This window comes from Dromaius novaehollandiae, chromosome 3 (assembly GCF_036370855.1).
Source record: "Dromaius novaehollandiae isolate bDroNov1 chromosome 3, bDroNov1.hap1, whole genome shotgun sequence".
Lineage (NCBI taxonomy): Eukaryota > Metazoa > Chordata > Aves > Casuariiformes > Dromaiidae > Dromaius > Dromaius novaehollandiae.
In genome coordinates, this window is record NC_088100.1 from 12,836,145 (window position 1) to 12,908,233 (window position 72,089).

A 72,089-nucleotide genomic window follows, 5' to 3' on the forward strand; every position below is an offset into this window, starting at 1 on the left:
GGAGAACTTGGCCAGTTGACTTTAAAATGCTTCTCAAACACCTTGCACTTGTATGACAATATATACAGAATAACAAAGCTTTCAGAAAAGAGATCTGTTCTGAATGTCAGAAGTGACTAATTTTCTTGGTATCTTGCATGATTTTCCAAAGTTACATAGGAGAATTAGCTTATAGCTGTGCTGTAATTTCCCTAGCTAGTAAATTCAAGCTCTATCTCTGCATTTAAATATGTTTTATAATAGGAAATGAACTTCATAATTCATCATCCCTCTCTTTATATGAGTTTAAAATTCAGCTCCTGATCTTGGGTGATGTAGATAAGCAACACTGAAGTTAAAAGTTAAAAAGTATTTTGTGCTCTTCATAAGAACTGATATATCCTTAGAAGAGTTAGGCAAAAAGAATAGCTTATGGGATTAAAAAGGGTTTAGGAGTCACAATGCAATGATCCAGAAGGAAAGTGATATACCATCTACGTCACAAATGTCTGTAAGAAATTATTAAGGCCTGCAGAGCCATACTGACAGACATGAGGTGTGCCAAAAAAGCATGCCAAAAGCATAGGCAAAAGCCCAGTAGCTTGAAGGACTTGGAAGAATTTATAGCACTGTAGTTCAGGTAATTTTTGCTACTATATCAATAATGTTGACTTGCTTTCTTTGAAACTGCATGTTGAGAAAAGAATCAGAGAAACACATATGGCTTCTGTGGCATATATAATTTTTCATTTCATATCAACTAAGTTGCAGGTTTGATTTTCATGTGAAAAAGATTTTAAATCCTGAAAGGTCAGGCAGACAAAACATGATTTCTGTGTTGTTTATTTTTTAATTAATTTCATTGAAGTAAATTTTGAAACAAAATATCTGGTCAAATATGGTCAAAAGGGAAACTGAAACAAAGTATTTTGACTTCTGGAAAAAAAAAAAAAGAAAAGGTATTCAACATGATTTCCCGAGCAGTTGTGATTGATTCAGATATTCAGTTTGATTCAGATATAGGTGAATAAAGTAGTAGACTGCATTATTGTTCTTAGCTGTAGGCAGCACTAGGAGAATGGTAGGAGAACCGTGTTAGGCCTTTTTAACAAATATTAAGTATTGTATCATTTAATATTGGATATATCCTTTCTCTTTGTCATAAATATACAGGACTTCTGTCTTGAAAACATATGTTTTATCTAATTTACTTTTGGCTTAACACAGAAATTGGTTATGGGACCTCTTCACTGGGTCTGCTTCTGGGAAAATACAATGCTACCGGAATAAAATAAATCCTACTGCAAAATACAGGCAACTTCACTTTTGCAGTATACATTTCTTGTCTACTCTGCCCCTTTAGCTCAAAAGATATTTTAAAAAGGGGAAGTGTTAGGATACTTCAAGGGTCAGGGAGGAAGCAGCAGTTCATTGTTTCCTAAGGAAACAGGTTTTATGCAAACCCATTTTCTGCCAGTGGGGAAAAGTCAAAATCATGACATTTTTTGAAAATGTCATGAAAACTAGCAGCAAAGTACAAAGAGGTGAGATCCAACTGTATTAGTCCCTCTGAGGGAGAAGAAGCTAAGAGGAAGTTGGTGAAAACTAAGCCCACCGGCCGGTCTGCAGCAGCAGCTACCTGCCAAACCAGCACTGCCAAAGGCTTCCCATCCGACAGTCCCAGCACCCACAACAAGCACTGCTGCGTAGAACAGCAAGACCTATCCAAGCCTAGGGTTGTGTTGCTGTCGTGTAGTACGCATATAAATGAGATATAGTCCTAATTACACTTTAAGGTAAATTCACAAATGCTATGGGATTTTTTTTTCTTTTTTCACAAGTAGAAAGTTCATGTTTGATGCAGTTCATACAGTCCAATATATCTCAATGGGAAGTCCAGCTGCTATCCGGAATCTACAGTGCATGGCCAAAGAAGAATTGGTGAAGCTGAAAAATGTTCTTCAGTTTATGTAAAAAATTTAGCCCAAGTAACTCTAAAGAATTTACAAACTTACCTCAAGTCACACCTTCTTCCAGCTGATCCATGACTCACATGTAAGCTGTGTATATCCTCTAAAGAGTAAGATATGGTGGTTGAGATGCAAAGAGATGCACAAAGCTGTTAATCACTTCTGTTCCTTAACAGATGTTTTCTTCTTATATATAACACCCAGATAAATATCAGTATAAGAGTTTTATTTTCTACAGGATTTTCCAGGGAAACTTAAGAAAGATATATGTTACATTTGCTGTTCAGAACATCTGACAGTTCTGCAGCATGTCAGCTAAACACACCTATAGTTGATTCAGTGAACATTAATATTCATTAAAAGCAATAAAATAGTATTGCCCTGATTTAGAGCACTGATGGCAGGCTGGTGACAACAGTCAAAGCTCGGCCAGAATGCACTATCTTGCTCTAACTCATGTGTGCACACACACCACCAGCCCATGGCTCGTTAGGTCCTGCTGTTAATCTGGTGCTATCCAACTGAGAACAACAAAGTAAGGGTGAATTTCCACTTCATTCCTGATGCTGCTATACCACTACATAAAATTGTGGCATGGCATGCAAAAGGTAAGTTGTGTCGGCACATCAGGGCCAAAGTTTTAAAATGTCAGTGCCTGAAGTACTTAAACATATACGTGAGTTCTAACTAAATAGCCTAATATTCTATGGTGCTTTTGCATGAAGCAGCTCCAAATAAGTCAGGGGACATTTGTTGGTATATTTTGGTGTCTAAAGCTAAAAATGGTCTTTCTGGCCATTTCAGAACACTTCAATTTGCTTGTGTAGGCTGGTGAAAGTCATTAATTAATGTTCCATTAAAATGGATTTCATGCAACCTGGAATTAGCAGAGGCCCTGAGAAGGCCTAAGCAGATCCTTTCCACTCACAGATGGAAACAGAAGCAAGTTAGGCTGATCAGTGCTGCTTCTATGCATGAAGCAGTCATATAAGGTGGGCAATCAGAGACCCAAGGCGGAAGGCACAGCTTTTATTGATCAAAGTAAAGAGCAAGAGTTTCTGATTCATGAGCAAGGATGGTTTACAACTCAGTGATGTGCACATGATACATATACAGTAGTTTGCTTCACAGTTGTACCCCCACTCCTTCTCTCCAAGGTTTTCATCCTTCCTGAAGAGGGTTCAGCTGACCGTAAGGTAGTTGCTGCACACTGATCTGTACCTATTTGCCATGCTGCACAGGGCTGTAAGCTGCAGTATCCAACAAACACGTGCCCAGTGAAGGGCAGAGCTGTCCCCATGGAGAGGGCAGGGTGGACCACTAAGGGCCACTGCTTGTAGCCCCAACTATCACTTAGCATAATAAACCCACGTTATCAAAATGACAAGTTACTTCCTGCATGACTTTAACAAATCACTTTGCCTGTGTTTAAAAGAGTAGATCATACAGCACTAGGGAATGTTCCCAAGCACAGGAACTCGACTCTCTGCACTGCTACACTGTCAGAATGACCCAAACGGACCCCCAGATGGTTCCTGGGCATGCTTTGAAAGACAACATGGGTCAGGGACCATTACCAACAGCCAGTTTTTATGTAGGCACCCTATCTTGAAAGGTAAAAGAGCTTAATGGTTTTGAGGTAGACTGTACTCTGACAGTTGGCCTCAGTGCCAGAAAACAGCTCTGGCTACACTTAATACCAAGTATAGATATAACCATTGGCACACAGGAGGACAAGCATAGGTCCTTGGCACTGAGTGCAAGCTACAGCTTTGAGCTGGGCACACAAACTTCTTATAACATGCCAGGGGAGAGTTATCAGCCTGAGATATTGCCAAATTACCCATTTCCCAGCAGAGTTTCAGACCGCAGGCTAGAAATCATTTCTGTGTGAGGGTGTCCTGAATTTCTGCTCTGCAGAAAAGGGCTTAAGATTAACTAGGCCAGCAAGTGACAGCAAAACTCACTGCCTTGGAGATTAAGTCCCAGGTTCCAGTTCCAGCTCTGAAGCATGTTTATTTATTTTATTCACTGACTGTTTAATATTTAATACATAAACACTGCTTGGGACAAGAACAGGAATCTGCAACTCCCCCTTTTCAGGCAAGATTCCTGATAACAGGATTAAAGACTTGTGCTTGTTCTTACATTTTCTGTCCAGTCCAGTGAATCTTCAGTTCTTTGCTGTGCAGCAAAAAGACTTCAGGGAAAAGGGGAAACATCCAAAAGACCGTAAGATCATCTCTAGTTTGGATAGTCTCCTGATGACTGGTTTTGAACTTCTTCAGCATAAGGAGCTCATAGAGGGGGGATCTGTGTAAATCACAGCTCTCATAAAGGAAACGGACTCTTTTGGAGCATGGTGCTTCCTAATCAGACACTCAGACAGGCGTTAAAGAGGTTAAAGTTAGACTGAAGTGTCTTGCTGTGGGCAAAATTAAGACATGTGCTTTGCTGAGTTACATTATTTGTGAGATTCTTTCCCCTTTTTAAGTAAGGAAGGCTGGAAGACAGTCCATCTGACTGAAGTTATTTTACTGTGAATTTCTGCCACATTTTGAGCATATTCCAAGCAGCAGTTAAGATATAAATAGCTGAATAAACAAACAGCTACGCAAGCAAAGTTGAAAAGTCAGAGACCAACAAGATTATCAGTTGTCTCTACAGTACTTCCAGCCTCCCCACATGCCAAATGAAATATCATGTGGCAAATAAGTTCTTTATGGCTATGAGCACTACTATGGTTTCTTTATAAGTGTAAAGGCAGCCATATGATTAGGACTGAAATACTAGAGGTAAAATAAAATGTTCCTCCCCATTTAAACCTCTTCTTATTCAAGACACAGACCTGGGAAGATGTATTTTATCCAATATTTGTGTGCAAATAATGTTTACAATAAAATAGTGATCAGACAGGACTCTGTATATTGTATTTGATTATGAATACTACTCATTTGGCTCTTCTTCTTGACTATAAGCACAAAGAAATAGTCAATCCTGCATAATGAATATGACTTGAATAATGAGAGTGTTGTTAGAATGCCAGTCTTTTAATGCTCTCTACAAATGCAAATAAGTCAAAATGAATTTCCTGATTGCTGAGTAAATACCTATCTTCACCAGGTTTTGCTTTGAGGTTATGTTCTCCAGATCACAGGATAGTTTTTTTTTATTATTATTAAACTGAGTCAAAGTTTTGTTTTGTTTTGTTTGCTGGCCTTTAGTCTATGTGACCAAAATGTTTAGATCTGCAAAGTGTTACAGAGCTCTGGGGAGCAGGATGATTTATGAGTCTTGCCTACAGCTTGTTCAAGGACCTAAGTCCCTGCTGAAACTACTGGGAAGAATCACATTCACTTTAGTGCCTTGAAATTATTCAGGAAGTCAAGTTGCTTTTATTTATTTTATTGCCAGCTTCAATAGTGTAGTAGCAACATTTGAATGAATTGCATTGGTATACTGTCACAAGTGTGTGAAAGAGGTTGAAGTATATTTTAAAGACTCACTGCCCAGAAGTCATTTTTATGATACTCTGAAATTCTGCTTGCCATTTTGACATTATTTATGTGTTCTAATTTACCTATTTCAGTGGGAATTGCAATTTGTCCTTTAAATCTGCCAGCTCTTTTTAAGTCTTTGCAGCTCATTTTCACACTTGGACATAGGTCACTGTGTATCTGTCTGCTCTGCTCCAGGTTTTCATGTCAACATTGAAGTGATTTCTTCTTAAAACCCTGATCTTTCATTGTTGTTTTCCTGAGTGATGGTTGCATTTGTGAATCCTGTAAGTGTGATTGCAGTCTGAAACTGGAGACAGTTAATCTAGGAACACTTGTTCTGCTGCCATTTTACCACAGTCTCATGGGATGAACTGAGCAGAAAGTATGGGATACCCAAAATATTTACTAGATTGGACAAGAAATCTAGCATCAGGTTTCCTTTTGAGCTCTTTCCAAGTACTTGTGATGTTTGACCTATCCATTAGTCATATCTGCACTATGATCTCTGGAGTATCTTTTATAGGAGGTAAGCTAATAGCTCGCAGAAGACAGATAGTCAAATAGCTAAAATACGTAAAGGAATACAGCATATAAAAACAAGACAGAGTCCCTCTATACTAATAGCAAAGTAATACACTAATGTAGAAATTATAAGTCTCAAAGCACTGTGTAGGGAGAACTGGTATCACCGTCTCCATTTTACAAATAGTGAGATCCACCAGCGGATATGACTTGCCATGGTCACCCACACGGTGCAGCAGAATAAAACCAAGGTCTCTAAGGAAACACTGCTTGTGATCAGCTAACAACAGCCTCTGTAACAAACTGTTTACAATCTAAATAAATAAGGCACGGGGGAGGAGGGAAGCAGAACAGTGCAGAAAGGGGCAGAGGGGAAGCAGACGTGAAGTGTCTTCCCCAAGAAAACTCAGTAACCAAACAGAGCTCAGAGGTCATGCACCCTCCATCAGGAGTCTTCTTCACTCCATCTTTAGGAATTACATCCTCAGTCCTAAGGAGAACTGCTTTTTTTTGCCAGGTCCAGATAACATGTATGGCACTGAATATACAGGCCACATTTTAGAGGACTTCTTGGATCATATTAGGCAAGCGTTGGAAGAGGTCATCATCAGTTGTGTCAAGATCTTAGGAATAAAGCTATTTGTCTCCAGTCACTCTTGGCTAGGTATGATCTCCATTTCATTATTGAGAACATTATTCTCCGATTAGGCAACACTACCAACTATCATCATCCAGTTATGAAGTTTTCAGATCAGTATCCTTGAGATTTCTCAGTGCCCTTTCTCCCCCGTGGAAATACTCTTATACTACAGCAAAACTCCCCTCAAAGCTCTTCTTTGACAGAACACCTAACTGTGGTATAGAAACTGCTGTTCTGAAGCCTTGTTGCCTGCACAAATAAGTAAATGTATAATTAGTCATCATCTGTCTGTATCTAACTAACTGAGGTCTCTGTATTTAAAAGCACTCAATACAGGTCAATCCAGGTTATGCAACAGGGAATCCATGCACTGTTGAAATATCAATAGGCATTTGGTTGTGCTTCTTTCCACTTAAATCTGTCTGTAGATTTAACATGAAACATGATTTTTGCATGCAGTCAGATATGAGAAAAGATTTATGTTAAAAATACTAGCTTTCCAAATTCTTCCTCAATTTCTAATGGGCAGAGTATTTCACCAATAACTGAAAAAACGTCAGGAATACCTAGTTTATTTGGATAAAAAACATGTTTATAGAAGGAATTAGTATGGGCCCTGCTCAGACCTGTCAGAATATTGTTATTTTCTCAGTGTAGGAATGGCAAGATTAACAGGAAATATGGAATATTGCTGGGATGATACTCTTTATTGATACTAGTCATCGGCAGAAGGAGGAATGCATTTCTACTTGAATACTTTCTAATTGTTTCACATATTTTTCATACTTTTTATATATTGATTTGCACCACACTATTTTTATTCCATTTGGAGTCAATATATCTTCAAGATGATGATTCTTACCATAATGGCACCTGTCCCAGGACTCTTCCTTTGTAGACAGAAATCAGGTTAAAACTTGTAGACACAGAAGTGCTTTTTCAGTAAATAATCTGTGTCATAAATACTGAAAAAGCACTTTGTCCTCTTAGTATCAAAATAAGACTAGAAACAAAAAAATATGGCAGTCCCCTTTCTCTAATGAAATGATTACTGTTATCAGGCAGAGAAATATTCCTAGCAATGTGAATGGTCCCTGACTCTGTGATAGCTCAACTCCATTTGTAGAAGTTTCCTTAATTCATGACAAGTACAGCAGTATGGAGAATCTGACACCTAGTGTAGACTTTTAATGTTTCATGTAGAAGCTCAGCCTCAACTACATGAGATTCGCTTACCAAAAAATCACACCAATAAAAATTTTAAATTATGGAAGATGGACATTTATTTATCTTCTATAATTTAAAATATTTATTGATGTGATTTTTTTTTCTCTGTTCCACCTTCCTGAAGCTCACATATCTGTATGGGAGACAAACTTGACAATGTACCTCATTAAAAAAGTAACCCTAAATGTTTTACTCAAAAACAGATGTATTTCTTGTCTGGAAAAGAGAATTTAACAGTCTTTTTTCTCACCTTCTAATGTCATGACACTCACAGTGATGAGTCACTTTACATAGGGCTTTGATTATACTGGGTGAGAATGGGATGTAATGGCTGATGTGATATCACTCCATTGAGCTCTTCAGCTATTATCTCTTCCCATCAAATGCAAATCACTAACCATATTATGATTTTCTGTCTCTTTTTTTATATATATTGCAGTAAATCATCTGAGACAGTTTAAGGAATCTGAATTTTAGATTTTATTTCTTTTCACTAATCTCATGACATAAATTCGACTCAGCTTAGATCAAGTACTCAAGCTGAGTCTCTAGTTTTGCATACTGATCTGCCAGTTGTCAGCAACAAGCTGAATATAAAACAAAATCAGTATCTTCATATTAGAATACCTGTTATTGTTAATAATTGAAGTAGTGCTCATAAAGCCACATACAAAATAAATACATATAGAAGGTATACTTGATATGCTTACAGTGCTTACCCTGCTACTTGAAGATGAATGAAAGTTAGAAGAAATGAGATGTAAAACTATTGCATTAACATAAATATTTAAACGCCACCTATAGCTTTGTCATTGGATGAGGCAAATCCAACATCTCAAAATGAACTGCAATCTGAAGAATTATGTTTTCTGGTTTCATATGGAAATTTTATCTAACCATAATTTGGCCTCAGTTGACTTGAAAATTGCTCCAGGACACCATGAAGTGTTTGCAGTTGATAATAAAATGTATGCAAATTTTGCAACATTTCTTTTACTCAGTTAGATTGTTCTGCATAGTTCACTGTTCTCCATTCCCAGGCACTAACATGGTCATTTAAGTTCTTCTGAAAACATAATGTACCTTTGCAGATTATAGCACCTACTCCACAATAGTGAAGTCAAATCGTTCTCTCCATTCGCTTAATATTCTTCAAATAAAGAATAATCTTTAGGGAAATAAGGATGCATAGGCTGTCTTCCCCATCAGTCTGAATAAGTGCAATTCAGAAGTAAAAATACTGCTATAAAATAGGAGAATGAAACAAAAAAGAGTATTGAAAAGTTGTGGAATAGAGAATAATAGCTTTGTTTTTCAAAGTCAGTGAGGGGCTTGGGTGTTTAAAGTGTATAAAGTGAAATGAGCCAGATGAAATAATTATTTATCATTGGCTAGCACAGAGCGAATTCTAAATGGAAAGCAATTTCCAATTAACTGGTCATGCTACACTTACCTGAGGTTATGTTGCATAATCAATCATGAAGAAATGTTATTTGCCTACTGTTTATGAGCCAGATGGTTCTAGTGCTCCTTTTAAAGTTAAAATACTGTTTAAAAAAGAGAGGGAAAAGAAGACAAAACTAGCCTTCCATCATAAAAAAAAAAAAGAATAGCAGAAGCCTATTGACTCTGTTGACATGCAATTTGAAAACATGTTGAAGAGATGGTTTATCGATGGTGGTATCTAGCATCAGCTTAAAATATGGTATTATCCTTCTAAAGTAATTCTAAAATAATAATCACAATTATTCAGCTTTCCTTAAATTACTGCAGACTATGAAAGGGTAAGCAGACAATTAAAGTGGTATCTACAGGGAAGTACGTAGATGGTCTGCTATTCCCTCTTTCTGTGCTAAAAGATGACTTATAGCCCCCTGGTCTGGAGTCTATACCATTGCATTTGGTGTCTTTCAGCATGTGTCTTGACGTGGTTTCCCTCCCAGAGGAATCAAAGCTGCCACAGCACACCCCCTTTCCCTCTAGGCCCCTTTGCAATGGGGCTGCAAAGCCCTCCCGCACTCTGCTCTCTGTGCATGAGGAAAGGCAAGGCAGTCCGGGAAGGCCATGCAGAAATCTGTCTTGCAGCACCTGTAGGACACGTCGTACGATTCAACCTGGACACTAGTGCAGAGATCATTTTCTAGTAGAGACGTATGGCTGTGCTGTCTGGGATCACACCAAATTGCGCCCTGATCCTTTCTCCTCTGCACTGCACCCTTAACAAATGTGGACATACTGGTACAGGATCTGTGGGCACAGGACCAGCATAAGGAGCAGCGCAGCCACAGTAATGGCCCTCTACACGTCCTTGTAGAGATTTACCCTAAAATGATAGATTCAGTATTTCTGCCTATTACCTGCTTTTCACCTGTTGAATAAGAGCTCAGGATGAACTACTGTTGTTTTCAACTTGCCTATAAAGCACAGAAGAGCACAGACTATAATACGTTCTGTCTTTATGGATTGTTTAGGGCAAAGGGCTTTTTGTTCGTGAGTAGGACCTCCTGGATCTTTTGTAATACAAACAAATACCAATAATGCTTTTGTTTTGGAATAAAACTCCTGTGCTGAGGCATTCTGTTAAAAATTCATACATGCATGAGGAAATGGGTAGATGATATCCATGATAATTAAGAACATTCTTAAAATATGTTTTGCTTCAAGCAATAAAGTAAATCAATAATTGTATGAATTTAAGTTAATTTTATAAATATATGTTATTGTATGAATATACAAAAAGTGATGATATCTGTAGATTATAAAAGGGGATTATATTTTTCACAAATACAAATCATTCAGTTGACTTGAAAGGGACAGATCATGCACTTAAAATTAAATATGTGCACAGAGATTTGCAGGAACATTTCAATAGTGGGAGGTACTATTTGCAGAAGACAGCAAACACTGTTCTAAATTCCTCCACTGAATCAGCCTAGGATTTCAGAGCACTTTATAAGAGCTAGTTAATTATCTTTCACATATAGTGAACTCTTAATCAGAGGAGCTCAGCATCTTTTGCAGTAATTAATCAATTTTGTCTCCTAGACCACAGTGAGGTAGGAAAATATTACTGTCCTTTCACAGATTTCAAAGGAAGTCAAACAAGTGTCTCTTTTTAGCTGTGCTACAGATTACCTACTGGCTTCCGCATCCACAGCTCAAACAGCACACTGAATGCGAGAGACATGCAGAGTGGATAACATTGCTGTATGCTCTTTGCAGATGCTCTAATTGTTTGTCAAACAGTGACGCATCGAAAAAGCCGGAAATATTATCCAGCAGTCATGAGTTTCAACCCCTGAACTAACTACTAAAAGCACATTTCCACTTCAGATTGCTAATTAACAATTTAAGAAATGTTTACACCTTCTTTAATAGCATCTTTATTGAAACCAGTAAACACTTCTTGGTAGTAGCCTTAGCCAAGTGTGCATAAACGCGAAGGGTCAAAAAGGGTGATATTAACAGGGGCAAGATATGGTACAAAGGGAACTGTATCCTGTGAAACAGAGAAAGCAGTTTTTCAAAAGTGCTAATGGAAGAAGGTTATGGCTGCATCTTAACAAATCCTATGGTCTTCTCCTGCTAACCAATGCCTCACTAACTAAATAAGATGCACAAACTGTACAGACATGTCTGTTATGTATCAGGTATGATTTATCTCAAAACTTATGCAAAGTTTCGAAATACTTGTGAAAGGAGTAACTGGAACACATGCAGTGTAGTATGCATACATGAACCGCACAGTGTGGCTCTTGGGAAACGGTAGTAGCAATGTACTGTGCTGTACTGGGCCAGCTTTTGTGATACAACAGGAATGGGTATCTTCCCCTTCACTTTGCCCACATCTACCAAAGGTATTAGTTGAACACAGCAATCACCTTCTCTTACCTGGAGATCATCAGTCTCCCAGTGCACGATTCTTCAACTGGTGGGTAACATGGTGGTAGTGTGCAACGTGCAACTTAAGGGTAATGTGCCTAGTACATCAAATCACACAACACCAGGAGGAATGTGTCACCCACTGGGACCTATTCAACCAAGATGCAAGGCTTGCTTTACAGAAAACAATTTTGTAAGACTAGCAACACTTTTCATCCCCCCTTTGTCCTTCTCTGCAGCTCCCTATGACTACCACTAAGAAACGCTGGGAGCATTTGTGAGATGGAAAACCTCTCTACATTCCTGATATTCCTGAAAACAGTAGCCAGTCACTTGCTTATCTTCTGCCATTAGCTATCACCACAGCTCCTTCCAGATAACTTCTCAGGAAAAGGGCAAAAAATCTGACTTGACTCATCTCATAAAGTAGCAGGTTCTTATCTTCCAGCTGCTATCTAAGGTCACAGACAGGAAATACTTGATAAGAGTTAGCCAGTAATCCTCCCAGTACCATGGATTCCCTCCCAGGACTGGATACAGCCAGGGTTTCAGTGGCAGAAAAGGTTCTCATCTTCTTTCCCTCCCCCATTTTACTGCCTTCCAGGGATGGGGTAATAAAAATAGTTTTAGATGCTCATAAAACCTTTTGAACATTGCTGGGAGCCAACGGCTGATATGACCCAAGACTCTCTGGGAAGAAGATGTTTCTTTGGGTGGTGATGTTAATCAAAACCCTTTTGAAAATAAAAGATTTGGCCTATGGCCAGAGTGTCTGGTTCACAAACACTGTATCAATGGCCCAGTTATACAAAGATGATGGCCTCAGGTTTACACATATCTTTCTCCACGCCTTTTTTAATCAAACCAACTCTGCACAATTGGGTCACTTTTCTTGTAAAATATAGATTAGGATACTGAGGCACCCTTGATGGCTCCGTAACAGACTTTCTCTTCATTCCTCAAGGTATGCAAACCATGACAGAAAGAATTACATTACATATAAAACACTAGAAAAACTTGGAAGCAATGAAGATCTATAAAACTGTTTTGGTATCTGACTCTCACCATGTTCAGTCTGGGCTCTGCTACAAAATTCTTTTTTGGTTATGAAGAAAATTCATCTCTCTTAATTCCTCCTTTCCCAAATATCTCTTATACATTACTATCAGTATATTACTATCAATTGAAAAAAAAATTGTCAACATAAGGCAATTTTTTTCACAGTGTCTATAATTACTACTTTTTATTCCAGTGTCAATAATTATTGCTACAATACATGTAAAAAGTAACATGCATAATGAACACCACATACATTTGCATTGTGACACAAGACCATCATGGATACAACCAGTTTTGTTCTACTTTTTATATTTAATCAAAGTTTTTCCAAAACCTTTCTGCTATCAAACCATTAATATGAAACTGAGAGAAATGAAGGATAGTGCTTAAGAACAGAAGCTTATTTTATGAACATGCACTAAACCAATTAATTAAACACACTGATATTCATAAATATATACACTTTTTAATATATGTACATATACAGATACAAATGTACGTGTGTGTGTGTGTGTGTGTGTGTGTGTGTACATATGAGCATATAGACTTTTATTAGTAAAAATCAGCCCTGTTTTTTTTATGGAGGATATTCCGGTCAAAATATTCTGATATACTGCCTTTTTAAAACTTTCTGCTTTCAACTCCAAGAAGAAAACTGCAAGTGCCTTCCTTTTCATTTGTAAAACTTACTCAACACTTTTGGTTCCAGAGATGGGATTGGTATTTTGTCATAGCAATGATTTAATAAAGGCCATGACACAGAGATTCAGACCAAAAATTCTCTATCAAGAATGCAATATTCCTTCCAGCTCCAATATAACTACACTTCAAATTATTCAAACCTGAAGGCGATTTGCTGGGGAAAGATAAGAAATCATATTGACTCGAGATTTATTTATAATACTAAAGTTTTAGGGATCAATTTAAAGTGATATTAAGAATGTAAAACAGCCATTAAAAGGATTTAGCTGCCTACACTGCATTGTAGTCACTTGAGCTGAAACATCTACATTCCTTAGGTTTCTCTTTGATACTAATTTCCTAGGTATCTTGAAAACTCTGCTTCTGTGCAAACTGGGCCAACAGAAGAAACTAGGAATGAATCCAGACTGTTGAACATGCACCTAAATTTGAAATGCCTAAGAGAAAAGACTTCCTAAAATAAGTCTTTAGAGGGCTAAAGCAGTAGAGAAGCATAGCATAAAAAAGCTTCACAGAATTTCCTGTTTCTACATCATCTTAACGTCTTGCTGTACAGTCCTTAGAGAAACTTGTTTGTATGTATAGAGGTCACCTGCAATTCATTAACATGCTGATTAGGTAGCTGCAGGATGAATCATAAAATCTAGCCTATGAGAAAAGGAGACAATTGTGTATGGTCATTTCAGGCCCTGGTTAAAGGAAAGTGCTTTGTATTACAGATGCCCTAGCACAGAAGCACAACAGAAGCACTGCCCAAGCAGCTGTCTCAGTACCAGCTTTTCATTAATAAAAAGGGCTTTCCCAAAATTATATTTCCCTCACTTCTCTCCTAATTTTCTCTTTGTATAAATATATGTATTTGGACATATGCGCTATACTCTGACATAACTTCTCAATGGGTTTTGCACAAAGAGAACTTTGTTCCTGCAATTGAGTCCTAAGCCCATATTGCCTTCAGTAGGTGTGTGCATGTTTAGGATCAAGACTGCCAAGTCCCATGGCTCAGGGGAGCCTACACTCCTTCACTTAGGTCTTATTTTGTGTCTGGTTCATGTCACTGCACTTCAAGAGGCTTAAACTCAGACTCATTAGTTTTCCACTCACTTTTCTTGCAGGGCTTTCTGAAGTCCTCACAGCCTAAATCCATTCTCTGAATTTTCTGCCTATTGCAGATGTTGACTACTGTCCTCCAAGATACCTTATTTAGCAAGTGCTGAAGACCTCTTCGGCATCTATGCTGAACACATCATGCAGGCACAATGCCAGCTTCTGGGCTGTCACTTCTGATACCCCAAGGTGGCAGCTCAGGGCTTGCAAGACACTTTATGCACAAAATTTCTAAGCAGATTGCTTCCAAGATGAGTTTCTTGCATGCTGAGAGAAGGGCATCTATATTAAGTGAGGACCTGGTTTCCCTCCCAGGACCTTCAGATTATCCAACGTGACATCAGAAGTTCACTAGTAATAAGAGGACTGGTTTGCAGGACACTGGCTGCAGTGGGATGCCTGGGGCTGCCCAGCACTGGGATAGAGCATGAGAAACAGACTGTGAGACTACAGGAACTGCAGAGACAGCAGAAAAACCATGGACAGGTCAACACAAACCAGACTGGCGCTGGTCATCTATGATGCCTATAGGATTAGTTGGGGCAAGATTTTCCATCCCATTTCCTGAGTTTTCTTTTGCCTCAGAGACCCCTGATCTTGAGATATCAGCCAGTAAGACAGTCAGTTGAGACATGGATGATCAACATTCAATCCCAGTTGGTCTGGCAGAGATGATTATGCATACGGGCAACTGTGTAAAGCACAGAAAAACTGCTGAGAGCTGGATTTGAACTGACATCTGCTGTTTTCCAACTGGGTGTCCGAAGGCCTTGGCTAAAGTGTCATTCTCTACATGATCATTCTGTCCTAGTAAAACTTCCCTTATTTTTCTGCCCATTGACACAGTTTCAACAGAGGGATGGGTTTCAAGTGAGCGCTGCATAGGGACCTGCATGTTTGAACCCACTCTGGGTGACAGCGAATTTAGATTTGGCTCTCCTACTTCCTAGAGGGGCACAGTAAACATTAGGCTATTAGTTAGTGTTAGTTATTACAGGAGGTCTGCAACCACCTTCCCCCCTTTTCCTGTCTTAACGAAAAAGCTGTAACTGAGCTTTGAGAAAGACTAAAGTACAGTTTCTATATTTTAAGTGTGCTTTATGCACTGAACTTCTTTAAGGATTTGGAGGAGACAGGTTGATCCATATTAGATATGGGGCAGGCAAAACTGTGAAAGCATATGAAGGCTCTTTCATGCCCTCCCAAAACACTAAACTTTGCAGTAAAAGAAATAATCAGGTGAAGTTCAGTATTTTAGGCATCTGAATTGGAAAATGTAATCAATATACCCTATGATAGAAGACAGCTTGAGTGGTTAAATTATAGAAAGCACAGCAACTTTATTTATAATTCGCATGCAATTCAGAACACAAATGATCATGAAAAGAAAGAAAAATGTTCTGTGGGCCACTGACCCTACCATAGGCCACACATTGTGATCCTTGCTTCATTTTCACTAATGCCTTTACTCCCTTTGATGTAAATAGCATTTGCCTGCAGAACACTCCCAGAATTTGGCTTTGATAGTACTGTGCTAGACCAAATTACCAAGTGGATTGTACCTCAAGCAGTGAGATTAAAGATGGAGAATTCACTTAGAAATATAAGGAAAAAATACACAAAAAAGATGCAATGTCAAAATTTTATTGTTGCTGAGGTAGCTTGCCTTATTATGAAAGTCAGCTGAGATATTTGCGCAGTTTGTCTACTGATAAGTTTCACTTTTATTGAGATTGTACACAGAGCAAGGAAACAGCAAGCAGTATCATTTATTCATCACAATATATCCGTATTATACAATGGCAGCAGCAAATGTCAACGATTGTGATATGGAGCAGTCTGCAGAGTTGCACAGAACCCAAAAGCTCAGTCACACAATTAGTGTGAATCATGAGGGCATCAGAAAAATCATGATAATGAGGTGATGTGGGGGGGAGCATGTGATTTAATGTCAGTCTCCTCCTGACAAAAGAGAATGAGGCCTGTCAGTAGTGAAAGATGGGTTATTGGGTGGTGAAATGGGTGCTTGTAATAGGCTCTATAGGTGAATGCACAACAGGATCAAATCTGTCACTATAGACCCCTCTATACCACTTACTGATTGTGATTTTGTCCGTTCAAGGTGTGCTAGACAGTTCTGTTAGCCATTTGAATGGGAAGGTGCTGTTGTGTCTCTTCAGGTGCTAGGGAAGATTCTATTTTACTGTATTTATGGTCATGAGCAACCAGTAGGCTACAGGTCCAATCACAGATGGGTCTTCGAAGAGACTAAAGATGCTCGTTCTATGAGGAAGACAAACACACTTTTAAAAAGGAGGGTAGAAATCTAAAAAAAAAAAAAATCTAATATATCATGCAGTCATATATGACTTACTGGAGTAGGAAAGTGAAAACTAAGGGAAAAAACAGACAAATTTTAGTTTCTTGTGTGTTTTTGTGTTTTGTGCAAAAGAAATGATGCAGCTCCTGTTAATTTAGTAAAATTAGCACCCACAATGTCTAAGCAGTAGGACAAGAATACGCAATTATGTTTGACTGCAGAACAAGAATACACAATCGTTTTTCATCTCTTCTTTATGTTAAAGAAACAGCTGCAAATTTACTTTGGTTTTTTTGGCTTTTTGTTTTTTACTGCCAGTGCATTTTTGTTATATAGAAAACTAAATAAATGGTTACAAATGAGAATTTTTGAATAACAGAATTTTTTTCCAATCTAAGTTACAGAGCATAAATATTTAAGCGTTCTTTACCTAACTGGTGGTCGTCCTGGTCAAGGCAGAACATTAGTAGCAAAGTTCAGTTCCAAAAATCACCTGTAAGCATTGTTGCTACACGTGTAGAAGCCCTCTCTCTTCCCTCTCTCCTCTTCACAAACATCTTTTCGTTAACGTACATCACAAAAAGTGCTTGTTTGTACATAGAAATATGCATATCAAACTGTTCAAAAGACAAGCATTGCAGAACAGCTAACAGGTTTTATTTGCAAATTACACTTATAGATTAAGATGGACTTTTAAAAAGGAAAATTAGCATTCTCTGCTGCTATTTCTGAAATAACTAAAATGATAAGGAGTGGATCAATTTCTTAAAGGTTAAGTAGTTCTGTTTGATTACACATTTGAAAATCCACACTCAGACTACTGCTTGGAAGCTGAACTAGAAATATGCCCAAATTTGCAGCAATTACTGATTGCTGTTAGACTAGAACTAATACAGAAGTATTACTTTTTGGTATTTCTGAACGTCTGCTATTGATCTCTATCTGAATGAAGAAATTCGCCAGCAAGAAAACAGTGGAGCAAAGACATGGCGCGGACAGACTTTTAAATCATATAACTTCATCCATTTCTTAGAAACCATTACCCTATATTGATCTGTGCCTCTGACACCTTAAGAACTGAGACACATTTTAAAGCTCTAGATTTAGTCAATGGATTTTGCATAGGGATTATGTGAAAGGATCCAATGGAAAGGGGATCATCAGCCTGATGGTAGGTGTATCAAAAGGCTAAGTAAGTTGCCAAACCATCCCAACATGTTCAGTCCATGCAGGACAGGTGAGTTTGTGGAATACTGATATTTGCTTCAGATTTCAAGATCAAAAGTAGCATTTGCCTCCACATCCAGCTGAATTTGCTTCTATTACCTGTTTTGTTATTGCACATAGTATTGAAAAAACAGCTCAAGGGATACCGCTTGCAAAGCTGTCAGGAGAACACTATTCATAGGTGCACTGCCATCTTCTGGGAGAATCTATCTAATTTTGAAGTCAGATGAATTAGTTACTTTATCCAGTTTCTATGCAGTGTTGTTAAGGAGGTGTTGATTTCCAGCTGGCTGATAGGACAGCTAAAAGCTTTGCATTTTAGTTTTACGATCTCTTGCTTCATTCAGCATCAAGAAACATTCATAATCACCTACTTCAGTCATGAATACTAGTACATCGGGCTGCTCAGGAAAATCTCTCTTATAGCCGCGGAAAGGAAGATGTTATTGTAGAACATTATTTTCATACAAAGTGTCATTAGTTCAAATTTTTAACTGATAGCAGTGCAAGTCCTGCTCCTATCCAGTAATCCAAGGGAAAACATAAGAAAGTGGTTGGGTTTCTTGTCCAGTGACAGATTCACTATGAGTTTGAGATATATTAGCCAACCTTCAAATAATTAAGAAGCTACTTTTTATTTATTTTTTGCCAACTGATACACAGTGTCCTTCTGGAGCAGGCTGTAAATGACCTGATTCACAATATCTTTTGCTTAGAGATGAGCAGGAAATCAGCACCATTAAGTGGTGTGTCTCTCTAAAAATATTTTAATAGTGCTATTAAAAAAAATGGATAGCTCAAATCAAAAGCAAACATTCCAATCACTTCAAATATTTGCTTTCAAAATAATTCTGTTCTCTTCCATAGGCTGTTTGGAGATAGCCCAAAATCTTTTGCAGAAATTGCATTAACTGTTACAATGTAAGGCTAATAGATACCAAGCCTCAACTGCCCCTGATAAGGCAGGTTACAGAATTTCAACCTGAAAGTCCTACACTGCAGAGGTAAGGAAGCAGCAGAGAGAAAAAGTTTATTACACCCTATTATATGTGTAAATGCTGCCAAGCCAAATAGCCTGTGGTTAAACTAGAACATCCGTTTCATCAAGCTTCAAAGACCCCAAGTAATAACATATTTTGCTGCTTACATTGATAAGCCATGCACATGCCAATTGCTGTCAGCTATACCAAATACAAACAATAACTGTATTACTATGCAATTCATTTATAATCACTGAAGTTGCTAGATCTCTTAACTTTTCCTCTATCTTTTCTCTCTCTCTTTATCATAGACTGCAATTTTTTTCAAACCGAAGGGAGTTAAAAGGATTATTTGCTAGTCAGTGTGGAGTCTTATATTTGATATTTATGTTAATAAGCCATTCCCAAGCTAGTTTAGCAGTTAATGCACTCAGATCCCCAGTCATTCTACGAGGAATTGCACTCATTAAAGCCTAATTTAAAGCAAACACTTTGTCCTGATAGACGCTGGTAAGCCCGGGACAGGATACAAAGATTTTGGATAGGTCAGTGATCCCTCCTCTGCCACCACCTCATCACAGTTCAGACTGTGACTAATACAGAACATAGTTTTCATTTGTTTCACTGATATCTGTGACCAGCTGCTTTTTCTATGTCCCATCCTACTCTGACCTCCCGTGGAGCTTAGCTGGGACTCTGCACTGGGCACCGAGGGCAAAAGTTAATTAAAACCAATTAGGCTGCAACAATGCTGACTAATGAACTCGGCCCAGTCACTGACAAATACATTTAGACTCTGTGTTACCAGTAATATCTTTGGTGTTCAAACAGATGGCAAATACAGGTATTTCCAATCTTTGTTTACTCTGCAATTCAGTTTGATCATGCTTAGAAACCCTTGGGAAGCTCACAGATATGAATGCAAACTAACGAAAAAGGCTGCCTGAGCCAAAAAGCAAACTCTTGTCAAACAGCTCCTAATTCTCATACTGTTACCTACCCAGGTAAAAGGACCCTGCAAAGAATGGCCATCACCGGGCCTAGAGAGAGCTTCACTGACAACATCAGCAATGAAATTTATCTTCAGCATTCGCAAGGAATGCTTGTGCATACAAATAGGAGTCCACAGAAGGAGGCAATTTTTTTCCTTGCACAGTCCTTCAGGTCTGTAAATATCATTTGGAAAACTTAGACTCACAGATACAGTATAGAGGTACCAAAGTTGGTTTGGGGGATGGGAGAGGATTAGGAGACAAGGGGGAGTGATTACTTCTCGGAATGTGAGGCACAGAAACTGAATTATGATTTAGAGGCTCACACTTGCTCCTATCACATAAAAATGAAACAATATAATTTGAAACTGGGACCAGATGCAATTCCAAGACCCAGGCAAGTTCCTGAGACTGCAGATGGAAAGAAATTTGGAATAATTTTCTGAGCAGACAAAATGAAGCTATGGCTTTGTGAAAGCCAGCAGTCACAAAGTAACAAAGTAAAAGAAGAAAAGTCTTTCTAAACCTGATTTGACAGCTGCTATGCCACACAGTCTTGGGGGGGGAGGGGGGGGAAGAACAAAAAAGATTTGGAAACAAGTTTCAGTAAAAGAGGGAGACAGAGTCACACTGCTTTACAGGAAGGCTGTAAACACCACATTAGTCCCCTTGCCTGGAAAAGCCAACACGCTCTGTGGGCTGACGCTGTGTCCAGGGAAGCGGCAGGAATCACCACAACCTAGAACACGGGATCATTCCAGAACCAGGTTTACCAGCAGCTCCCATCCGCAAAGAGCAGAAACAAAAGGACTAGAGAGGCCTGTGGTATGGAGACTATTAGAACTCACTGAGCATAGCTGTGAATAATTTTCCTTCCGTTTGCCCCTTTTGCTTTCTTCTGTAAATCTCCAAAGATCTTTGCAACAGAACAGAAAAGCAATAAACTCTTCTAGTGCAAATAGCAGCAAACAAGTGAAGTTCCAAAAATTTGTAGGTCATAGAATTATTGTAAATTTATTTTCTGGCCTATTGAGAAAGTTAACTCAGAAAGTCACTGCGTGATCATTCCCAGAGGAGAAAGTGCTTCAACAGCCCCCTCCGCCCCCTTGGCCCCATGTGTCCAGTCCTTGCTCTTTGCCCTCCCCCCCAGCATAGACCTGGCAGAGATTTTCCCTGGGCTCCGGTGTCTCACTCAAAGCCACCTCACAGATCCTGGAGAGACCTCTCTCTGGCTGGGAACCACGTAAGTGCCTCCTTTTGCCAGCAGCTTCCAAGGAACAAGCACAGAGCTATTCCTCAGGCTCTAAGGAGAAGAGCCCTTCACCTTGCTCCTATGCACATGCCCGGTCTGAGGACTCAGAGAGGGTCCTAGAATCTGGCTTTGTTCCAGCCCAAGCCCATTTCAGGTCCGTAGACTCATGTTGCTGATAGCAGCACATTTGTCCATCCTTCACAGCCACCAGAGTTCCAGCCTATTCAAATTTTCCCATAAAACTGCTCCTAGCAACTCCCATAGCAGCACAACCTTTCCGTGTCCTCTTCACTGACACCTATAGCTCTCAGGCACCTTTAAGGCCTAGATAAAGAGTAGCCATATGAAATACTGTTTGAATATCTGATCATGAAACATGGAATCTTCTGTTTTTACCATAAAGCATGGAAAATTAGAGTACTGACAGCTTATTTACAGGAGAACAATTATTACTTTAATATACTTCATTTTTCTTGAAATATGCTATTCTTGCAAATAGCATCAGTCTTCCTTCCTATTGCTTCTCAGGCACTGGAAGAGTTCTCCCAGATGTCCTATAAGTATCTCATTATGTTCTTTCAGAAAACTTTTATATTGCCTTTGCTATTAGTAGAAAGGGATTAATGAGAAAAAAAGGATACCTGCTTTCCAAAAAAAATTATTTGCCATACACAGTAAAATTACTGCTTGCTTCTAGATCATATCAGAAAATGAAAAGTGAAATACGTCTGTCAAGCTGAGAACACAAATGGCATATAGTCTTATATCAGGAGTAACTCCTGACAATCTGAATCAAAAGGTTAAACAAGAAAATCAGAAGTATTAAAAGTAAAAAGATTCAATGGAAAACTTGCAGGACAGAAGATAAAAGAAATGATAACAAAGAATCTTTTCTCATTTTTAAGTAGCCTCAGTTAATATGATACTTTGTATTTTTGATTGGGCTTAGTTTAAAATATTTATAAGAAACCAAATTCCATAATAACAATATGTAATACATAAATCAACTTGAAAAATAAGATGAATTATTTAATTATCAAATCATTGCACTGTTTAAACTATATTGTAGTTTGAAATACAGTGGATTATGTTACTAAGTCTGAGAACAAACCTATCACATGGAGAGTAAAGCAAAAACAAAAAAAAAAACCAGATGAACAAATCTTTGGAGACTTTCAGATCTACACAAAATTCTTCAAAAATTTTCAAGCATGATTTCTGCTAGTGCATGCAGTTGAGTTTATAGCTTCATTACCAGAATAGCAATTGCATCAACAACCATATAGCTCTAGATACAGGACACAATATTAAACCCAACTCTATATTTTCAGTGAAATATATTAATAACTATTCGGGAAGATCATGTCAGGTTTGTACACAGGTGATATGCCAGTAAAATCTTCCAGTTGGTTGCTGTTACTAGGTGTACCTGCAATTGGTTTGTAGAAAAAGACTAAACTGCCATCTACTCACAGTGTCAAGCACATTTTCATGGAGATTGAAAACTTTTGTCTCAAAATTAAGTCAAAGTATGATGTCATCTGAATTTTGCTCAGAAAGGAGGGTCACGACTTTCCAGTCTGCTCCTAACAATATTTTTATGGAAGGGTCCAGAATAAATGAGGACGTTCCGACACCACTTATTCTGAAGCCTATAGTATGCATTAAAGATGCACATTCAATCTGGGACACAATGAAAATTCTTGGTTTTAAGAATTAGTTGAGGATCCCCTACTGCAAGTGTTGAGACATGAAATTAAAGCATCAAAAATCATTAGGTACTCCAGCAAACATGAACAATATATTTTTGCTGATATTTGATTTTATACTGGAAGTGACTTTCCTATATTTCTTAGGAGGTATGTTTTTTTGACTGAGTTGGAAGAAATGCTTCAAAAGTAGTTGTTTCTTTACACCCTCAGAATTTAGAAAAAGTTATTTCAAATCTTTACAAAGGCACAAAGTAGAATCCAGTTTCACTAGCTCCTGCTGACTGGAGCTCATAGTGAACAAAATTGCTCATTTTCCCACTGGAAGAAGTCATTGAGTTTCACCCATGCTCCATTTCCTGTAGGATTAACTGATACTTCTGAAGCAGCAGCAGATGACCTGCAGTAACCATTCACAAGGGGATAAAGTCATAAATAGATACAGTCTCAAAAATATTCATCTAAAAGCAAAACAACTCGCAAAGCAGCTGAGCAACACGATAGGTTTGCTTGGTACACGTTAAGATATGAGGTTTGAATCTTCCCCCAATTTAGAGCCTATGCAGTTTTCTCAAATAATTTGTGCAAGAAAATCAAAAAGAGCTTTAGCAATTAAAAAAAAAAGGCAGATAAAAATATCAGTACCTATGCTAGCAATGAATAAAAGCTGCCTATATTCCACTGATGGAAAAAAATGCAGATCAGTTCCATTGTGACTTTCAGATAGGAGTACATAGTCCTAATTAAGCTCAGATCTCAACATCAGTGGAAAATTCAATTTTTTCAGTATCAAGAAAGTCTACATAATATAAATATCTATTAAAAATGAGGTGCTACTGCACCAATGGCATGGATAAATATAGAACAAACCTACAAATAAGAAAGATTGCAGATAATTGTCCAAATACAGTGTGCTGGGAGCTAAATGTTGTTAATGCTTTAGTGAAATTGAAGTTATCTTCTACCAGCAGACCAGTCTCTAAAGAGTTGGAAAGCAGTTGGAAACACCGATCCACTGTACCAGCTTTCCTCCGAAGGTCGTAGCCTTAGAAGTTGCTACTCCCAGAAGGCCAGCTCTTTAAAGTCCTCTGTAAAGTTCTTGAGCTGTTGTGGTGGTAAAGAAGGGTTCAAAGGTCTGCACAGCCCCATTCATTCACCCCAGGCCTTGTCCTGCTGCCAGTCACTCACCCATCAGGGTGCCTTGTTCTTTTCTCCTTTAATCAAAGAGAAGAAGGACTGCAGATATGCACCGCCAGGTATTATGAGCACTGTCTTACTTTGGTTTATGGGGAAGGGCCAACAGGAAGTGGGAGCTTTTGGGACTTACATAGAAGATTACCATATCCCTGACTTTCACCTTTTTTTGTTTGTTTTGTTGCATTCAGACTTAAGTGGCTGCTTGAATTTAACCTATGCATCTTTAAGCTTTACAGCATTTATGATAAACAATTCCATGGCACAGGTGAGATCAATGTTAAATACAATGAGAATTCATCAATCACACAACGGATGATGAAGCGTTATAAACCACAGACTTTAGAAGTCTGGCATCTATTCAGAAATTAATTGAAATATTTGGTTCAAAATTGCAGGAGGCTTAGTGCAAAGTTTAATGATTGTGTAGCCGTTACATTATTCATAAAGCACTCTTCAAACACACTCACAGACTGGCTGATCAGCTGGTCAAACATAGGAAGATATATAAGTATAAACAAAACATAACTAAGGAAGTGAGATCATGATTTAAAAATGCCACAGAACGGAGATTATATCCCACAGCCTTAGAACCAGATCTGGAAGAAGTTTTCTGCTTAGAAGTCACTCAAAATGTAATAATGCTCCTGTAAGGAAAGAACTGGATTTACATTAAAAGTATATATTGTGGTTATGTTCACAATATCAACATACTGAATTAAATTGTATATATATATAAAAAAAAGAAAGTGTGAAAAATCTGGCTGTCCCATCTAAGGAGAAACAGAATGGATTCCACTGAAATAAATGGAGTTAAAGGGTTAAGGAAGGGGGTTCAAATTACTAGCAGGGATAAAAATGCAAGCTGATGTATTCAAAAGAGTCCAGTGAAATCAGATGTTTGTGTGCAGAGTCTGTCAGAAAACAAAATTTCCTGTTGCCATGGAAATTGAAACAAAATCAAAACCATTCCCAATCACAATGCAAGGGATTTTGAAATTTCCTCTGGAAGAAAGTTTCTGGGAAAAAAAAATCAGTGTATATCCACCAAAATATATTGCTTCTGACATATGAAATGCTTTGTGCAGGTAAGGATCAGAATTTCATTTCAAAAATTGAGCTCACCTCTATTTTTAGTGAAAATACTAATAGCTATAAAATAACAAATATACTTAATACACATAAAAATAACTTTTCAGCACTATATGCAATTCTGTACATAAGAAATCAAATGGACTACAGATAAGACGATTAAATATTTCTGCTTTGCACTTTGAATTTTAAAATCAGATGTGAAATGGAATTACTAGCACTTCCTTTCAAGGGTGCTGCTTGGAAGATAAATCAAATTTATGTAGTGCTCACATAACAAAATGAGCTCTACCAAAAGAATTAGGCAAATAAGGCAAAGACTGATAGTAGCCTTGGCATTTTGCTCATGACAGACTGTCACTGTATCACAGCCATGCTACCAAGGACCCATTTATTGAGTAAGAAGATATTTCACTCTCTACTGACACATTCCTGGGCCTTATCTCTGAAGGTCCTTCCTCCTTTTACACTAGGGAGAGCATGGGAAACGTTAGTTGACACCACACAGAACACCAACTTCTCAAGTCTCAGATAGAGCTAAAACAGCCATTCAAATGTTTTTCCATGTCACACTCAAGGTTCAAAAATGCCCTGGGATAGTGACAGCCTTCACAGCAAAGGAACATAGCACAGAAAAGTCCTTACTGAAGCCACTGAGTCAGAGCCTCAGTGGAGTATGTTTGCCCATCTCCAGCAAACTGACAATTTACACCAAATGTCAGATTGTTGCCACAGCTATGGACTCACTGAAAAAAGAGTGAGGTCTCCTTCAAGAGGCCCAGCATAATCCAGGGCCTCTCCGATTTCCAGGCTCACAGCTCACCTCCACCCACTGGATTTTGGTGACTCCGATGAGTTTTTTTTTTTTTTTTTTTTTCTTAAACTTGGATCATTTCAGCAACCTGCTCCGTCTTTACACAGAGTTGTATCAACAAGTCTGAGATGACGACTGGTTGAAAGCTGGGCAACGGGCCATAATGGAGCATGAGGAACTCTCAAACTACACCACCTTCATCTTCATTCTCCCCTGCTTGAGTTCAACTCCCTCATGGCCTGAGCAATACCGAGAAACATATGCTTTATCTTTTTGCAAAAGCCTTTCACGTATATTAAGATTGTTATATCTCCCCAAGCCTTCTCTTCTCTAGACTAAACAGTATAAATATTAAATAATAATACTATAATTATCTCTCTCTTGAGCCTGTCTATCCACTTTAGGACTCTGCTTCTACTTACCAACCACTAAGCAGTTACTGGTTGATGCTAGTTTATTTACTGGAAAGAGCTCTTTTCAAAACATATTCACAAATTATTCCAGAGGAACATAAATATCCATTTGTAACTACTACTTAAAAGAAATAATGATTTACTCCTTTGATCAGCTTGCAGATTCCCGTCAAAGGAATCACATGAACAGATGGTGTCCAACAGGCTTTTTAGGAGGGCTTTTTTTTCGTTTTAAAGTAGGCTTCACAATGAAGTTCTCAACTCATAAACTTAAGACGGGCCCATTTCCTTTCTCGGGATGTGATTTTCTTGTAACTGCTTTTTACCTTCTGTCCTGAACAAACTCATTTCTCCTTACAGCCCCCAGTTTTAGAACCAACCATGACATACACAATAAGGGAAGGCAATAGATTAGCCACAGCAACCATGGATGTGACTTGGGGTTTTTTGCTCACCCTAAATTCTCCCAGGAACATAGTCATTTTCCAAAGACTACCACCGAAGTCAGATGAAAACAATTTTTGTGAATACCAAATTCATTGAAAAAAGGCTGTGACAGGGAGACCAACTTTATTTCTTAATCCAGCCCACATTTGGTGGGAATTTCCCACAAAACAAACCAACCAACCAAGAGAAAACAAAACAAAACAAAAAAAGTCAGGAGGGATTTGAGAACAGTGCACATTTCATTGTGAAATTTTCTAAGAGCATCTTGTTTCCAAAGATGCTGAAATATTGCATTTCAACATATTCTAAACAAATAAAAAAACTTTTTCATTGTGAAACTTTTTATTTAATTTCAAAACTGACCTAAATTTAATCAGAAGCAAAAGAATTAATCTCTCAAAATTAAAGGAAACATTGAGTCAAAGAAAATAAAAATGTTAAGGGAGGAGTCTTAAGTTATGGATTTTTTAGAACAAGTTTGTTCAGCAACCAATAGAAAAATCTACTTATGCTAATAGAATACATTATTTATTATATAACTATGGCAAGACAGCACAGGGAGGGCAATTCCCCCCCCACCCCCATGCTAATAAACTTTTCCCCTCCCCCTCCCCCTTAGACATTTCATTAAAGGCAGCTCATTTTAAACAAGTTGTCCAAAACTAAGTTCAGGAACTTTTCCAGCAAGATCCTGACTTTTTCCCACAGTTGATGAAATCATCATTCTCCCAGTAACTGAGGCCATCTGCAAGATCATCCCCCATTCTTGACCATCACAGTCCTCTTCAGGGAAGAGGACAACTGGTGAACTACATAAATTAAAAGTCAGAAAAGAGAGGCAAAAGCTGTGATGGAAACCAGAGGCACTGGATGGCAGAATGGCTGGCATAGGATCACATGGAACATCACTTAGAGCCGCAAGGGAAGATCTCAGCTCTTTGGAGACCAGAGCCACTGCTCCCACCATGACAGCACGTACCTCTGAGCCAGCCTAGATCAGCTCCTCCTGGTCCATGCCCACTTGGGCTGCAATACACACAATTTTCACTTCCTAGTGGAAGCTGGATTGACTCCCAATCCCTTTGGTACTGCTGTTCCCAAACAACCATAACAAAAAGCTTAGCTGTACCTTTCCCCAGCACTTGAGCTTCCTTCATGCTGCCAAAGACATCTATTAATTACGGTGTCAAAAACGGACAGGATTGATCACAGTGATGGTTTTCTCCATATTGAGCTTTCTCAGATCCCAAACTCCTTCTTCAGCTATTTCTTTTTGACCACTTAATTAACAACTGGTTCATCACCTCACTTGCCAAGAGGAAGGTATCTCAATCACCATGAAAGTAGACAGAGATAGGAAAGAGTCAGCAATTTTTTCTTTTTCTTTTTTTTTAAAAAAATCACATAGGTATATACAATTTATTTTAGGTGATTTAATCTAATAAAGGTCATTCTGATAACTGTGGAAACATTGGGCAATGAGAGTTATTATTCAAAAATTTTTGTCCACCTTTTTTTTGCCAGATGAAAAGCCATGTATTTTTATTTTAATTTTCACCTCCTTGCAAAACTAAATAAACAAACAGTCCAGCAAGGGTATATTGCAAGTGGTTTTGTATGGTAAACTAGATTTCTGATCAGAAAATCGCCAGCATTTTAAGGGACCTGGGAAATGAAATTAAATGTCAGAGACAGGATTTTGTCAATACAAAGCATTTTTCCCTGACCTCATTTCTTTCACCCTTTCTTTTAGCTTGCTGTGTAGCTGGGAACACTGCAGGGATGAGCTGAACATATGCTGTATGCCTAAAAGGAGACTAAGTGTTGATAAGCCCTCTGGGATGCTACAAGGTACAGAATCATAAGGAAAAGAAATACCAGAAAGTGAGCTGGACTATTGCCCTCCCGAAGCAAAGGAATCTCCCATGTAACACTACGCAGTGCTTCATCCAGTATCAAATGACTGCAGGAAAGCAGACTGCACTTTGCCATAGTTATACTACAGTACAGTACTCTTCCTTGGAGGATGTTTTTCTGTAGGAGTCAAGGACAGGCAAAGTTTAAAGACATGGGGCAAGATGCCCGGACAAAGCAAGTTTGTGGGACGTCCTCTCTTGAGACATGGTTCTTGTCATCAGCCCCTTTCTCCTACTCCTTTACTTCCCTCCAGCTACTCTCAGTGCATCTCTCCTCTGATTCCAGGACAACAGAAGCATTAAAACTTTGGAAAACTGGCATCTGTTTCAGAAGGGCATTGCAGATGGGGGGAGGAGGCTGCAGCCGTTGCGGTGCCACCAGTGCAGACGTGGTCCTCTTTCTCACCTATCATGCCAAACACAAAGCACTCCTGGGCTCCGTGGCATGTCCAGGGTGGAGACTCCCTACCCTGACCTCAGATTCCTCTTTCTGCCCCTAACATTTATGCTGATATGGACTTGCAGTGGCCTTAACAGACTCCTGCAACACTGAGGAATCACCGAAATTTCATTAGCCCACTCCCATTCCTGCCCTGTCGCTACTCTTATGCCAGGGTAGGAAAATCAGGAAAAAAAGTCTTTGAGCCACCTTTTCCCCCTCAGTGTTCACTTTCCAGGAATACTTGTGATTTCTAAGACCCTTCCAGATACCTTAAACCTTACTGAGATTACATAAAACATTAAGTGGTGCACCTCGAAGTTTTCAGCAGATGACAATACAGTGAAAGCAAGCTAACAAAAATGAACACTTTGCTCAGAAAGCCCTTGGCAAAGACCCATGTTCTCTACTGCATGCTCACGCTGCATTGCCTAATAGGATCACTTTGCATGCACCACACACCACCGTAATGCAGCAACTCCTTTGCGAGTGCCAGCACGGTAGATTAAAAGAGGTTACCTTTGGTGCCAGATTTTTAAAAGCCTACACAATAATGCTTTGACAGCTGTCCAATCAGTATGTATACATCTAGATATACATAATATCCAAAGCACTAGCCTCCCATTTACAGAGGCAGTCTAAGAGCCAAAAACACACTACCGCACCAAAAGCTTTAACTAGAACAGAACCAGATTCATACCTGAATTTCCAACTATTAACCTTTTACTCACTGAACACTGCCAAAACTAAGTTTTGTAGCTAGAGATGTATTAATTATACCATATCTATGCATGAATCTATACATTGGCAGGGAATGCTTATGATGAGTTTGTAATTAATTTTCAAAGGCTATGACAACACATAAGACATCTCTCCAGAATTAAATGGCATACCCTACTTTTTCCTTCAGATTCTCTTGTCTAAAAAATTCTCCAGATAGATATTAATTTTCTATTACTTGATTCTTCAGTCAATAAAAAAAATGCTAATGCAAAAGTGTGTGGTGCCAAAGGCATAAGAACAGAATTACAAAATTATAAAAAATTAAAACACTTCCCACATGCAGCCCCCCAGCCATCTCTCTTTCTACACCTATCACTAGAGTTATTTAAAAAAAATCCATCAAGGAAAAAGAATTGCTAAGGTTTCTGCATGTGATGTTTTTGTGTTTAAAAAAAATGAACAACACGAAAAATGACTATCTCTAGGTTGGGGATGGGGGCAGATGTTACAGAAAAAAAAGTCATTTTAGCTTTTATTTTAACAACTTTAACTTCAATGTACTCTTCTTTACATTCAACACTCCCAATCATGACAGCGAAGTAAAATTATTGCTTCATGTTTTCCTGAAATACTCAGAGAAAAAAGAAAAAAAAAGGTGTTTTATTTTCTATCCAGAAGGCTTACAAGACTGTCCAGACTGTCATACACCAACATCTGTCTGGTTCATATGGAATTTCTGTGTTTTTTAGAGTATTAAAATGGCTTTTTAGAACTCTGATTTATTTATTTAACACATTTTTGTCAAAAGTCCACAATCAGAATAGTAGGATTGCAACCTCATTTTCCAGAAACCAAAAAAATGAATACTTATTTTGTGTATTTGGGATTACACCACCTGGAACAAAGTGCCAAACGTATCTACCTCCCTGTCTCAGGGCCTAAACTGCTCTTCAAATAACTGATAAGAAAAAAAGCACCTAAAGTCCATAATTCTGGAGCAGAGATAAGCCTTTTCTCTGAAATGCATGACATCTGATGCTGTCAAAAAGTAATTCTGGACTAGAGAAACCATTTGAACTCTTTTCATGCTTGCAGTTTCCAGGTTTCCAGGAATTGGGGTAGAAGCTGCAAGGATGACTTATAGCATGCACAACACCTCAGAAACATCCAAACTCCAGTCAGTGTGAAAGGATCACACCATCACACCTAGAAGCCGGCTTAGATAAAAGGACATACCGTACCGGCAACCTGTGGGGAGAAAGCATACTGTTCCAATTAATGGTATTGGTTCAAGGCTATATACTAATCTCGCCTGTGATTCAGTGAAAGCATCTGGATTAACACAACACGGAGTAGCCTTCAAATGGCTGCAGTTACATATCCGAACCTTGAACACTTCATCCTCTTTTCTGCATGCTCTGATATGTCCCTTCTTTGGTGAGGACACCAAATTCAGTGTTAATATTCTGCCTCCCCAAAAGCCTCGTTCTTTTCTCATCCATCCTCATGCCCACCCCCCTCATAGACAGCGCTGGCCACAAGCAGAATGGTCCCCCGGAAGCATTTTCAGTGCAGTCCCCAGGTCCGCAGTGGTACCTGCGTGCACAGCCAAGAAGAGCTCTGGCACCGCCTCAGTGCTGGAGTGTGAAAAGGGGCAGCCCATGCATCTGCACACGGGCATGGCCCTTTGCTCCCACCGCGGCACCTCCAACCTTTAACCTGCAGCAGCAGCCAAGCAATATTACTTATTTCCACGACTGCTCCAAGCTCAGAACCTTTTCCGGCTTCACAACTGTAATAGCAGGACTTGGCTCCATTATTATATTGATATTAATGGACAGGGGCAGATTTTGCAGCACATGGCACAGTAAGAATACTTTATATGGCTTATAGGAAGCCAAGAAATAATGCAAATTTGGGACACAAAAGAACTGTCAGCATATTGTGCCTGCCTCTTTGCCAGTACTGGTTTGCTCCATCCAGTGATTTATTATGTGTACTTTTAGATTACTTCAGGAGACTGAACTTCAATTTGCACGTTATTCCAAACTCTAACAGAGAGTTAGCAAGGCTTTTGGGGTTAGTCCAAATTTTCTTGTACAGGAAACTATTTTTAGCAATATTGCCCTGGATCAGTCCCTACCTGGTGACTATCACTGCTCAGCACAGCATTCTTCAGCCTTCAAAACAAATTCCTGTGCCTGGCTTCATGTCACCCAAGTTGAGATGCCTATGTCAGAAATACAATTCTTCCTACATATATAATGTTCAGGGAAGAGGATGGCATCACCAGAGGATAATCAGGTTCCTACCTCTGGTGGTCTGGAACTCATCAGGTCTAACTTTAGCTACCTAAACGTCAGGCATCTACTCTAAGCAATTCATATAGACCTTCTCTACATTCAACAGAGATGCTCATTCCATCTTCAGATATCCTTCTTAGAGGATGCCTGTTTTTTTCCTCCATTGGTAGAGAGAGACCAAATGACTAGCCACATAATAGCTGAAGTTAGGGGAGATGAATATTGCCCAGGGTGCCTTTCTGTCTCCACTGATTAATGAGATCCTAGGACAATGACACTAAATTAGGCCAAACAAATCTGTAACACAGTCATATGCTAGTTATAATAGGCTTTTCAGCAGAAATCGAAGTGAATGCCATGAAAGATTTGGCAACTTAGACAATATATATGCTATTAAACAGCAGAAAATTAACTGAAGTTTAAATCATTGTAATACAATGTCTTCTCAATCTCTATCTTGAAATAGTTTTGAAGAAACAGTCAGAGCAAATTTCTTTGAAAAATCACCACATGAAAATGCATGGTATTGGTTTTAATCTACAAAACACAAATCCAGTCAAGATTTCCTCTTTCCCAGTGCCACATTGCCATAGCTGAAATCAGACAGACCCTTTTCAGCTCAGCGCCAGAGACAGGTTCTTCTCCATGAAGAGCCCTCAACTCGGGATCCCAATCCCTTGGCTCTACAGGTTCGTGGGCAGGTTGGGTGTGCTGCAAAGTCTCTTCATCCCACTGGCATAAGGGATTTGGTGAAAACTGATGTGTATGTGGAGAGCTCTTGACATTATACTTCTTTGCTAATACCCTCAGCAAAGACTGCCCCCACCTGATATATTCGTTAAGAATGAACGACATGTAGGTGGTTTGTCAATCTAATTATATTGTACCCCTCCACGAGCTCTGCCTAGAGGGCATATATGCAATTATATATAAATTATACCTCTTCAGGAGCTCTGGCTTTTACTCCCTAACTATCTGTAACAGCTATCAGCTTAAAGCAGAATGAATTACTGCTCTTTGTACAACCTTAGTTGTGCCAGTCAGATAGGAGGACAGCGACTTTTTCTTCTGTTAGACTGTGTTAGACCATAGGCCAACATGAAAAATTAACTACAATGACAACTATACAAGAAATTAAAAAAGAAGTATCAGCAAGTCATGACATTTTTCTGTGACATTTTTCTTTGGAAGAGATGCTGCAATTATTGTGGAGGAGGAAAAGTGCTGAGATGGTTTTAATGACATCTGCTGTCGGTTGATTGACAGACCATAAACATTTCAGAAATATAAGCAACAGCAGTGCAGCTATAGAGCATTAGAGAGCAATATTTACCAGCTGCGACCAAGCTACTGCTATCAGACACAAATTGCACATCTAGCACGGAGTTATTTTGATTTTATTTTAGAAATGTCCTCTTTTGGATGAAGAGCTATTAATAGCTTCACAAACACTGTCAGTTAATCAAAAGATATTAGAGAAGCTCTCCACAGTTTAGCAGTTTTCTGTCACTTGCTCTAGTTGTTATGGAACGTGTGGAAATGAATAAATGTATTAATACACAACATCCTGTCAGGAGGTCTTGGCACAGCACAAGCTTGTCTACTGCATTTACCAGTCAAATCTGCCTGATACTTTCAGCATTCCCTGACAGCAACCCGTTCACATGGAAATCAGCACGGAGCCTGCTTTTAAATGGCAATGTTTCACATTATGGTGCCTGACACTATTTTCTACCTAGCCAATAAGTGATATTTCGTTTACAAGCCTGCCACGGATGTGCCATTTCTTAAGTTAATGTTTACGTTCAATCATTGATTTTTGCCACATTGTGACTTTTCTTACAAAAAAGCACAGCCCATGAGAGTGTTAATCACTGCTGTGTACGCAGCAAGATTCCTCACTAATTTCCTCCCAGCTAAGTTTTGCCTGCTGCCAGCTAGGTGAAGGAAACGTGCCCTTCTGGATTCAGGAAGGGTCTTTCTGGGACAGAAGCAGAACTGCTGCATCCCAGACTGTGCTGGAAAGGGAGGCCGCAGTGGCAGTACGAGGAAATGAGAGGCAGGAGGAAAGAAAATGCAGTTGTGCAAAAAGCAAGAAATATAGTGAAGACAAGTGAGGACTCTTTTTATAAACTTCTAGCTCTTTTCCTTTCTTCTAGAGCCTTCTCAGGCCTTTCTGACATTCCTTTCCTATTGACAGCCTCCTATCTTCACCCATTTCCCTTTCTTGGTCTTCTATATTTGCATCTTTTTTCTCCTAACACACACAGAACTGGTAGCAGCGACATAGCACGGCACCCAGCACGGCATGGGCTGTGGGAAGCATGGTGATACAGCCTTGCAATTGGAAGTTCTTCAAAACAGGGAAGTGCAACACAGTGCAAAGGTGTTCTCCTGGGGTAAAACACTGCAAAGAGGGATGCTACTGTGTAAATACTGGGTATTGAAAGGAAAGTGCTTGCCATCAAGAAAAAGAAGCTAATAATGTGCCAGGAAGCTGTTTTGTATAAAGACAAATAAATCTCTCCCATTCAAAATGGAATGCATATCCTAACAATAACCACTGCTGTGCTTTGATATCTGAAGTAGAGCAGCTAGGTGGATACAATTCAGGCAATATTTCTAAAGGGAAGAGAATATGGTATAGGAACACAGAAACAGTAAACACAATATACCTTCCATTGATACTGATAGTATATGTTAATAAGATGCAGCTCTGGACCAAGGAAGAAGCAAAGACAAATTAAATAGGAAACAATTCCCTCTTACACTCATCTCTTGCTAGTCAATTATTTTACTAAAAAATTTTACTAGTAGAAACAACAAGCAGTCTCTCAGTATTGGCTCTCATACACTTTGTTCTGTCACTCAAGACCTGTGGCACTTTTTAGTACCACTGTCGGTTACTGGACCGATGTTCTGCCTTGAGGGGAGTATCTTTTGGCATGAAACAGGGCTCATATCCCGTTCCCAGTTACACCTCTGTGAAACCAAGGTACTGGATTTACTCCAGCAAAGAAAACTGATTTGAACAGAGTCAAGATCTCATCCCAGAAACCAAATAACATACACTGCATGGCACATGGATGCTCTAACTGCTGATATGTTCCAAGATAAATGCCTCACTTTGCTACTTGATCTATCTACTCCTAAGAAAGATCAGAAGTTAAACAACATCTTCTCACAGCCTTAAGAATGGCTCATGCGATTGATCAAGAACTTATCAATTTTATGATAAATTTCCACTAAGTGCAATTTAATACAAAAAGTGGCACACACTATGATCCTTGGGTAATGCTTTAAATGTTAAATGAGATTTTTTAATAGTAGCTTGTTTTCAGCTATTTACTACAAATTTCTTACAGTTTTTGTTGCACTACAATATTTTTCATTGCTTTCGAACTTCAGCAGCAATGCAATCTACTTTTACATGGAGACTACCAGAGAGTTTCTTTGCACATAGTGTAATTTTTATGCTGTTATTCTGCTGGTTCCTATTGTATTCATATGCATATAGATATTTAATATTTTATATGATTGCATCTTTGCAATGCTAATTGTTCACTAAGAACAAAAAACATATAGGCTAACTTTCCCCTCTAGTTTTCCTGCCGTAACTATGACAAGAATTAACCTTAATTAGCTGTGAAGCACTATGTATACTGATGACAGTCAACAAGTAATAAGCCACATTCTAAAGTTTCTCCAAAGTTAAAAATATTCTCTTCAAGTCCCACATCACTATTTCAGTGCACAGCAGTCCTGAGGGACACCTCTTTTCTACATATAGGTTGATGCATTCCACTCTTTTCTGCTTCACTGTTCTGGAGCGGGCTTAGGTCTCTGTGCCTTGGTAAGTATCAGTCCACCTCAGCTACTGGGTGCATTTTGCAACAGAAATCCTGGCACACACCTGAAAAATCATCCCTCTGGGATACTTTTGCAGAGGCTAAAATAGATTTCCATCGTCTGCTTCTTTTCAGTCTTGAAGTCAACTGCTACTGAGTTTGATCTGCCTGAGTAGAAACTGAGTAAGAACTTCAGGATTTGGCCTGATAATAAGAAAAAAAAAAAAAAGTGAAACCTCCCTTTGAGCAAAAAATCAAAACCACAGTAGGTTGGATTCTCCATTGCCCAGCATCTAATTTAGTCACAAGACACATGAAAAAAAGATGAGTGTTCAAAAACACAACTGACTTTGGTAAGGTCCTCAGGTTTCTCCAACACTCCTGTATGCTAAGCTACAGGGCTGGCTTTCCTTTTGAATAGCCCTAGAAGGTCCGGTTTCAACCAGAACAGGATTAGCTGACTGCGTAAGAAATCCCTGGAGAGGAACGTACAGAGCTGCAGCACTCTGCCAGGCAATGAGCATTGCTCCAGCCTATAGTGGAAACCAGCAAAGCTGCCATCACCAACAGAGGAGCTTTAGCATAAGTAGCTGCAAGATTTTGATATACAGCTGCCCACTCTACCCCCTCGCACCTACGGGTGATACGTGGCAGAAGAGAGCATGTGTGCACATCTCCGTTGCCTTGCACCACAGCACTGGACTGCACCGCACTGAAGCAGCTGAGATGCTGGCTCACATTTCTTCTACCACAGAGGTAAGCTCCAGCAAACGAGCACAGCAGGCAGCAGGGAGCAACAGCTTCTAGAGACCACGGCAAAAGTTTGCTTCGGTGCCCACAAAAAGAAAAGCCTTTGGCCAGGCCATCAGGCTGGTCTTAATTAGAACAGGATCCTCTCCAGGCACCAGAATTGCTCAGGTTCATACTGGCAGAAAAGTTGGCTAAAAGGTACAATAAGCTCCTGTCCTACTCTAGGCTTTGTGCTGGGACTAGTGTTTTAGACCCTTTTTGAACTGAAAGAATTGATCATGCTAGACATGGGACACTGGAAAAAATATAGGCACAATGGGATTAATTTATTTTAACAAACTAAAAATGCATTGTGCTTTTGGAAAGAAATTCATAAATATTATGCTTCCATGGAGTAAAAACAATATGTACCAATATATTTTCTGTCCAGACTCAGGAAACTGGTTCCCACTTCCAACATTATTTATAGGTGTTAGAGAGCACAGTTTTATGGGTACATAATTCCTTCTTTTTTCAGATATATTTGCAGGTAAAAACTTCACTGATTTGTGCCATAGTTCTTACATATTTGTAATATATCTCTATCTGAACAGCAGTAAATTAATAACAGCACATTCCGTATAAGCCACCAAACTGCTGCAGAGAAAAAAAAAACATTTAATACCATTTTCCTGACTTTTTTCCCCCCAAAATGCATAACGTTAGTTGCGTAAAAACTTTACTACCATATGAGGCATATTTTAAAGCCCCATATAAACAATGAAGCTTGTATGGCATCCTCAGAGCAAAGAATGTCCAAATATGGCTGAGAATTAAGTACCCTGAGAATTAACTGCTCTTAATAAATTCACTGAAGTTTATAAGTCCACGTTGAGCAAGAATCAGAAAACAGAAATAAAGGGAAGAGAAAGTGATTCAACTCATTTTTCTGTACCATTCTCTAAAGATGTTGTGTTATAGACTTCCTCCATATCTTGGATGCTGGAGGCATCTGTTGAATCTTGGTCGCTGACTACAATTCCTACTGAAGAAAGGCTAGAAATGAAGGAGTGCATCTTTTTTGCATAAATATCCCTAATGTTAAAATAGGGTAGGTCATTACATTTCTCTTTGTGATCATTGTTGCACTGGTCTGGATCAATATCTTTTTGTTTTTGATAGTACTTAGAAAACTTATTGAAAATAATGGTGATTGGAAGTGCCACCACTAATATCCCACAGATAATGCAAAGGGTGCCAAGCAGCTTGCCAGCAAGAGTGACAGGGTAAGTGTCCCCGTAACCAACAGTGGTCATGCTGATGGTTGCCCACCACCAGCAAACTGGGATGCTGTGCAGTTCTGATGAGTCATCATCTTTCTCCACTGAGTAGACAAGAACAGAAAAAATGGAAATCCCAACAGACAGAAACAAAAGCAGAAGTCCAACTTCCTGATAGCTATGTCTCAAAGTGGCACCTAAAGACCGCAGTCCTACAGAGTGCCTGGCCAGTTTCAGGATGCGAAATATCCTCATTAACCGGAGGATCTGAACCACTTTCCCCATGTTTTCAATATCTTCACTTTCTTCTTCCTTTGTGTCCACTGCCAAAGTGGCATAAAATGGGATAATAGAGACAAAATCGATGATGTTCAGTGGTTTCTTCCAGAACTTCTTTTGACTTGGTGCTGTGATGAGCCTGATCACTAACTCAGCAGTGAACCAGATGATGCAGGCAATCTCCACGGCTTCCAGCACAGGGTCTTCAATCTCCCTGTCATTGGCATCTAGCCTCTGAAACTCAGGCATGCTGTGAATGCACATGGCAACAATCGACGCCAGGACAACACTCAAGGAGGACACGGCAATTAACTTGGCAGACAAGCAGTAGGCAGGATTTTCCATTCTGACCCATATTTTCTTTCTTATTTCACCAAAACACAGATTATCAAACTTTTCCAGCTCTTTATCAAATATGGATGATTCTTCATTAGAAGAATCTATACTTCTGTCATTGCTTTTCTGATCCCAGTCTTTCTCAGGACCTTCCTCTTTCCTTTCCTGGTACCGATTGCTGCAGCAGGAATCAATAAATAGCTCATTTATCCCCCAGTACTCTATTTCCTGGCAGAACGAAAAGACACAAAGTTCCTCCATGACATGAAGTTTGCCCGTATAGTAAAAATTCAGAACGTATCGGAACAAGGAAGGATTCCTGTCAAAGTAATATTCCTTGTCTGCAACGCTATAATCATCACAGAGTTCTAGAATAGCCTCTTCTGAATGGCATTTGAGAAGTTTCCCAAGTCTGGTATGAGGAAATCGGAGCAAGGTGCTTTGATCCACTGATTGCTTAAAGCCACCCACATTCAAATTGATAAGTTCTGCATCTTTGCCAGGTCTGCGGAAAAATTCACCATAAACCATTTTGAACAGAACAGTTCCACTGCTGGTGCCCAGTAAGATTACATTGAACCTACAAAGAACATAAGACATTATTAGAGCATTTAATTCAGTTTTGCTCATGTGACACATTCTTTTTCCATCTCCATTTACTGTGAAATGCTGTAACAAAAGAGAAATGAAATGATAAATACATTATTCAGCATTTCATAGAAGTAAGTTTAAATCAGTTTAATGGTTTATTAAGTCAGCTTTAGCAAACTTGAAAGCAATACATTCTGGTTTAGCTATCCTTAATTTTTTCTAGCATAGAGGAAAAATGCCTAATTTACGAATAAGCTAGTCTCTGTACACTACTATCATATTGAAATTAATACTCATTAGATAAATTTACTGAAACAAACTCAGAAATCTCTGGTTAAAAGACAGAAAGCTACTCAATCTATCAAAATATCCAGGGCAAAAATTAAGAGCAAGTATTTCTCAGTTATGGTGTCAGTAGAGCTGTATTGATTCATATGAAGTGGCAATTTGTAATCCATTGCTTTCAATGTTATTTACATGAATGTGGACTGCAATTATTTCTGTCATGATATCAATCCATTTTCTTCTCAAGTCATCCACGGAAGAGTATTCTGTATTCTTGAAAACATGTCAAATGTGCATCTGAAGCTTTCCAATTCCTGACTTTGGAGATTTGTTTAGCCAATATTTGGGTATTGCCACTCCCTCAAGATATTTTGCTTCCTGCCTTCTTACTCACCTGGAGTGCCACAACCTTCTTATGACCTTGGTCAGTTCCAGAAGCTTTTCCTATTCTCCCACTGCATGGCCACAGCCAGTATGGTAATGCTGATAAGTTGGTGCTGAAATGTCATTTCTGGAAACAGAAGCTTTCAGAGATGGAATTTCCACAAAAATTTTGCCTCAGCAAGTAACTGTGGATACCTGCAGACAGACAGAAGTAATGGACATTTTAATGTTTCCATATTTTACAGTAAGTTAAATAATTCAGCTGAAACTGAATTCAAAAAGGCAGATATCATTATTAGCAAATGAGTTCACTTTTCTGGAAGAATTTAGCTCATGCTTTCCTCCTAAGAAACCACTGTCTTCAAGCTAAAATTGGCAGTTCTTACCCTTGTCATGATATTATATAACCTCTGATCATAAGGAGAGCAAAAAATTTTTATCTCTGATACTTAAACATTAATTGATTTATACTAAGCTAATTTATTTCAACTTAATATGGAAGTCAGTGAATTTTAAATGTGACAAGAGAGCTGCTAACAGATGGACTTACATCATGCAATGGAAGTGCTTTGGTGTTCATTAATGGCTTGGGGGAAGCTACTCAAGAAGCAGCCAGCAATTTCTGCACCACTCCACCTTTCAATTCTTCCTGCAAAAGTACCAACTGAGATTCGGAGAGTTAGGACCTCTTACAGTTTGAACACTTTTTGCTGCTCCTCAAGGTCTCCTGACTCCAATAAAGAAGGTCATTGAGGTTATTCCTATTTGCCTATTCATAGCGTATGCACCTTGGTTGCGCCCCTGCTGCATGTCAGGATGAGACACAGGAGGACCAGCTCTTCTCTAGGCAAAAGAAACCTAGACATTTCCCTCAAACAGGAGTCACTGTGTACTTGAATAGGTGCCAGAATGGACACCAGGCCTCAAGGGTGAGCGCCAGTTTAAACCTCCAAATCATGCAGGAGGCAAAAGAAAAAAAATAGCAATCCTGTTTATTATTACCTGGACTCTAGTGGAGAAAGACTCAACAGATCTGAATTTATCTGTTGATCTGAATCAACTGTGAATACCCTGAACTGAGATAAGTCTGCAACTCCTCCACTGCCAGCTACAGCTGTATCAGTCACTCAAGGTAATTTGATATTCAAGTTCTTAAGCCTCTCTGTCTAACTCAGAACTGACCTTCTAGTCATCTTTAAAACTGACATAACTAGGGCTCTGAACTGATTCTATCATGAAAATGGAACCATTTTCCAGCTATTGACCCCAAGTCCATCCTCCCAAATGAGCTGCTGCAGAGCTCCCACCCTCCCAATAGAGGGGAGGTTGTTCCCCCACCCCTGCGACAGGAGGTTGCTGCTCATTTCTCCTGCACTTGGACTATACTAGTGAGACCTACAGGGCAACAATTCCACCCTGCTTCACAGTGGGGTCAACCCATATGCCAGTCAAGTCATCCTTGTTGCTTGTTGATTATAGCAAGAGAGAGAAATGGAAAACCTCTACATGACCAGATTCAAAATTGTGATTAAATGCCAAGGAGAGATAAATACAGATTCATACTAGGAGGGAAAGCACCAAATTGCCCAGAAAGCTGAAGCATCTGTCACCCAAAAGTCAAATTCCTCCAGCTGAGAGTATTTTCTTGTATCTGTAAAATACAATCATTTATTTTCTGTGTGATGGAGAACACCTACTGCCCAGAGGAGCAGCACCTTCCTGCGAATGACCTGAAGGTAAGGATTTCTGTCTGGATGTCTTTTTGCCACTCTAGTGTATTCCAGGAGAGGTGAGACCAGAGAAACAAGATCACCAGGAGTTCATGGTAGCAGAGGAACAATTCAGGTAACAATTTAAGATACTCTAAGTTTTAACACAGACCCATCTTTGTGGTCAGGGGAAGTTAAAAAGGACTTTCTGAGCCACAGTCTTCTTACTCACCTCACCTTTAACCTCTCCTTTTTTTAGGACTGTCACAAACATCACTAGAGATCTATTCAGCATTGTTCTCTCTTTTCACTAGTTTCTTTGCACTATTTTCCCATAGTCCCTCATGCAAGTAGGAATACAGGGTCTGAAGAGTAAACCTTTTGTATTCTATTACTTCTTATTCCCAGCACTCATTGCAACCAAAGCTACTGAGAACCTAATGAGCATCTTCCTGTGTGTAAAGACTACTGACACCTATAAGAATTGAACAACCAGGCCCAGAAGATGCTGAAACTATGTATTTTCTCTGGTAATCAGCTCTGCAAAAACAGATCTGTACCCAGAGTGAGCTTTATTTATACAGTGAAAGAAAAATCGGATTTTGAAAAATGTGGAAAACCACTTCTTTTTTTGGCTACATTACAAACCCCTTTAAACAACCTCTCTTAAATCCAAATTAGTTTGAAACATAAATTCTGCTGTGTTCCTGTCCTGCTAAGATACAGGGGGGAGAGGAAGGGGGGAGACTATCTGAGACATACTGCTTTCTAATTAAGCAAGACAGAAAATATGCCATTTTTACAGAATGGTAAACTGGGTATATAGAAGTGATTTATCTACTGAATTTACACCTTAGTATGTAGTCTGAAGTACTCACTAGCTAAAAGAGCTATTGTATGATTCGGTTGCTCCAAGTGTTTCCCAATGCTCAGCTTTTAGGATTGACCCAGACAAAAAAAAAAAGCCCTATTCTCTACTCGCTGATGAAGGGTGTTAGGTTACATGGCAGAAAGCTCATCTCCACAAGCATAAAGGAGCCCAGAAAGACAACGGCAGGGGCAGGTGGGGGAACCAAGGTAATATCCTGCCCAACTAGTCCCAGGCCCGTCACAGGAGAGCGCTCAGCCCATCCAAGGCTCGTCTCCACGAGCACAGAGGAGCGCAGAGGCACAGCCGCAGGGGGAGAACCCCAATTGCCTCCTCAGAGGAACAGATCACCTGTCCGGCCGCTCCAGGGCTGTCCCACCAATGGACCTTTCTCCTGGTCAGCCAAGGAGCGGTACAGGATGAGGCCACTGGCGCTGTTTGTGTTTGCCTGAGGGCTGGGAGCATCTACCTGTCTGTGTTGATCTGCATGGCCGGACGTTTACACACACACGCGCACACGTGTATATACGTACACAAACACATATATGTTGTGTGTTTGTGTGTGTGCCTACTGGGAGTATATTCTCAGCCCTGCTCCTGGCTGGAGCTGGGGACAAGGAGCTGCAGCAGCCTCTCCCCCCGGGCAGCTGGGGTCGGCCTCCTCACCTAACGTAGGGCAGCAGGATTCAGCTGGGGCACAGCACTGCACTGCACTCGTGATCAAGAGCCAAACTGTGTTTTCACGGCAGCATGAATTCCCCCCGAATTTTTCAAGGACTGAAGTGACTCTGGATTAAGGTCAAGGAGTATTCAAAAACAAACCAACTCTATTTGTTGATGAATTTCTAGTGAGTAAAATCTCTACTTCACTTTCCATTAAGACGAGAACACTAGCAATGTCAGCTAATATTATAAAAAGCAGCCAAGATCTAAGAATTTCTGGAGGTGGGAAGGGGGAATTCTGACCATAACAAAAACAAAACAAAATGACAGAAATACTGGGTCAAATCTCAGCTCCATGTACATCAGAACTGAGAAGTAAGCAATCAAGAAAAAAAAAATCCTGCAAGTTTTACTCAGATATAGAAAAAGGAAGAACTTAGTGCTCAGCAAATCCTTAGCACACTAGACTGACTTACTGTTGAGACAGCAATATGAACCCATATTGATTATGCAGATGATATTCTTAATGGTGCCTCCATGTAATTACTCTGTATAATAAATCCAGTAAGCAACAATTTACTGCTTTGTTTTGAGGGCACTGTAACTGTAATTTGTCCACAATCAAGAGAGAAAATGGATCCTGCTTCCAGGGCAGAAGGCCATGATCTGGAGCCTGCTGCAATCCTACTATTAAGTGATTTTTAGATTAAGCCAAGAAGGCAGAGAAAAATTGCAAGAAAATGAGGCAATGATGAGCTTCACGATTTGAAGAATTTCTTGTTTGACTTGCAGGGACCTCGATCCATGAGCCATGGACAAGGACAGTGTTGTGCCAAGCACCATCCAAACAACTTGTGGCATTTAAGCGAGTGACTACAGCCCCAGGGTAAGGGCCACAGATGACAAACTCTCTCAGCACAATACACTCTCTGCTCAGGGAAGCCCTCTACCCACTTAATGGACTCTTTTACTCAAGGGCAAAACTGTGCCCAGCTGGAAACAAAGTTTCCCGGACTGCCAAAGCCTGTGTCATGAACATCCTAAGGACACAGAGCTACCACAAACTTCACAACTCTTTACTTGAAGTGCAGCATTAACCTCTTTGATCTTGCCTTCTGTAAACAAAAAGTATTCATATATAACATAATAAACTACTAACCATTCCAAAGCACACACTTCTTGCCTGGAGTGGGGTAAGAAAGTAAGCAAACACATACCAGATGTTAGTTACTTGGTTGCTTTAATTGCTTTGTTGTTTTGATGAGCTACTGGATAAGAACTCATATGGAATAGAAAATGAAACAAAACAAAATAAAAAGATGCTGAAATGCTGCAAATAAACCCAACATATAAAAGTTCCAAATGTTAAGCTCGAGGGCCAAATAAAAGCTAATCATAAGGAAAGCTGTGTGAAGAGGATATAAACATCAGAATAAAAACAAAGCAACAGGATCCAACTCTTCCCACTCCAATTTGGAGATGATCTCCAGCCAGCGCCTCCGCAGTCATACATTGTTCATGAGGTCACAGGCCCATTGTCTGGCTTGGGGAGGGGAGAGCAGATCACTGAGCTTTGACCATGCTGTGAAATCCCTAAAGCTTACAAAAAGAGAGCCACAGAGGTGAAGTTTGCATATATGATCCTTTGAGAGAGCTGTATCACAAAAGTCAAACGTAGCTCAGAGTGCCACAGTTTTCAGCATCTTCTGGAACAAACCCCTAAAGATTTTTAGTGGGGATGTGCATCCCCATTACTGCAAATTTAAACTTACAGTCAACAAAGTTTCACTTTCTTAGTTACCTTTTACAGATTCTTCACACAAAGTCCCCATACTCTGTGAGGTCCCACACTGAAAGCCTTGCACATCTTTTTCAGTGTTGCAGATTTAACCATGGTAATACCTCAGCTACTGGTAATTCCAAACTGGGACCGTTTCAGCTTTTGTTAGCATTAATCTGCCTGTGATTATCCAGGCACAAAAGGAAAGGAAGTTGAACTGATTTACAGTTGGACAGGCTATGCCGTGCTTTGCTACTTACAGTGTTCAAGCACAGCAAGACCTACAGATTTCCTACTAGTTTGGCTTGTAGCTGTATAGTCTATAGCCTCACATGCCGCTTGCTCCACAGTAGCACTTCATACACCTCTCAAGATTAAGAAAGCTTCACATTTCAGGGTGCTTTCCTTCAGGCTGAATGAGTATAAAACAAAGAAGGACAAAGTCCTGGCCAAGTCATGCTCACAGACTAAACAGTCTGTTTTCTTTGGAAAAAATTATCCTTCAGCTCACATGGAAGAACAGGCAAATCTCTTTAATTCTAAAAACTATTTATAGAGCTGAAGGATATTTATTTCCAAAGAATCTAGTGATCTTGGAGGATTTTGATTTTTGGATTCCCAATTCAGACAACTGAATTTTGAGCAAATTCTCTCTTGAGCACCCAAATATCACCAAGCACTAGATTTTTCTACCTAATGATGCAGAGAACCATGTAGGCTCCTAACTTTGTTATTTTCCTGATAGTTAAGTTCTTAAGAGATGCTGAAAATCACCCTACCAACACAACACCCTAGCTTTAGACATCTAAGTACCTTTAAAAAGCTGAGGAGATGGCCCTAACAAACTTCAGTTCAGGATGAAAGTTCTCACCAGTTTCGGAAGCATAAAATCATTTTACAAACGATCCGTGGAGATAGAGCTTAACTTAAAAAGTCATCTAGCTCAAATAGCAAGACCATCTGAAGAAACCATTCTGTGGTTATGGACATCCTGTGAGGCAAAGAGGATAAATTCATCAGCTAAATTATTTGCTCAGTTGTAATTTATTTTATATATTCCATTGGCAGTGACCTCTGTTATCCAGTATATTACATTAACATGCTATAAAAATAACAGAATTATGCCACTACACTTCCCTTGAAATAGATTCAGTACAACATCCCAGAAGACCTTAGGTAAATAAAGTTTTGGTTGAAATCTCCAGGGCCAAATTCTGTTCTGATGTACTTCCATGCAATCCTACTTGGCCAAGTTCATCCTCGATACAATTCCATTGATGTCAACAGACTGTCTCAGAAACTGAACTTGAGCCAAATGTTTACGCATCTTTGCAATAAAACGGAGAGCAAAAAGGACAGAGAATCATTTGGAAACAACAGTAGCTGCTAGAAGCAGTGCTGGCAATAAAATATGAAATCATTTACATATATGTACCTGTGGAAAAATAGTCTTCAAAGGAAAATATATTTCCTTTCAAAAAAAATCACATCCTCCTCAGGACTGCACTAGAGAAGGAAGAAATGGAACTACTGTAGCTCACATTGAAAGGATACAAGCAAGAAAAGAGGAATAAGCACCTCCAGCCCATGGTTCATACCACTGAAGCATACATTTTCAGGAGGGGTGAATCACCTGTTGGAGAAGTCCATCTCTGCACTGACGAGAGAAGCAGCCTAGACAACTAGTCTAACTAAGGTGTCTAACTTGCATATGGCTAAAATTAGGTAAAAGTTTCCCAATGAGAAATTCATTTTCATTATGAGGATGCTAGCAAGAATAAGGTATATCCCATGGGGTGGGTATAAGCAATAGACAAGGCAAAGCAATGCCAGCTGTAGCATCAATATGACAGAAGGTTCTTTGGGCACATAGTCTAGGATCTGAATTGCTTTCTCACACACGTAAACAGCAGAGAGCAAGATCTACTACCACCCAATTATCAGGATATCATCTTGCAGAATGACAGAAAAAAAAAAAAAAAAAAAGTATGATCTTCCTAATTTGAAAAGTTCCTGGAGATAACACACTTTATATGCCTTGCATCCTGCAATGTTCCCAACGGCACTGTAGTTTATATTCTGTTTGGATAAAACTAAAAGATCATTATCCACCTTAACTAAGTGGAATTGACAGATTAAAATACGTGTTTGTTTTAAAATCTATCTGGAAATCTCTACTAATTAAGCAATAGTTACAATGCTGCAGTTATGACACCTTTCAGCTTCCACAGACAGCAGAACACGTTAAGCATTTCCTAGAGCTATATTGTCCCATTTACTGAACTTCACAGAAATATTTAAGAAGATGAGCAGAACTCCAAGGCATTATTACGAACAAGACAGCATTGCTACAGTTTCACGGGAACAGAAACTCTCTCTCATCAGGTTAACTTTTTGACAATAATCTTGTTCGACAGGTTAACTTAATGACACTCAGATTCTACCAAGAGCACAATTTTAAAAGAAGTGCTATTTGAAGTCAATATTGCAATTTGTAGGTCAAAGGATCTCTGCAATGAGGACATTTTCCATAGATTCCTTCCCATAAATTAATGTTTTTACCCCATTTTCCACTGAGTCCAATGAGCCCAATGAAGAGAAAATACTATTGTTACACTTATTGTGGTAATTTGTAGTAGCAGTAGTGGTCAAAAAGTTCTGATGCACGACCCCAGGATCAGACACTTTCCATAAAGGAAAAGTGGCATGAAATAAAGGTACGTCAGCATATTTCTTAAAAATAATCGCGAATTCTCATTTTGGTCATTGATTATGCTAGAGTCTCTAGAGGTCTGCGGTGAAACTGGGGCTCTGTTTTAGCAATGAGGCAGTTCAGCTTTGAAAGGTTAATTCCTAGGCAAATAAAGCAAGCAGATACTCAGACAGGGAAAGTGGTGCGCTTGAGGTTGCACAGCAGATCAGCTATACGTGTATGAATGCAACACACATTCCCTGACCCTCACGCCGGCACTCCATTCACAGTCTGCTCCCAGTAGATGCTAAACAGCGTATCTGTACCCTGAGACACAAGACCAGGCCCTTGGGCCTAGAGCCAGCTGTCAAAGGCAGTCTGTCAGACTGGCCCTACAGCAGACCTCTCCAACACAGTGATTTACAGCAGTCTGCTCACAAACAGAAAGCACAGTCTCTAACTGGACTAAGTGGAGGATTTGCAGCCTTTAATATGCATGATATTGCTGATGTCCAACAAAACTACCCAATCGGGCTGTTACTGATCCTATGTGAGCTCATGTCTTCAAATATTTGCTCATTAAAAAAAACCACGATATTTAGCCAAAGGGGAAACTCTAGGTATCATTCCTGCATTCGTAGTGAAGTGCAGTTTCATGAGTTAGCAGTTGCATTGAGAGAGTACGTGTTGACAGACGTAAGAAACTGCACAGTTTATTCAACCATTACACCCCCTCTGGACCTAACAGAAAGGGAGGAACAAGTAGACATGACATTTTTCTCTAACTCACAGGCCTATGTACCATTTAAGACTCTCCTGAGTTTTCGAGCAGTGTTGATGTTTCGCACGCCTTTGCACAAAGGCGAATTACACCTGCAATGAACCGTTAAAACTCTTCTACGTTAAGGAAAGGTATTCGGGCTTTGGTGAGACTTAGAAGATTGTTACTTCTCGTGGAAGGGGAACAGAGAGCTAAAGTTATGGTTTAACTCACTGCCAGGAACATTTATCTGATATTCAAAAATTTCTATTCATTATTTCATCCCCATTTCCCTTGTTGTAAGTGAAAACTGGCTAATTATTATTCTTTCTCACTTTGGAGTCTGAAGAATTGTCCTCCATTTCCTGGGACAGATGACTCCTGGCACTGCAGAATTGTTGAACATTTATTCTCCTAGATTGTCTCTTCTTCCTCCCAATCATTTGTTTTATTTTAGAAGCAAGCGTATTTCTAAAGCATACAGAAGACCAAACACAACAGTCCATTTCACTGGGTGACACAGTATCCACTTTATAAATGTATGCATCCTAGAAAATAGGGCTTTTCCACCTTACGCTGGGAAGACACCTCCGAACATAAAACCCACGACTATGTAACAGCACATCTTAGCAGCAAAACCTGTTATGACACAGCTGAAATCAGCTCTGCCTGTGCTAGCAATCACACCTTCACTAGCACTCAGCCACAGCACCAAAATTCCCCAAAGGGCAATTCAGCCACAGATGGCATGGTACTAAACCACTGAATTGGCTACCCACAACTTTCCAATCCTTGTTAGTTTTATCCTGTAAAGCCTTAATTTTGGGATAAACTGCTTCAGAACTATCCTTTCTCTCCACACAATATTGTCATGGCTGCGTCTCAGTCACTTTATTTTTTATTTATAAATAAAATAATTACTGTTTTAAAGTACTAGTGACTAAAAAAATTAGGTCAGGAATGGACCTTGACGAGTCTTAATTCAATCCCTCCCTTTTTTCAATGCAGGATCAGTTATTCCTAAACAAGTTTCAACAGATGTTTGTTTAATCTCCCATGATAAAGACTGCCCAGAGAGGTTGTGGAATCCAGTGCAGTGCTTGAATACCCTTGTCCCCACAAAGTTGTTTTCCTAACATCTGCTTAAACACCCTGCGCTGCAGTCCAGGCCCAGCAGTGCACATACTGAACGAGCAGATTTGGAACGGAATGGAGTCACTGACGATGGATGGTAGCAACAGGGTATCTCCAAATTCTCCTTAACAATTCAGTTTCTTCCTTTGCTCTGTATCTAATTTTACTTGGCATTCTGAGTAGCTAAAGTTACATGGGTTTTTTCCAGATGTCTTGAAGCAAGTATATAAATCTCAGCAATAATCAAAGGTTTTCTTTACCATACTAAAAATCTTCAAGATATTTACAGAGTCTCTTAGGCAACAAGAACACAAGCAACTGTTATTGTGGATATTTTGGGTGAAACCTTCGACTGAAAAACTATAAAAACCTTTGTGTTTGAAGCATTTTTGTTTCTGTAAAAGAGGCTGTCGTGTTCAAGGAAAAACATTCTCTTGACCTACAGACAACTCTGAAATAGAGCGCCAGATCTCACTGACGTAAGTCCTGCAGTCTGTTTAGACCCAACGATCATTTTCAAAGCATCCAAGTAACTTTCACAACGTGTGAGAATGCACGACATGAGGCCACATGTTAAGGAAAGCCATATGGAGGCAGCTGGAGAGGATATCTGCAAGAGGGGTATTTTTGAGTGTAAAAACCTCTGGATGCAAAATGAGTTGGATACAGCCTTCCAATATTTGGAGCAGCTGATCTGGCACATTACAGATGAAGCTGGCTAACTGTGTCCATCAGGTACTATCTCAGAGTGGGAGAGAGACTGTAGTACTGTGTTACAGAAGCACGAGATGCAAGCCAGGCTCTGGGGACATGAGGCAACTGTGCAAGCTTATCCAGACTTTGGCCTCTAGAGCCTCACATTTCTTGGAGCACAGACTTTGAGGCATATGCTCACCACTCCTATACTGGACATCACTTTATCCCACTCCTCTCCTTGACTATCCAGGTAGAATCACAAAATAATTTGTGTTGGAAGGGTCCTTTGGAGTCATCTTGTCCAACCCAAAGCTCAAAGTAGGTCCAAGGAGAGCAGGCTGCTCAGGGTCAATCAAGTTTTGAAAGTCTCCAAAGACGGAGTTTGCCCAAACTCTCTGGGCAACCTGGGCCAGCGTTTGGTCACCCTCAAAGTGGAAAAGCTTTTCCTAATCAGAATTTCCTGTGTTCCCACTTGGGTCCACTGGCTCTCCTCTCACGGCTGTGCATCTCCGAGAAGAGTTAGGCTCTGTCTTCTCTATACCCACCCTTAAGGTACTTGTAAATGTAAGAAAGATATCCTCTGATATCTTACTTGTCTTTTCTGGGCTGAATAAATGCATCTCTGTCAGTCTCTCCCTGTATGCCGTGTACTCCAGCCCCCTGACCATCTTGACAGTCCTCCTCCACACTCACTCCAGTATGCCAATGTCTTTCTTTAGTGGGGAGCCCAAACTGGGCACAGTCCCCCAGATGTGCTAAGGAAAGGGGAACAATCACTTCCCTGGACGTCCTGGCTAACGTCTTGCTCACACAGCCCAGGTTGTGGTTGGCCTTTGTTGCAAGGGCACATTGCTGATTCATGTTCACCGTGTTGCCTACCAGGATGCCCGCGTCCTTCTCTGCAGAGCTGCTTTCTATACAGTCAGCTCCCTGGCCTGTATTATTGCATGGGGTTACTGCAGCTCAGAGGGAGGACACTGCACTCCTTCTTGTTGAAGTTCACGAGATTACTGCCAGTCCGTTCTCAGGGCTGTTGAGGTCCTTTTGAACAGATCCCTCCAGGGTATTTATTAGCTACCCCATTCCTCACGAACCAAAGGTGTTTTCCCTGCGTACTTTGGCTGTGTAGTTCCCTGTGTACTTGGCTGGCCCCACAAAGCATTTAGCATGAAAAGATATTTGCCAGAAAATGTGTGAAGCAAGTACATGACAGGATAGGATTTAAAATTGCATCACTGCACCAATGTTCAATTAAATATTCATAGAAATAGTTGAGGCATTGCCCTTGTATGTAAGTGCAAAAAGGAACAGCCAGCAAATAAGTTTTTACCAAATAAGCTTAAGTCTTCTCAGTGTGATTTATCTCAGCATCTGTCAGTATTATCACTCATCATCTTTCTAGGAAGTGTTGAGTAGCTACTAACACCTGGATTTAGAATAATGCTGCACATTGGCACAACTTGTGAGGTGAATGGGCTGGATTTGGGTAATACTAATACATGTATTTGCACAGCCTATAATAATATAGCTGCTTACTTGACCCAAGACTCAATGTCAAATCCTTTAAAGTTACTGAGGGGTAACTTTTACCATTGCCTTCAATGACAGAAAGCTTGGGACAGAGTATAAAACCAAACCAAACTAAAAATTAGAAGGAATTTCAGAAGCCAGAAACAGCCCTTCCCCTCCTTCCTTTTCCCACCTCAGTTTTACAAATATGTTTTTCTAATCTAAAATAACCCACAGAAATGTTTTTTTAGCCAGGAGAAGAGAAGACCAAGGGGGGATCCTATCGATGCATCTGAATATCCAAAGGGTGGGTGTAAATAGGATGCTCTAGTAAATAGACTCTTCTCAGTGGTGACTGGTGGCAGGACGAGAGGCCACGGGCACAAACTGAAGCACAGGAAGATCCATCTGAACATAAGGAAAAACTTCTTCACTGTGAGGGCGACTAAACACTGGAACAGCTTGCCCAGAGAAGTTGCAGAGTCTCCATCCTTGGAGATATCCAAAAGCTGTCTGGAGACGGTCCTGGGCAACCTGCTCTAGGTGACCCTGCTTGAATAGGGTGGGGGTTGGACCAGGGGATCTCAAAAGGTCCCTTCCAACCTCAACCATTCTGTGATTCTGTGAAATATTCAGAGCAGAAAAATGAGGGCAAGCCTTGATCCTACAGGTGGCTGAGTAAAATCCTAATCCCACAAAATTGGAAGATGTTTTGCTGAAGACTTTAATAGGACTAGGATTTTCCTAAGTTTTTGCCTGGGCTGAACTTCAGCTATACAGATTTATAAACTTCCACAAAAAGCCCCAAAGATTTCAGAGGGACTCCATGGTGTGGAAGCAGTTCATATAGACAGATCCAGACAGAGATCTGACAACTTGACCACCAAAAGGAAAAAACTCACCCACCAAAAGGAGAAAAATCTTCCATCTTCTGTTTTTAAATTACTGAAGTATTTCTTGTTAAATTGAGCCCAGTTATGTTCCTACTTCACCACGCACATTCATGAGGATGAGAGCATCCTTCATGGGATCAGTACTTTCCAAGCCTCAGTTTGAGTTGACAGAATAGATTTCAGAGACTTTCCCTAGCATGAAAGTAAGGAATAACTTCAGGGCCAGAGTTAGCTTTAGTTAAGCACATCCAGTGCATCTGAAGAAACTAATCTAAGAACAATGCACATTTGTTTTAAGTTTTTGGTTTCCCTTTATAAGCAGCTGCTTAAAGCAAAGTAACACTGAATGCCACTTTAAACAAAATCCAGTTTGGCTTTAACCTGCAGAGTTCATCCAGAATTCACTAGGAGGAAGCAGACAACACCTGAAACATTTCTTTCTTTTGGTCTACATTTGAATGAAGTGTTTCAATGTGTCCTCAATAAAACCTTAGAGACACAAATGATGACAGAATGAAGGCAGTGCTACAGGTTTCAAAGGGAGCAGCCAGCATCCAACGGTGCAGCACAGCAGGACGCCACAGAATGACTCGGCCTGCAGGAAAGGAAGAGGTGCAAAGAGGTTCCTCCTCTTGCTTTATTTGTGCAGCAGTTTCCCACAAGCCCCAGAGGCCCCTAAGTTATTTAAAGTTCAGTCTTTATATCTGAATATTTAAACAGTTGATACCAGCTGAAATCACTAGGATTTATCACTTAGAGACAAATGCCTCAATGTCTCTGAAGATCCAAGTCTTAGCTCAACAGCCAGCAACTGTCAGAGATGCCAACTGGGATTTAATCCAAAAGTTTCAGATAAAGTTGGATGTACAAGCAAAACCAGTCACTTTAAAGTTACATCAGACTTCTCATAAGCTTCTGAATAAACCTGTGTCTAAGTATTTCCTTGAATTAGAGCTTTTGCTCAGCTGCAAGGACACCTGAGAGCTTAAAAAGGCAGAAACACATCCTCTGCCTCCAGCACTTGCAAAAGGCCTTGGAAAAGCTGACTTCAAGGACAGGAGTTGGATGGAACACCTCAAACAGAGAGGCAGGAATGAGCACTTTGCAGCAAGAGTTTGGAGATTCGGCTCTCCTCATTTTTAAGCTTCACAGGTTTTAATGTGACCTATAACACTTCTCATTTTAATGTTAAATAAATTGTGCGACCCAAAGGGCTGCGTTGTCCTTAGTTTCATGCTTAGAGTCTATCATCCTAACAAAATAATCAAAATTTGAAGGGGGAAAAACTCTTTGCCTGACGTAACACACAGCACACAGCAAACGATAAGACCACATCGCAACTCCCTGAAAAGAACAGTCTACAAAAATGTCAAGGCCATAAATACCATTGGTGTTTCCATACTACTGAGCACTGAGCTAAAATACCAGCAAGGACCCACGCGATACACCTAGCTCAAGTTTTTACCAGTTTCTTGGGTGAGTTACAAACAGCAGCACTGATCCATGCCAGCTGTCCTTTCCACTGCAAACACTGCTTGTCTCAGGGACAGGGAGGCATACAGAGCTTCTCAGCTTAAGAAGAATATACAGAGCAGAATCCTTCTGTGTCTTATTCAGGGAAAAGACGTCTGCCATTAAAACGTCATGCTGAAATCATCATTCGGTGCTTGTCACTAGCTGGGGCTAATACATGGAAGACTGACTTAAAAATGTGCTGCAGCAATGAGTTATTTTCAAAATCAAAACCTAACTTATGGCCCTGTTTGTTCTTCTTTCAACTGGCAATAAACAAAGCTCATAAAATTACAAAGCAGCTTTGGAATTGTAATCCAGTTAAATCAGCAGTTAAAGTGATTCAGATAACTGAAGAATTTTAATTAAAAAAAAAAGAGAAAAGATATAATAAAAAGTTCAATAAAAAGAAGTCTTCTTTGGGACATATCCAATTTCCCCACCTTACACATACTGATGACAATAATCACACAGTAAAGTAATACTGCACTTTTATCATTCTATCTTACAAACTTTAAAGTCAACTCTTCTCCCACCAAAGTCAAGAGCAAGAATCTCACTGCTGTGTGCAACATGCTTTCCCCCGGTATCAGGGAGGTTTCTGAGCTGATGTCTCCACAGCAGTTAATACCATGAAAAGCAGCATTAGCTCTTGCCAGCTCAAGGAGAGGAGGTGGCAGAGAAGCATCAAGCCATCAAAAGAGCTGTGCCTCCAGTTTTTATCAAACTATCCAGGCCATGTCTTACCTTCTCCATGCAAATCAAAGCTGTTGAAAGAATTTTCCCAAGCTGGTTTTCTGTCTCTCAAGGGTAACCTGCTTGTTGTTACATCAAGAACAACAATCAGTTTGCTAGGCTCAGAGAAAAAGAACAAAGCACCAAGACATATAAAATGCCAGCTATATGGGGGCAACGAATTGCCAATACAGTTTTACAAGCCTATTACACACAAGACACTCTTTGCCCATAAACCTCCTAGCACTTTATTAACTTTTAAGTTAAAACTAAGCCATTACTTTGAGGTGAATGCCTTGAGCTCCGTACTTTGGAAACAGAACCTGAGACATGAGAAGTGACTTGTTCAAGGTCACATAGCAGGTCGACATGTTCTACTTCCACATTTCCAAACCCATAAAGCCTTTGCCTTTGCTTTTCTTTTATTGAGAAGTGAAAGAGAAGAGGGGCCAGCAACCCTCTGCACAGGCTGAGCTCCAAGCCTGTCATTAGAATTACATTGAACTAGAACGATAAAACACACACAAGAATTAAACATTTTTTAAGATGTCAGTTGGCATCTAAATTGTTCAAGTTGATGAAAAAAGAAGAAAATTGTACAAAAGAGGAAGAAAAAAAGAAGTAAAATTCTCTTTGGGCCAGATAATAGATAACCTGTCCTCCCTAAACTAGCTTTGCCATGTGCCCTTTACGAGTTTTTACTGAAAGCCTGGTAAGACAAAAACATTCCCAAAAAAGGGAAAAAAAGAAAAGTTCATTAATTAGCTTTTACCCCTGTGACACTCCAGCTGTCCCAGGACGGAGTGCACACAGCTTCAGCAGAGCACATGCGCCCTTGCCTTGCCAGCACAACCCTCGCAGGGCAAGAGAGGGGACATGCCAGAGGTAAAAGGCACGTAACGGTGCCTGGCTGCCATCATCATGTGTATCAGTTCTGCTGGATCCAGAGGTCAGGCAGCTCCCCCTGCCCAAGTTCAATCTTTAAGATACAAATCTAGCTGGAAGAGATGGCAACAGACCTAGAATAAACTTCCAGGGATGGGAAGGCAAAATTGTAAATTGGACAAGGCACTTCAGGGTGAAGGGGGAGAAGATGAGTGGGAAAGCTGGAGAACAGAAAATTATAGCAAAGGCTGAGGACATTGAGAATACCTAGCAGGACAGGCATCAGTTAGGGAAACAGAAAAGCTATGGAAAGCAAAAGCGAAGCATGACGCTGGAAGGAAGGATCCACAGTAGAGTGCACAGCAGAACGTAGGAGAGCAAAAGCAAAGGTAAAGCCAAGTCCTACTCTACCAAATCTCAACTTAGAGGCCTCAAAATGAGAGAAGCTTTCCACCATCCTTTACACCAATGTTAACAACAATTCAGCCACACCATGCTTACTCCAGACTTATCCTAGCTCCTTGCAGAATAATGCACCAAGTCCAGTGTCTCAGGCTTTATCTGTAACACTGCAAATGCTCTGGATCCAGAGTAAACAAAAAGCTCTGGAACAAGACTTATGGTCGCAGTGGGAACATAAGGAATAAAGCTCTTCCTTGCAGAAGACAAATTCTACATGAAAACAAGATCATAAATGTGGAGTGAACTCCTTCAGAAACTATGGATCAACATAGTCAACATCATCTTCCTTTCCAAGCAAGATACATAAAATCCTCTCTTCCACAACAGAACAGAAAACAAAACAAAACAAAACCATTACAAAAAACTGTCACATACAGAATCTTCCTTCTAAGAAAACGTGAGAAAGACAAGACACAGAATAGAACAGATGCAAATATAATGGAAAGTAGAGCATAAGGGGAAGGAATATCAGTAGAATATGGAAAAATAAAAGGGATCAGAAGGAAATGGGACACAGCAAAGAATAAATGGTAAAGAACAGAAGCAAACTGGGGTTAAGCCTTGGAGCAGATATTCACCTGTCATTAACTAGGGCAGAACCATTGAATTTAACAGGTCATGGAGAGTTTCTATCAGCTGAGGATTTGGTCCTCTACACAGAACTAGACAAGGACAATCAGAAAGTAGCTTGCCTGGTTTCCGAGGGTGTTTTTTCTCCCTTTGGAAAGAAGCAGCACAGGAAAAAAGTAAGATGACCCCATAAATTAAAAAGATAAAAACAAATTGTAGCAAAGGAGAAGCTAAACAGAAGAAGTGGATGGAGAGCAAGAAACATAAACAAAGAGATGGGGTAAAGGCAATATAAGATGAAAATATCCACAGGTTAGTGGAATACATTTTATTTATTCATGAGTTCTGTTTTATTATGTGTCCTTGGCAGGCATCCCATAACTGAAAATTTGCAAAGAAGGGAATGATGCAAGTTTAGAGACTTGAACCTTGTTTCTAGTCATTAGCCTTGGGCAGGTCTTTTTAATGTACACGCCTCAGTAGCAAGTAAATAAGTTCTTTAAACCAAGAGCCTTTGGATAGCAGGCATGCTCCAAACAAATGGGCTTAACCAGAGAGGGATATCAGGAGAAAAGGCAATATGCAGGCACGGCCAAGATCTGTTTTAAAGTAACTAAGAGGCCAGGCTGTTAGGAAAGGTATTAGCCAACAGGCTACAGTTTGCTTCTCACTCAGGCCCTGGTTGAGCCAGATGCCACAAAGCACCTGTGTTTCACATGTGCTCCTTGCTAATCCACACTTATTTTACCTGAGATTGCCCACATATGTGAGGTTCAGCTCGCTCAACTGGCATGGAGGAGGGATACAAACAACATCCACCAGAGCGATGACGGCAGTGAAGGGCAGCCAACCCAGGAAAGAAGCAGGAGACATGTTCAAGACTGGCTTCGCTAGGGAGCTCAGTCCAGCACCTCTGGCAGAGGCACCTGGATGAACCTCCCCTTCTGCTAGGTAGCCTAAGGGGCCTCTTGCAGCACGGCTCTGTCACCGCTGAACCGTGCTTTACGCGGAAGCTCAAACTAGCCCATAGTCTTGCCACTGAGTATTAATGGTTGATCTTACCTTGCCTTTAGCTGTAATTCCACGATAAAGGTGACAGTGGTGACTTAATCCTGATTTATCATCTGTTAAGGTTTGAGGTGGTTTTAGTCTTCTTGCCTTGGGAAATCTGCTAAGTGCTAGAAAGAGTGAGCAAAGAAATGATTCTCTTTTAGGACCTCTCTGTGTGTACAAAGAACATTTTAGGAAAATGTCTGACTGAAATGACTCTAGGGATCATGCTGGAGTTCACGTCAATATAACTAAAAACCTCTATTCTTCCTTTTTCCAATGCAAATCCATTTTCCACTCACAAGCAGGAAGTTGAAGGGCTGCTACCATTTCTGTGGGATGGCTTAGCACTAAATGAGACTGATAACACCACATATACTCTTAGATACAGGCATTCAAGGAAGAAGGAACACTTCCTTCTCTTTAAAAGTAATGTTAATGCCCTCTACTATAAACACATAGAGGTTTTGCTTATTTTAAGATCAACTTAAACAAGTCTTTTCAGCCTGTATAAAGAAGATCTAATAGACAAAGCACTATTGGGACTTAGGAGATTTGGATACTCTTTCTGGACCTTTGTCATTCTTCCCATTTCTACAAGATAAAAAAATAGAAATGATACTGCACCTCTTTATAAAAAAAGTGCTTTGAAATCTACAGATAACAAGCACCATATATAAGCCAGGTATGATCATTGTCAGTTAAAGTTCTTTCACCATCATTTAGCTACCCACATACATACAAATCATATACACAATTTTAAAACATAAAATCCTTCACCTAGCCACAGTGCTGCCTCAGCAGATGTTTAGATACAGAATCTGAGAAGCTTTTTCCTTATCAGCCAGTTGTTTTCCTTTTCCCCAAGTACCACCTTTTTGAGCAGTGAAATCTAGAAAAGTAGAAGGAAATGAGGAGTACATACAACTCACAAAAGAAAAAAAAAAGCCCCACCTCATCACAAATAATTACTTGTTTCCACACTGCTGCAATGGGCAGCTTTCCCCCAGCAGCAGATGCTAAATGCACCCAGCAAAGGTGAAAAGCCACCCCGGCTTCCTGCTGAGTTTAGGATATGAGCACTGATCATTTCCTACCAAAACTGGGGAAGATTTAACCCTAACCACCTCCAGCAGCGATGGGTTTTTAGAAAATGTTGCACTTGTGACTGAGGAAAATCAGACTGCATGGCCCAGGACATGCCTCTGAAAATGGGACCTTCTCAAGGTATCACAAATCGGACACCCGGAATGTGATACACACACACTGCCCCCAAAAATCCTGCCTCGTGTACCGTGTATTCTCGCCTGCTCTGCGCTCTTCAGAGGTTAGTCTGAATAACTTATGCCATCTATTGGCCTAGACCAGCGGCAGATGCTCTGACGAGAACTTTAATTCTGGGAAAGAGACCATATTAAAAGGGATCTGTCGGTAGATCTGTAAATTCTGCTAATGAAATCAATACACTGCTGCTGCTCAGATCTGAAGGTTCACCTTCCCCGGCAGATACTCTGCTTCGGAGTTCAGCTCCCAGAATAACCAGCAGCTGTGCTTTGCATTAGGTAAAAGAGGCAGAGTATTGACACAGGACTGTCTCAGACAATAAGAAAACCAGAAAATGAGGATTTTCACGGTCTCACAGAGCATGTAGAAGTCGTCTTTATTATAAAAAAGAGAAAAAACCCTTTGAAATCCACCTTGATCTGAAAACAGGGAAACTATCTCCAACTTGGCAAGTCTGCTTCAGATCTGCCACGCAGCGAGAAGAGACTTCTCCCACATTTCCTGAACTACACCGGCTGCTGCAGCGATCGGCGGCTGCTTAAAGCTAGTTTACTTTTGACCCGTGTCTTTCGAAGCGGCACGGCAGCGCTCCGCGGCGCGCAGGCAGGCAGACGCGTCTCCCGCTCCGCTCCGCACAGGCCACCGCGAGGAGCGGCCCCAGCCGCGGCCGCCGGACCCTCACCGCGCCCCGCCGCCGGCCCCGCAGAGCGACCGGCCGCGGCAGCCGAGCCGGACCCGAGCGGCGGCGCCGGGCACCCCGCGCCCCGCCGCGGCCGCGCTGCCGCCGCCCGCCGCGCAACCAGCCCCCGCGCCCCGGGGCAGCGCGCCCGCCCCGCCGAGCCACGCACGGGGCCGCGTGGCCGAGACTCCGCTCCGCTCCGCTCCGCCTCGCCGCGGCACCGCCGGCGCTGCCTACCTGGAGCCCGGCGCCGCCCCCGCGCTGCCCCGCCGCGCTGTCCCGCCGCTGCGCCGCCCGCCTGCGCCAGGCACCGCGGGCCCGGCACGGCGCGCAGGGCCGGGCGGGAGAGGCGGGCGCAGGCCAGTCCCCACCCCGCCGCCCCGCACCCCCGCCCGGCCCCGCCGCCCGCTCCGCGCTCCCGTCCCGGCGCCGCCGCTGCCGCCACGGAGCCGCGCAGCCTCCGCCCCCGGCCGCGCTGCAGCCGCGACTGGGGGGTCCCGCACATCGCTCCGGCGATCCCGCACCGTCCCCGGGGGTCCCGCTCCGCCCCCGGGGGACCCGCTCCACCCCTGGGGGTCCCGTACCGCCCCCAGGGGACCCGCTCCGTCCCCGGGGGGTCCCGCTCGGCGCCCGGCCCCGTCCCCAGGCAGGCTGCGGAGCCGGCTGGAGCCCCCCCGCCCCTAGCTGCCTACCAGGAGTTTCCCGTCCCCGGGGCGACCGGGAGGCCGAGGACGGGGCGGCGGCAGCCCCGAGGGCAGCGGCCGGGGCAGAGGCTGCTGGTGCCGCGGCCGGCGGCGGCTCCCCCTGCGCGGCGCGGAGCGAGCGGGGCCGCGGCCGCTCGGCTTTTACCTTCTGGCTCGTGGGCAGCGACGGTGCCGAGCACCGCGCGGGTCGCGACACCGCCGATGTGACCGACCCGCTCCTGATTCACGACTGCCGATTTGCTCAAGTAGCAAATACGCGGCTTCGTTGCAGCCCGCATGGGGGGAGATGCGGGGTGTCCCCCCTCACCCCCCTCCACGGAGGGGCGTAATTCCTGCTCGGTGTTACGCCCCGGAGTAGTGCTCCGCATCCTCATCCATCAGCCAAAGGCGAGGGGAGCAGGAAGCTGGGCTCCCGCCGGCTGCAAAATTGCAGCCGCGCGAACCTTTGGGAATGGAATATTTTGGCACTTGTAATTGCATCGTTTTGAAAATTGCCAAGGAGGTTTATTCTTCCATTGAAAAGTTGGATGTGAAGAAAAATATTTGTATTCCTTTTGGCAAACTTCTCCAAATTTTCATTAAAAAACATCTAAACTATTAACAGCATAATTATTTTGCAGAATTTAGAAAAAAAAGATCGATTTCCTAGTAGCTATTTCTCCCAATTTATTTTTTATAATCAATCTTCCCTTGAAAAAATCACACAAAAATGTTGCAGAAAATTCTTCTCTCTCTCTCTTTTTCTTTCTTTTTTTTTTTTTTTTGGGGGGGGGGAATTCATTACATGTTTTAAGCAAAAAAATTCAATAAACTATTCTTGTTGAGTCAGCTTAAAGACTTGCCACACTGTTGTGTTCCTGGTAGCAATTTTGAAGTCTTACAAGTCCTCTCAGTTGTGAAGACTGAGGGAATCCTAAGAAAATATATTTCTCTTTAATTATGTTTTCTATATTCCCTTAAGTTACTTTGCTGTGCCGAAAGGGTTCTTATTCTTCCATGTCACAGTATATGGTTGCACTAATAAAAAGTTGCTTATCATCTTCCTGTTTCATTAATCACAGAAGTTTTAATCACTGCAGAATATGGTTGTCCAAATATTACATGAACCCTTCCATTTTGTGTACTGCAACCCTCATTTCTGCTATTTATATTTTTTGAAAAACATAATTAAACAGAAGTATGCTAAAATCAAAAGTAATGACCTGCACAGAATGACATTTAGTTATAGAAAGTTTGCAGTAATGCAGTGCTCCCTGCTACTAAGTGCAGAGTGGAAACCTCAGAACGATTTGAATACAGAAATGCGAACAGAGTACTTCTTGAACACAAACGAGGTCGTCTTAGTGGGTCATTTGGAGATCTCAGCACAAAATCTCAACGATCCTGCAGAAATACCGTCGCTGACTTTGGAAATGATACTGCAGCGCAGCAGCCCGTCGACGGTTACACAACCTAAGCCGTCATGGACAGGAATGTGAGCGCACTGGAAAGCACGCAGGACGGGAGCAGCATCGCAGCAATCAGCCAGGGCACGTGCAGTTCTGCAACACGTACTGAGATCGACAGGGGCAAGGCATGTGGTGGGCTCATCGCTCAGGTCTACAAGCCTGGTGATCCTGTGCTTGCCCACCACTGCACCCACTGGATATCTCCCATGCACCTCGTCTGCAAGCCGTGGAGGTCAGAAACGTGCTGTGTTGGCATCTCACTGTGCCAATCAAGATGCAACCTGCATTACGATAACTTCCAGCTCCCTCCATCAGCATACTCTTGCATTGCTCTTATCTGTAGAAAAGACCCAGTCCCTTGGGGCAGCAACATTTAGAAATGTCAATTGTCTCCTCCCAGTGTTCTACAGACTTTTCTTTTTTTTTCCATCAAGAAATATCACGAGATGTAAGAATTGCATTTATTTTTGTATCTGATGCGTCATGGCTTCTTTCCACATAAGCACTGAGCATTGAGCACTGAGCTGACTGCCGGAGCATCTTCCCTTACAAAGCAGTTTTTCATGTGCTTCCCCTAAAACATAGCAACTCCCCTGAGTTGTGATCATACTGTTATACGGAGGACTGACTGGCAGGTTTTTGCATCTTCATTTGAAAACATGCCCTGAAGTTTCCTTGACTCCTTCATCTGGAAACAGAGAGAGGTCATTTCTAATTTCCTGGTGCAGGGAAACTAATGGGCAGCTGTTTGGAGTGGGCACGAGCTTAGCTGCTAACAATGGAGAAAATACATGGAGGGAAATTCAGGCTACAAGATGATCATCTTTGTTGCACTGCAGAAGTTTATAATATTGCAAAATGGTGTTAAATGTTGCCCACTGGCATAAAAGGGTTGTGTGATGAGGACTGTTAAGGACCAGTGGCATACATGAAGCCAGCCCACAGTATCTTGTGCCCTAGCCAAAACTCAACCAGAAATATTTGTATTCTGAAACAAATCACTATTAGAGCATCCAGACTAGTTTTTACAAACATATTAACTCCCTCAAAATTGCTGGTAATAAACTAACTCTGTTTCTGAGAGCAGAACCTCGGGTTTCATTTGTGCCCTGGCTGGACACAAATTGTTTCATTCAGTTGAGCTCTGGATGTGGTTTGCGCTACATCCACAGAGGCTCTGTCCCCCCTCGCCTGCGGATCAGAGGAACCAAAGTTATAGCAATTTGTTTTTACGTTGTCACAAGCGAGAGGTGGAATAGAACCGTGGTATTTCTGTACTTACATTTGTGTGCCTGACTTTGGGACTGTCTATCCTCCTTTGGTTTAAGTAAATCAGAGTAAACGTACAACTTCTGTCATTAAGTTCAAGAAGACAAACTGCCTTTGTTAATAATAGGGTGTTATTCCTATTTAGCTTAAGAAAATAACTTCACATAATGCAACGTAGCATCTTCCGTTCACTAAATAGAATATCTTTAAAGATAAAGAAGTGTTTATTACCAAGAAAAAGTTTCAGTGGGTTTGTGAAGCACCATGATTCAGTAACTTGAGGAAACAGGACATCTGCCGCAGAACCAGGAACAGAACTTAGGGCTCCAGAGTTTTTTACTTATTTTTTAGTCCTGAGTTTGGTGGTAAAGTGTGAGTAGTCAGAGGATAACACCACTAGTATCTGAATTTGAATTTGAATTTGTACTTGTAGCAATATGTGAACCATACCAGATCTTTAGTCAAGTAGCAGGAAAGAAATTTTTCAGTGCCAGCTACTCACCGGTTACTGAGTTATTGACACTTTTTTTAGGAAGAGAAGGCAAACATACGTGTGCATTAGGCATATGCTATTTTTGGAAGGTATATTTTACATTTATTCTGAAATCTGTTATTTATTGCAGAAGCTGGTAAAATAGAAGATGAGGGGCTGCAAATTACTGAATAGTGACTGATACTGGAATTTCCTGGTACTCAGACTAATCTGAAATGATGATGTGGCCTGTAATAGAATAGGCCTAAAGTATGTCCTCTAAGAACAACATGTAAGTGGCAACTCTCATGGAAATGCTGAGTGCAGCAGCTATTGTTACGCAGTCTACTAATACAGTAATTACACATTGGATTTCAAATCTGTCTTGCTTGCCTTTCACAGAGGAATTCTTGCTTATGGCAAATACATTGGGCTTTACAGTGCTATGTCTTCTTAAAAACTAGCGGAAAAGTATAGCCATTGAGGTAAAGGAATATAGGTTCTTTCTGTGGGAAAAGAGTGCCTGAAAAGAACGGCAAAAGGAAGGATCGTATGTAATCTTTTCTTTTCCTCCTACAGATTTATAGTTTGTTTGTTTGGGGGTTTTTTTGCTTGGCAAGGTGAAGTAGGGGAAGGTTAGGGCCCTCTCTCTTCAACCTTCTTTTTCCTTTCTGCCTTTTACTTCTTTGTTTCTTTTTTGTTGCCTTTCTGTGTTCTTGGGTTTTTTAATTCTTTTACTATTCAGTGTTATTAAGGTAGTCCCTTTGGAATCTCAGTCCAGGAGCATATCTTCAATTGGGTAGGTGAGACAGAAGAAAGTACAAAGGAAGAAATCCTGAAGAGTGGATAAGTCAGACAGTGCTACAGAGAGGAGAGATTGAAAATCAGGGTTTGGAAGACAAGGCAATACTAAAATGAATAGGGCAATATTAAAGGTGTAACACTGGCTCAATTTTCTTATTTGACACTTTTAAACTTTTCCCTCTATTTCTCTTCATATATACAATACTTTTAGTTCTAATTTCTTTTCTTATCTTTGTTTTTTTTTTCTTTCTTTGCATTTCTGTCCAGCTCTCAAGTCCTTGGCATGTCCCTTTCTCTGACTTGCAGTCAGTCACCAGCTGTGTGGGTGAAAGAGAGAATTTTAAAGATTTCCTTCAACACTTAAGAGAAAAACAGGCCAGGAATCAATATTGCTATATAGGCACAGAGAATTGATTATTGAGATGTAAGGGTATTTACATCTGAAATCATTCCACCCTGTTCTCTTCTCATGAATAATGAAAGAAGCTATATCATTCTTGTGGGTCTGGGTTAGCCAAATAAAATCTTTGGAGCATATGAAGGGACTACTACATCTTCATTACTCTCCTGTATTTATTTAATGTGCTAGGGAAAAAAAATAGAGCACTGAAAGCTAAGAACTCTGTCCACATTTTGGAAAGATTTTAATGTAAAGAGTCTATGCATGCAGAGCATTGACACAATTATTATATAAGTCCCAAAGAAGGTCAACACAAAAGTCTTTCAGCTCTGGATATGTTGCTTTTTTAGTAGAGTGAGATGAAGCTCACCCAGTTGCATCCTGCCACAGGTTAGGTCTTCAGTCTGAGAAAGTCACCTAGGGCCTTCTCTTGTCAGTAAGAAAATGATTTATTCCATTTATCTTAGACAAACATTTGGATGAGAGGAATTGCTTTTTGGGGGTGTTTGATTTCTGAAGCAAATCTTCAACTTAGTGGCTTAGACTAAAGGCCTAAACTCAAAGGAGTAAAGTTACCTAAAGTGAATCCCATTCTACCTGGCTAAAGAACAGGGAAACAGATCTCTTCTCTAGACACAGGTTATTTACATATGATTTTTTTGTTGTGATATAGCAGCTATTGAACAGGTACTAACCAAAATGACTGCACCCACCAAAATGACCACACATCCCGTTGACGATTCTCAGGGACACAACCAAGAAAAGACACTAATGTTCTAGAACAAACGCATGATCTGCCCTCAAAAGAATTTATAATAATCCTTACTAAAACATCTATAAAGTAGCTGGAGCGTTTTTTCCTGCTTTACCCATCAGCTTGAATGCGCTGCTTTGCCGAAGTCTCCTTCGCCAAGGCCTTCCGTCTAGTTTTCTGTCAGACAACAATGTGCTCTGCTGCATTGTGCCCAGTATGCTCTACAGTGTCTCCCTAAAAATGCCTTTGAGCCCAGGACATTAACATCTTCAAAACCCCAGCTTAGGACTAATCTCTAGTCCACTGACCAGAATGATTAAGCAGGACATAGGCTGTACCAGGGTTGATACTGCTTATGGCTGGCTCACTTTTCAGACTTCATATACACTTTTGAGGGGCTCTTATGCCATTTATGCAAGTGCTTTGCATGAAGCAAACACCATTTCATATAGCTGCATTAACTAGACAGGGCATGCCACGTAATAAATCTTTGTGCAGCTTAAAGGTGTAACCTGTTTCACATCCAGTAGTTTGGATGTACCAAAGAGAGATACCTTCAGTTAAATTCATCTGCTGGGAGTTATTACTAGAAAGAACAGAGGAAGATGTCTTTATGTTAAGCAGTTGCAGCACGACTATGAGCCAGCAATAGAACCAATAGAAAAAAAAATAAAAGAGCAAGATATTTTCACTAGAGATAGAGAAGCATGACTATCACTATATGTAGCACCGGTAAAACCTCATCTGTATTCGGTACTGATCACCCATATTGCAGAAGAAATAAGTCAAACAAGAAGAGATGCAAGTAAGATGTTCAGAGGAATGGAGAGTCAAGCCTAAGAGATGGGACTAGAAAGACTTGGATGCTTCAGACTACAAAATGAAGAGTGACAATGAGCATGATTGCTTCCTTTAAAAATGTTTAAGAAGTCAAAAACAGAAATGAAAAACAAGTAATTTAGGCTGAAGAGTTGCACTGGTACAAGAACAAATGGATATAAACTGCTCAAGAAGATATTCTGGATAAAAATCAGCTTTCCAAACATCTAAGCAATGAACATCAGCAACATGCTTTCAGTAGTGAGTAAGGGCAGGGGAACAAAATTGATTGGTCTTGGAGTGGATCTTAATCAGCTCATGAAAATGCTTGTATAGAGGACTGCCTGTAATACTGCGGGTGAAATACCATGGACACATGGACTCGTGGACTCATAAACCTCTTCCCAGTCCTAAGTTCTTGCAGGTACCACTACAAGTAAATGTAGAAAACTGTCAAATCAAAGTAGCAACATTTAACATTTGCACCAAGGAGGCTGTGAATGGTTACTGGTCAAAAGCTTTTTTAATGCAGTATACATTTTCTTACAGTGATTAGAATCAGATGCTTTAAGAACTGCCACCTTTAGAAACATACATCTATTTATATGTCCATTTTGAACGTGGAAATACTAGATGAATATGGATGCAAGCAGTGCATTTGATGAGACTGGGATTACCAAAGTAAAAACAGATGGGCCAATTATAAATCAGCTATGGAACAACCTGATTGCTTAATGGAAAAACATGTGAATGCCACAGCAAGCTTCGGTTTAATGGCAATGTAGCATCTCCTTATATAAATGCAATAAATAATACAAGACTCAGTATAATTTTTATCTGGGTGAATCAGAAGAGTTCAAACACAGACAGTGTCAAAACCCAACTTCTTTGTCCCGTAAAGGTGTGTGAAAAGTTGGTGGATGATCCCTATAATATTTGGATTTTCCCAGATATCTGTGTTCAGTTAGTTGTAACAGAGTCTGTTATTTTATTAATACTTTCTTGAACACAAGCCACTGCTCATTGCCTTGCAAGAGGAAAAAACAACTCTCACTGCCTTAAGGAGCTGAAGACATTCAAAGCACATAGCGCTTTCTCAAAAGAAAATCAACTTAACATCAGTGTTGCTTCTTTTCCCAGTTCTGTGCTGTAAAGAGACTGCAAAGTAGTTTAAAACAAACCGCTTTGCAGAAATGCAGGATTCACCAGCTACACACAGGAGCTCCAGAAGCAGTCCTCGGATATCCATTGGACTAATCTGCTGTGTTACTGGGCTGACAGATAGTCGTAAGTGCTGCATCACTACTCTCATACTGACGACTGAAAGCTGCTCTTTAATTTAAAAATAACATTGAAAGGGGATTCTTTCAACTTATGCAAAATTAAATCATATTGCTAAGTCTAACCTGTTTTTATTTTCAAGAAGTAGTAGTCTTACCTTTAATATATATAAAATCTAAAATAGCATATTTATAAACTGATTGAGTATAGCAGCTGTAACTTAAAGAGAGTTGAGCAGCTCCTCTCTGACTCTTCACCTTAGTTTTCAGTTGCTCTTAGAGTCAGGAATCTCGTGATAGTCTTGCTCATGCTGCGTAAAATCACAGGCTCAGCCTTGTAAATGGACCTGCAGGTTTAGCACAGTAACATAGTTCTACAGACAGACACAGATATGAAGAATCTAAACTATAACTTTCAGGTGGCCTCTCTAGTAGTTAGTTACACGTCATACTCAAGTCACATATCACGCACGCCTAACCTAGGCGCTCTGATTACAGCCCTGTTGTCTTAAGTTCAAGAGAGGACTAAGTCACACTCCCCACTCTTCAGGGCTGCCAGATCCTGTCTGTCTCTGCAATAACTGGCAGTAGTCAAAACATCTACTGTGCTGAAAATACATTGTTTGACAATCTGCTATCAGCAGCAGTACATCATCTCCATACATGCTCCCTCCCCCAAGCCAAAACAACCCAGCTCCTCTCCTCGTTTCCAGTTGTGCCAGCACTGATTTAGGAGAACTTCATAACTGTGTGTTTTCTAATGCTGGTTCAGTCTGCCATTTCCGTCCACAGCACAGCCCCACAAGTAGTCGAACTGGTGCTCTTACAGGAGCAGCACCTTGCAGCATGAGGACAGCAAGGTTTATCCAGGCATGGGTAAGGGGGGAAGATTTTAAGGTGATGTTGCCACTGTGGACAATGTACAGTCAAACCATAGACTGATCTGAGAGGAGCCCAATAAGCTAATAAACAAGTGCTCTCACAAAGTTGCACTGAAAGCACTCCTGAACTCTTCAAGAACCTCTAATTTTACATTCCTTCTACAACCTAATTAATGTAATTGCAGCCAGCACCTGTTCAGAGCCAGATTATGAGCCATTCTGCAGCAGTCTTGTCCTAATTGATCTTCACTGATTTGAAAAGGACAATTCCTAGTTTTCTGTGATAATAGTAAGACTAGAATCAAACAGTCAACTGTTTTCATATAGTTTGTCTTTTAAAGAACCAGTTTCTGCAGCTCCTTTCGATGTGGAGACAGGAAGAACTGTTGGCATTTTCAGTAGAAAATATTGAGCTTTCACTTGAAACCAGTAAAGATTTTTTTTTAGTTTTTTATTGGGCCCACATTTTGAAATCTTAGTGAATAAGAGTTTTCTGCCAGAAAAGTGAAATTAAGAACCAAAACTTAACATATATGTTAAGGTGAACAGGTCAAATCAGATGAACAAGTCAAATCAAAATGGAGTTCAGAAAAGACATGTTGTTACACCTGAATGGCTCATAGATGTTCTGATTATGTTGGGTAAATATAACTTATGCACCCGTAATTCATCGTGGGATTTCAGAATTACCCTGAATCTTTCAGCTGTAACTATTGGAAAGCAATTCACTTCAGTTAGATGACAGTAGTATTTATATTAATGCTTGCCACAATTTACTGCCAAACTACTAGGTGTCTGTGCAATTCTAAATGGTGACAGAATTGGCATAACGTGGTCAGCTGTTGTGGTACCTCACGGAAGCTGTGGTTCGGTTGCTGAATAGCTCCTATTCTTCTCCATGGCCTGGAGCCTCTTGCCATGCAACATCTTCCAGGATGTGGGGCAGACCGCTGTCCATTGGGACGCCAGAGTGTGTCAGGGATGGTGAAGTCTGGCAGGGGAATTTGGGGGCTGTGCAGAGGGAATCTGGGGGAAATTGTAGAGAGCAGTGGCATGAGACATCCAGTCTACAGTCTTCAAGTGATACCTCAAGAGGTTTCATCCCAATGTCAAAACAAGCTGAAACAAAACCCTTAGATATTTCCATAATTAATTTCTTCAGAACTTTCTCCTCCACCAAAGTATTTCATTATTTAGACTCTTCATCTCTTTTGGGGAGTTAAGCAAATGTCAGATTTATTACTAGGATGTAATTCTATTTTTTTGACTGAAACTGATGAATGTTGACATTTATCACAGAATCAACAGGAGTACATGAAACATTGGAAAGGTGTGAGCAGCATTTCTTCATGCCACAAACTTATTTCTTCCCTGTAAAATATTTAATCTTGGGGCAAATTTCTTTGTAGGTAACCAAGAGCAATGTAACTTTAGATTGATTGTATTTAGGATAATGCAGTTACAGTAAAACACAAGTGATCTTCCACACTTATATGGCCTTTTTGGTATACATATTCTGTTGTGAATGAGCAATTCACCTTTTTTTTTTTTAAAATCTTACCTAACAATATTGTGAAACATTATTATTCCTGTCTTACAGAAGGAGAACATATATACAGAAGTTAAATGAGATTTCCAAGGTCACACAGAGACTCTGAAGCAGACTGTCCCAGTCTGTATAATGTTCTAACTCAGTGGAACAATCCCAGTTTTGTCTCATTGCACAAGATGAAGAGAGAAACAAACCAGAAGGGGAATTTGGAAGAGCCAGCATGGATTTTCTTTAGCATGGTCTTTTCCACAGACGGCTGTGGAGTCGAGTTGGAGGCTAAGCCCATTTTGCTTCATGCCTCTGACCTTATTCATTGGACAGTCTCTGCATGCAGGAGACTGACTGGTACTTCCTTACATAGACCTTTGTACAAGAAGATGGGGACATCCCCTGTGACCTTCTCCATACCTTTCATGGTCCTGCGTAAGTGTCAGTCAGTCAGTCATCCTCCCTGTTTCCATGGAAGATTAGTATCTGGCAAAAAGCCACAGTTATCCCCTAGCCATTACAAAAAGTGCTGTGAGACCTTTAACTTAACACTGGATGGCTGCTGGTTTTGGGGAGAGGAGATGTGTCATCTGAACTTGAACTCATCTTCTTCCCCAGAGGCAAAGTGGAGCTCTATCAGCAGAGTAATGCAGACAAATACTGATGCAATTGAATACAGTTCCAAATTTCTAAATAAATCAATCAATAAAAAATGTTTTTCAGTGTTTACAATGTGCTATAGGCAGGGAACACAGAGATCATCCTCCGAGCTTTGAAAGCCTAATCCAAAGTTCACTGAAATCAGCAGGGATCAGATAATTGTCAGTTCAAGATTGCAGCACTAGACCTTAGAGACTTCAATTAACAAGCATAAACTGTATTTAAATGTATTACAATTAGACTTACAAGTTATATTTTATTAAGGTACTCTGGGAAGATTACACTTCTCTTGGTTCTATATTGCTCCATGTTGACTGCTAATAAGACACTGTAGGGAGTTACTTGAAAGGACAGAATGAATCTGTTTGCTGGAGATTACACGTTGTTTTCACTTGCTATCTCTACTGCTACAAAGACAAATTAGTACTGGTGCATGGTCTTGCACCAGAGAAAATTCCCTTCTTATAACATCAAAGGATTACTTTCTAGGTGGTAAACGATATCATAAAAACTCAAAGACTATACATAAATAAGTGAAAAGATAGGGTAATAAACCAGTAAAATAGTGAGTACAGATCCACAGCTGTAGTGAAAGTGACCAAAGAAAATAAATTTGTGTGTCTGAAGAGTAGAAGCCTGGCTTGGGAACATAGACAGGAGTGGTTTAGGCTCTTCAGCATCACAGAAGGATTGAAACTGAAGATCTGCTAAAAGTACAGGAGGATTATATCTGCATGGCTCTGCACGGCTGCATGAGAGGAACAAGTTTATTTATCCGTTACTTTCGGGGATATAAATGTGCAGTAGCGTATTCTAAATACAGAGAAAAAAGAGAGAATGGGAGGGAAGCGTAAAATCTATGTTATCTGTATTTGAAATAGAACCAGATCACAGATTACATTTTCATTTCAAGCACAAGCAGTTCTTTGCTTGTTTATTATAGCTGTCAAGTAACCATATATAACTGTATATAGACAAAGACAGGGTAGTACAAGGGCAGCAATTATTAATGGACATCACTGAATGATAAATAAAG

General features: G+C 40.4%; 1 protein-coding gene across 3 annotated transcripts; it reads right to left on the bottom strand.

Moving 5' to 3' along the window:
• Window positions 1-37,783: 37,783 nt before the first annotated feature.
• Window positions 37,784-60,348, bottom strand: KCNS3 (potassium voltage-gated channel modifier subfamily S member 3). Of its 3 annotated transcripts, XM_064508438.1 has the most exons (5): window positions 58,840-59,099; window positions 58,072-58,187; window positions 57,018-57,157; window positions 40,152-40,336; window positions 37,784-39,461 (listed from the first exon to the last, which is right to left on the bottom strand). In XM_064508438.1, the coding sequence occupies exon 5, from the start codon at window positions 39,410-39,412 to the stop codon at window positions 37,928-37,930; it is 1,485 nt and encodes a 494-aa protein (XP_064364508.1). In that variant the 5' UTR covers window positions 39,413-39,461; window positions 40,152-40,336; window positions 57,018-57,157; window positions 58,072-58,187; window positions 58,840-59,099; the 3' UTR covers window positions 37,784-37,927. The 3 variants fall into 3 exon arrangements, with proteins under 3 accessions (XP_064364508.1, XP_064364507.1, XP_025953020.1); XM_064508437.1 differs by lacking the exons at window positions 57,018-57,157; window positions 58,840-59,099 and adding an exon at window positions 60,260-60,348; XM_026097235.2 differs by lacking the exon at window positions 57,018-57,157.
• Window positions 60,349-72,089: the final 11,741 nt, after the last annotated feature.

Excerpts from the sequence above, each read along its gene's own strand:
- KCNS3 (XM_064508437.1), bottom strand. The coding sequence starts at position 39,412 with ATGGTTTATGGTGAATTTTTCCGCAGACCTGGCAAAGATGCAGAACTT.